Source organism: Podarcis filfolensis (assembly GCF_964270895.1).
Source record: "Podarcis filfolensis genome assembly, chromosome: 14".
Lineage (NCBI taxonomy): Eukaryota > Metazoa > Chordata > Lepidosauria > Squamata > Lacertidae > Podarcis > Podarcis filfolensis.
The window spans coordinates 14,224,755-14,277,349 of record NC_139616.1 but is presented as its reverse complement, the minus strand read 5'-3'; the positions used below and the strand labels follow the sequence as shown (position 1 = coordinate 14,277,349).

The following is a 52,595-nucleotide window of genomic DNA, read 5'->3' as shown; positions in this document are numbered from 1 at the left end:
GGTGGCTAGGGCCATGGCACGACCCCCGGTGACGTCATGGGGAAGTTTCCAATTGGATTTGCATCAACAAGCTCCTCCCACTGGTTGTTAACCCCTGAAATGACTCCCCGCTGAGCGGGGTGGAGTCATGTATTACTGTTTTATCCAATGCCTAAGCCAATACCACGCACATGCTGTAACTAATAAAGTTGTGGCTGCCTTGCCGTGGCGAAGGGGCTTGAATAACTCCGAGAAGCTATGAGTTATGCCGTGCAGGGCCACCCAAGACGGACAGGTCATAGTGGAGAGTTTTGACCAAACGTGATCCACCTGGAGCAGGAACCGGCAAACCACTCCAGTATCCCTGCCAAGAAAACTCCATGGACAAAGACAATATGGAAGTGAGAGCTGGACCATAAAGAAGGCTGATCACCGAAGAATTGATGCTTTTGAATTATGGTGCTGAAGGAGACTCTTGAGATTCCCATGGACTGCAAGAAGATCAAACCTATCCTTTCTTAAGGAAATCAGCCCTGAGTGCTCACTGGAAGGACAGATCCTGAAGCTGAGGCTCCAATACTTTGGCCACCTCATGAGAAGAGAAGAGTGCCTGGAAAAGACCCTGATGTTGGGAAAGATGGAGGGCACAAGGAGAAGGGGACGACAGAAGACAAGATGGCTGGACAGTATTCTCGAAGCTACCAGCATGAGTTTGACCAAACTGCAGGAGGCAGTGGAAGACAGAAGTGCCTGGCGTGCTCTGGTCCATGGGGTCACGAAGAGTCGGACACGACTAAACGACTAAACAACAACAACAATGTGTCTTTGTGTCTTATTTTAATCCCATGCGGGTGGCGGGTCCTCAACTCACAATATCTGGAAGCTGCCACATTCACTACTCCTAGACTAGAGTGAGTGACAGCAGCTCTTCGCGGTTCCAGCTTTTCCAAGTCCTCTCAGGGACTGAACATACCGTATTTTTTGCTCTATAAGACTCATTTTTCCCCTCCTGAAAAGTAAGGGGAAATGTGTGTGTGTGTTATGGAGCGAATGCAGGCTGTGCAGCTATCACAGAAGCCAGAACAGCAAGAGGGATTGCTGCTTTCACTGCGCAGCAATCCCTCTTGCTGTTCTGGCTTCTGAGATTCAGAATATTTTTTTCTTGTTTTCCTCCTCCAAAAACTAGGTGCGTCTTGTGGTCTGGTGTGTCTTATAGAGCGAAAAATACGGTACATACAAATCCTGTGCTCTGTTACTGAGCTACGTTCCTGTCTTCCAAATGGGGCGCACTTCCTTCTGTGTCAATACACTCCAGTCCATGCCGTCAGTGGTTCTAATACGTGACATCTTACACTCTGCTATTTTGAAAGGGAGTACAGTGCTGAGTAGTGAAAGGCACGGATGTTTCGGGAAGCTGCTCTCTGGGATATATTTCATTCATACCAACATTCCTTCGAGAGCTTGCTGCTCACAGCATGGGTGGAAGAGAAGCCAGGCAGCTGCGGTTTCCAGTGGCCCAGATTGTAAGAACAATATTCTCGAGTCACAAATGCTAAGCAGAACTGCTCTGGGGAGACTTGCAATAGCACGCATTTTTTTTTGTATGCATGCTGTTTGCAGGAAAGACACTGGGCCTGCCAGCTGCAGGCAGCTCAGCGTTTCCAGTTTGCCACGTAGTTTTTAAAAAAGTATTTTTTAAAAAACAGAGATTTTTTTTTTTATCTCATTCACGATGAACCCGAAGTAGTCTTAGAGCTGAGAATTGCAGAGGGGTTGCTAACAGCATAGCATCATGTGTGCACTCGGGATTTAATGGGGAACGTGTAATATTCCCTGAAAAAATAAAAGGGTCTTTGGTGTTCTTGCATCTATGTGCATTGGGACTTGTGTACATGGTGCAAGATGCTATTGGGCTGTATCCTGCGCTCTCTGTCTGCTTGCCTGGGGCTGCTTGCTCTAGCAGACGGGTGAGTTTTAACGTTACACAACAGCATAGCTGTCAACGTTTCCCTTTTTTTTCTTTTTTCCAAATTCACTTTTTTAAAAAACCTTTTTTTATTCAAAATTAAAACAAAACATATTATCCAGAAACATATCATCCTTATTCCCCCCCCCCCATTTTTCCTCGCTCCCCCCACCCTCCCCCACCCCCCCGGCTTCCCTCAGTTCCAGTTTTTGATTTCTCTAAGAATGCTGTTTTCTGCATGTTTCCCTTTTTTTAAGGGAAATTCCCTGTTCTGAATAGGATTCCTCGCAAGAAAAGGGAAAAGTTGACAGCTACGCAACAGAGGGATCCAGTGCTACAGTTGTGCTAGTAGAAACTCATCAGGCAGCAAATCGCCCCATCTCTTGCGAGCAGAGCAACCAGCAACCTGCTTATGCATTCTCTTGCACAACAATTTTGGCTGAAAGATAAAGAAGCCTATGAAAGGAAAGCAGGAGCGGCTTTGAAGTTGCCCATCAAACATCAACAGCACCTGGGCAGCAGAATGAGCAGGGACACAGGTCACCTAGTCATAATTTTCCCGGCTATGAGGTCAGGACGTACTTCACTCCTATCTAAATTATGCTAATTATTTCTAAATTTGAATATATACATATATGAATTGGTGCGTGCATATTTTATGCAGATGTGAGTTCCCTTTTTGTTATCTTCTTTGGCAAAGTATTTCCTCTTTTTGGAAATAAACAAAATCAGGCTTAGATACAGCATTCTGCTTCTAGGCAGCTTACTTCTCGCGGCTTCAGAACATGCTACGTTCGTTACTCAGAGTTACGGTATATGTATGACATTAATGACATATACGAAATATAGTGCAATAAAAAAAATCCAGTTAGGCACCATGTACTTCTGGATGACCCAGACATGTATGTACGTATGTATACATGTACGTACATACATACATACATACATGTATGTATGTATGTTTAGACAAGGCTAGCTCTTTAAATATTATGTCCCATCCGTGGAAGCCATGACTGTTTAAGGTGGCATTATACTGTTGCAGACATCACCTTGCTGACAAAGGTCCGCATAGTCAAAGCTATGGTTTTCCCAGTAGTGATGTATGGAAGTGAGAGCTGGACCATAAAGAAGGCTGTTCACTGAAGAATTGATGCTTTTGAATTATGGTGCTGGAGGAGACTCTTGAGAGTCCCATGGACTGCAAGAAGATCCAACCTATCCATTCTGAAGGAAATCTGCTTTCGGCAACAGTGTTTTGCAGACTGCAATTGTTTCGCTGATGATTTGTTAATTATTCTATATGATTTACACTGTGTTTGTGATGTTCTGTTATTTTCTATCATGTTAGCCTTGTATTGGGAAGTTTTTAATGTTTGGTGTTTTAGTATGTTCTGATATATGCTGTGAGCTGCTGAGAGTGGCTGCGGAAACCCAGCCAGATGGGTGGGGTATAAATAACAAAATTGTTGTTGTTGTTGTTGTTTATTTGTAAACCACTTTTGGATTCATTTGAATGAAAAGCAGCATAGAAATACAGTGGATGCTCAGGTTGCCAATGTGATCTGTGCAAGATGCACATTCGCAACCCGCAGCGTCCGCAACCTGAAGTGGTGCGTCTGTGCACACGTGGGTTGTGATTCGGTGCTTCTGCACATGCGCAAAGCCGATTTAGCACTTCTGCGCATGTGCGACCGCCGAAACCCGGAAGTAACCTGTTCCAGTACTTCCAGGTTTCGGCGGTCCATAACACAAAAAAATGCAACCTGAAGCATCTGTAACCCGAGGTATGACTTTATAATGAATCAAATCGAATTATGGTTATTCTTAATTTTCAATAATAAAAAAGCAATGATTACTTGTTGTGTTTCATATATTTATAATAAAATTACAATTACTAATTGATAATAAATGTTAGTAATTTTTTTAATAAGTTGATCAGGTCTGGCAGCTGAATCTTATTTCAGCACTAGTGTCAGGGCAATATTCTCCCGAAGGCAGAAGCCTAAGGGACCACAGGACATCTCACTGTCATTCCTAGCACAGTCAAACCTCTGTTCCCAAACACCTCCGTTATTGTACGTTTCGGCTCCCCAATGCTGAAAACCCGGAAGTAAATGCTCCGGTTTTGGAACGTTTTTCGGAACCCGAACACCTTACACGGCTTCTGCTTGAGTGCAAGAAGCTCTTGCAACCAATCAGAAGCCGCACCTCGGTTGTCGAATGTTTCGGAAGTCGAACGGTCTTCCGGAACGGACTACGTGCAACAACTGAGGTTTGACTGTACCACTCAAGGCAGCTGACTCACAGCCTAATGGCATGTCTTAGCCCCGTCTCTCTCTAACTCTCAGTCCTTTTGCAGCCTGTCCACACTGTGGGTACCATTAGCCAATGGGAATGACTGTTGGCCTGGTCTGAAGACTGCCACATCCCTGTAGCAATCTCCTCCGAAAAAGGGAGAATGTGGGCCCTAGGCCAGGAATCTAGCCCAAGTTCAAATCATGAGGCAGGCATGTATGTTTCACATGACAGTAGAGAAATACTATCGTGAGGTTGAGGAGGGGGAAAGAGATCGAAACGGCAGCAGCCTCTAGAGTTTCTGCAACAGATATGCTGCATTCGAAGCCACTTTCTTCTAGGAAGAGCTCTGCGTGGCTATAAATCACCTGAAATCCAATGCATGTTAAAAATAACGTGAATGTCTCTAGCCTTCTGTGGTCTCCAAGACATACAATATGGCCAGGACCCCCACAACCGAGCCAATTATGGAGCAGGAAAAAGTAAGACATCAAGGTCAGAGAATACCTAGGCACAAACTTTAACAAGCGGTAGGAAAAATCACTACACACTCCTCATAACCCTGAGCGGTAAGAAGTCCAGCGGCAGCCTGGCAAGGTTTTTTTCCCTTTTCCATTAAACTTACGGTGCCTTCTGAAGTACGGTACTTAATGGGTTGTCGTTTTATCAATGTAGACATTTGTAAAAAGTTTGTTTATGGCATTGTGCTATTTTGTAAAGCATGTGCTTGTATTTTCATAAAAACAACTTTTTTAAAGCCCCACCTTCCCATTCTAAAACAGAAGCCTCAAAGCATTTTGCACGTTTAATCAAAGTAATAAAAATATATTATTACTTGTCAGCTTAATCATAATGTTATGAGTTTGGGTTGGGGGGAAATAGGCTGTATGCAGTGATCCTTCTAACCCCTGGATCAAGCAAGTGTTAAAAATAGCACAGTAATGTTATCAACAACTGTCTTAACCCTATGCCTTATGCTTGCCTTTCTGTTAATGAATTTACAAAATAGTTCTTTTGAAACCCTTAATAAACAATCAAAACAGTGAGCAATTAATAAAACCTCTAACTGCTTCCTGATTTCTTTTTCCAAAGTTTTGCTCTGGGAGGCAATAATGAAGTGTGTGTTGAGTAAACAGAGGAAATAGATTTCTGTTTGGTTTGTTGTTGTTCTAATATTTACTATGAGGGTTTCTGCTTGTAGAGTTGTTCGATTACAGTGTTGCCTAAAGAGAACTGATGCACTGTAGTCCACGTTCGCTCCCTAGTGGCAAACGAAGGGAGCAATCCAAACCCAATATCTACCAGACCTAGCGAGTTGGAATCCAGCAGGACTCCAGCATAGCCCGTCTATTTCTGGCACAGCCGGGCTACACCAGTGTAAGCTCCACATCCCAGCTCAGCAGGAGAATATGCCGTAGCAACTGCCTCATCCCAGCTCAGCCAGGGCTGAGCCAAGACTAAGCTTTTGCCTGCACAAGCCCTGAAGGGGTGTTCCAGGTTGGGAGCACGACGAGGCAGGGGAAACTTACGCTGGATTCTAACTCAGTTCTGCTCAGTCACATGAACTGACAACTCAGGGGAACATATGCCAGCAAAAAGGGCGATGTCAATCCAATCTGTTTTAAAGGCTTGTTCTTTCTGCCTAAGTTTGGAATGGGACTCGGGTGGTGCTGTGGGTTAAACCACAGAGCCTAGGACTTGCAGATCAGAAGGTCGGTGGTTCGAATCCCCGCGACAGGGTGAGCTCCCATTGCTCGGTCCCTGCTCCTGCCAACCTAGCAGTTCGAAAGCACGTCAAAGTGCAAGTAGATAAATAGGTACCGCTCTGGTGGGAAGGTAAACGGCGTTTCCGTGCGCTTCTTTGGTTTGCCAGAAGCGGCTTAGTCATGCTGGCCACATGACCTGGAAGCTGTACGCTGGCTCCCTCGGCCAATAAAGCGAGATGAGCGCCGCAACCCCAAAGTCGGTCATGACTGGACCTAATGGTCAGGGGTCCCTTTACCTTTTAAGTTTGGAATAATATCAGTTTAACATGAACGAGCATAAATTGCACAGGCTTTCTATATTTAGGGTTGCTCTGCTGTCTCAAGTGTGTCCATTTTTTGTACATTTCCTACTGCAATTACGGTATGCTACCTTGTTGCAGGACTGTCCTTTGTTGCAAGGATTGGACACCCTATTGCACATCTCTGCGCTGAAAGTTTCAATTTTATAAACAACAGAGCATGTGCTTCCACGGTGCCTATATTACAGAGTCATTCGTACTAGTTTCATCTTACCATTACTGCATACTCATACCCAGGGTGCACAGGACAATTCTATACCTTCTTGCTGCTTTCAGATACCAACCATGCTACAACATACCGTACATGGTTGCCAGATTCTGCACAGTAGCGCTCAAAATTTGTCGGACGATGACCTGTGTCACAAACTAGATTTTATGACGACATATCAGAGTGCTCTGTAGACTGACAGCTATATATACTAACCGCTTATGCTCTGCCACTCCCGTCTAATGTTCCTGACTTTCCTTGCCTCCTTTAGATTTTTATAGACTTTAAATACTTTTTAGTTTTTCAAATCGTTTTTCAGATTTTAAATGACTGTACCCACCCCACCCCTTCCTTATGCTGGTCTATGACCATAACAAAGATTTGATTTGATGATTTTGATTTTATCAACTGAAGACCAGACATAAGAAGCATTAATCCCATTAACACTTCTGCAAATCCCTTTGTTCTGATTTTAGGTTGCAATCCTATGCATAGGTTCTTGGGTGCAATTCCCATTGAACTCAGTAGACTTTGTGAGTAAAGCTCAACAACTTCACACACAGACACACACCCCAAGGTCAACAACAACTTTGGTTCGGTTTGGGGGCGGCTCGGGGGCCGGTTAAACGACCCCCGTGGGCCGCTTGTGGCCCATGGGCCTTTGGTTGCCAACCCCTGCTTTACATAGTCTAACATACATTGAGGACAGAACGAACCAAGCCCTCAGGGGCGGCCCTACCATTAGGCAGAGTGAGGCCACCACCCACAGGTGTTGGGGGGCACCAGGGCTGCTCCTCTGGCACTCCTGTTTCTGCAGCAGGGAAGATCTGTGCATGTTCATAAGGAGCCTACTTTCCCACCCCATGTGGTAAAGGACACTGTCCCATGGCCAGTACTGTGGGGCGGGGATTCAACTTCTGGTCCATTTCTGTACCAGGAAGAGTGAGGGTGCCATCCTTTTGTTATCATGCCTTACTCGTCGTTTCATTTTCAGTTTTGTAAAATCCAGTTAAAATAATTTTTTTAGAAAAAAATATATTTGTATCCTCCAATTTTATTTTATTTTTTAAAAAAGGAATCAAGAGCAGAACAGGCAGATGGTAACAAGCAGTATGTGATATACAAATGACATGAGAAAACTTAGTATACCATACTTTTTTTGTATAACATTATTCTTGTTTATAAAACCCAATAATAACTTAAAAACAAAAAACAAGCGGTATGTTAAAACCACTTGTGAAGGCGGATGAAGGCTGCAGCACATAAGATATCTACCAGTCGTCATGATACTCTGTTGTTGTTTAGTCGTGCCCGACTCTTCGTGACCCCATGGACCAGAGCACGCCAGGCCCTCCTGTCTTCCACTGCCTCCCGCAGTTTGGCCAAACTCATGTTGGTAGCTTCGAGAACACTGTCCAACCATCTCGTCCTCTGTCATTCCCTTCTCCTTGTGCCCTCAATCTTTCCCAACATCAGGGTCTTTTCCAGGGAGTCTTCTCTTCTCATGAGGTGGCCAAAGTATTGGAGTCTCAGCTTCAGGATCTGTCCTTCCAGTGAGCACTCAGGGCTGATTTCCTTCAGAATGGAGAGGTCTGATCTTCTTGCAGTCCATGGGACTCTCAAGAGTCTCCTCCAGCACCAGAATTCAAAAGCATCAATTCTTCGGCGATCAGCCTTCTTTATGGTCCAGCTCTCACTTCCATACATCACTACTGGGAAAACGATACTCACGCCTTTGGAATAGAAGACTGTGTGTTGGTCAGCGCGCACACATAAAACAAAACAAACCCCAAACCGTGTTTATGGAAGGCAATCTTACTCGTGATCGCCAAAGAAACAGAAGTTTGAGACTCCTGATCTCCGCTTCTGGGGGAGACAGGCGGGCTGGAAATCTGGAGAGAGAAAGTGAGCGTGAGCGCGCGCTCCCGTCTGGCTGGCTGGACCCGCCCCTCGTTTGGCAGGAGCCGGTCACTTTTTGCGCCGGTAACCAGGCGAGGCGCCTCAGTGCGCTCGGCGCGCTTGGGCAGAGAGGAGCGACGAGCTGGCGCCGGGCGTCGAGCCTCCCCAAGGCGCCGTCGAGACCATGTTCCCGGGCTTGTACACGGCGCTGGCGGGTTTGCTGCTGCTGCCTCTGCTGGTGAACCTGGCGTGCCCTTACCTCTTCCAGGATTTGGGCTTCTTCTTGCAGCTGGTGCGCGTGGCGCAAAGGTCTCGCCGCGCCGCCTCGCGCGTCCCACCGCGGACGCTGGTGGAGGTGTTCAGGCAGCGGGCGCGCCAGGCTCCCCAAAAGCCCATGCTGCTCTTCCGAGACGAGGTGTACACCTACGAGCAGGTGGAGCGGCGGAGCAACCAGGTGGCGAGGGCGCTGAGGGAGCACGCAGGGCTGCGGCAGGGCGATACCGTGGCTCTCTTCCTGGGCAACCAGCCCTCCTACGTGTGGATGTGGCTGGGCTGCGCCAAGCTGGGCTGCGCCATGGCCTGCCTCAACTGCAACATCAGGGCCAGGTCCTTGGTGCATTGCTTCCAGTGCAGCGGCGCCAAAGTGCTGCTGGCCGACCCAGGTGAGAACATCCTCTTCTCCTCCCCCCCCCCCCCCCCCGCAGCTGGTAGTGGCTTAGTTGCTCTGTCACCAGCTCCTGCCAACCTAGTAGTTCGAAAGCACTCCAGGTCATAGCTGTCAACCTTCCCTTTTTTTGCTGCAATTTCCCTTATCCCAGCGCCGTTTTGCGCTGCTATCCCGGATTGTTAGATATCCCATAGACTGTCCCCAGGACAGGTGAGGCTGCTGATCCCTTATTTTCGATGCTGCTGATAACCTTATTTTCAAATCTGAAAGTTGACAGCTATGATTCCAGTGCAAGTAGATAAAAAGGTACCGCTGTGGCAGGAAGGTAAATGGTGTTTCCATGCGCTCTGGTTTCCATCACGGTGTTCCGTTGCACCAGAAGCGGTTTAGTCCTGCTGGCCACATGACCCGGAAAGCTGTCTGTGGACAAACACCATCTCCCTTGGCCTGAAAGCGAGATGAGCACCGCAACCCCATAGTCGCCTTTGACTGGACTTAACCGTCCAGGGGTCCTTTACTGTTTTTTAACCTTTTTTTAATGGCCGCCCACCTAGCAGTATCCATGCCTTTTAGGGCCCCTGCAACCAAGGATCAAAAGAAAATTACAAACAACCTTTCGTAGTTCAGCGTTACCCCACTAGAGCACTCCCACGAGACCTCTCCAGATACGAAACTTTCTGTGAGTTAGTGCGTTGTGTTTTCCCACCCAGCCCTGATCCTAGTAGAATATTCGCGAGTAGCTGATTGGAAGCTTTATTAAAATGGTTGGTTGGTAAAATCAAGAATGTATTAGGAGATAATTTGTGAGGACCCCTCCGGAGATCTCGACTGCCTAGAGTGGAGGCCTCCACAGGGTTTAATCTAGCACTGGCGGCTAGAGTGATGGGCAGGGGTGCCGACTTGAATAAAATATGGGAGGGGGGCAGGTAAGCCCCACCCTGATATAATGGATTGCATGATGTGTCACTGTGTACATGATGCGGCAATGCTCATCAACTCTGGGGGAGCCTTGGCCCTCTCAAATACAGTGGTCCCTCAGGTTAAGTACTTAATTCGTTCCGGAGGTCCGTGCTTAACCTGAAACTGTTCTTAACCTGAAGCACCACTTTAGCTAATGGGGCCTCCTGCTGCTGCCACTGTGCCGCTGGAGCACGATTTCTGTTCTCATCCTGAAGCAAAGTTCTTAACCTGAGGCACTATTTCTGGGTTAGTGGAGTCTGTAACCTGAAAGCGTATGTAACCTGAAGCGTATGTAACCTGAGGTACCACTGTATTTTATGGGGGGGAGGTACCTCAGCCCCTAGGAATTGGCTCCTATGATGGTTGGAAACCCATTCAGAATCCCACAGCGTGACCTTGGGTCATGCACACAATCTCAGCTTTAGCCCACCTCGCAGGGGTGTTGCGAGTATGAGCTCCCAGAAGGATGGTGGAGCTGTGTGTGCTGAGCTCTTTGAAGGAAGAATGAGTAACCTGGTGTTGCACACCATCAAGTCAATAGAAAACAACCTTTTTCAAAACCAGGTTTGAGGGAGGGAGCCTTGAAGCACCTGTCTTTCACTTTTGTTGCCTCTGATCAATAGGTTTTGCAATAATAATAATAATAATAATGATAATAATAATAATATGATGTATTGTTCATCTGAGGTAATAGAAGAACAAGAAGCGGTTGGGTGCACATTTGAAGAAAAAAAATCCTCACGCTCATCATAAATGTGAGGTTCCACAAGATTATTCACTGTTTTGACAGCGATATTGTGCCTTATTAAAATGCAGGTGGCACTTTTAAACTGCTGGCTCCTATGAGTGGCACTGCTTCCTATTATTAAGCTTCATGCTAGGCAGCAGTTCCACAGGTGCAACCTTTTTTTTTTACTTTGGGTATGGAGCATGGTATCCCCTGTTGCATTTCTCTCTCGTGTAGCTGTGAAAGGGATAGGAGACTTTCTGGAGAAAAGAGGTTATCCCTACCAATAGGGTGACCTGAATAGTTGCCATTCCATATCTTTTATTAAGCTCTATCAGCAGTTTGACATTGGGTCAGTGTGAGTAGTGAGGGAGAGCAAAGGTACATTTACAATCATTGGTCGTAGATACAGGCTCATTAAGAAGCAAGAATCAGTTATGACCAAGTATCAATATGACTTTCAGTGGCAAAGAGAGGACTGATAAGTGAAAATCCAATAATATATATGAGAAGAACCACACTGAAATTTCTAAGCAGCCATCCAAACTGAGTGAATGGACAGTGAAATGTGAGGTACAATTCAATGTAAACAAGTGTAAAGTGATGCATTTGGGGACTTATTATTATTATTATTATTATTATTATTATTATTATTATTTTCATGTATATATGCCCATGGGGTCTCACCTGGAGGTGACAGATAAGGAATGGGATCTGGGACTCATAGTCAATAATTTAATGAAGGTGTTCACTCAGTGTGCAGCGGCTGTGAAAAAAGGCAAATTCCATGCTAGGGATCAAATTCCTTCTTAGGAATCATTAAATTAGTTATACAAGTCTGTGATGGTTGCCTTGCCTCAAAAATGATACAGTGGTACCTTGGGTTAAGAACTTAATTCGTTCCGGAGGTCTGTTCTTAACCTGAAACTGTTCTTAACCTGAAGCACCACTTTAGCTAATGTGGCCTCCTGCTGCTGCCGCGCGATTTCTGTTCTCATCCTGAGGCAAAGTTCTTAACCCGAGGTACTATTTCTGGGTTAGCGGAGTCTGTAACCTAAAGCGTATGTAACCTGAAGCATCTGTAACCCGAGGTACCACTGTATTGTAGAGTTTTAGAAGGGTTGGAAAAGGGCAACCAAACTGACTAAGGAGACAAAGAAACCTTCCTATGAGGAATGAGTGCAACATTTTGGGTTTTGGAGAAAAGGCAAGTAAGGGGCGACAGGATAAAGGTGTATACAGTTATAAATGGCATGGAGAAAGTGGATAGGGACCACGAGGATCATCTAGTCCAGGGGTAGGCAACCTAAAGCCCGGGGGCCAGATGCAGCCCAATTGCCTTCTAAATCTGGCCCGCGGACAGTCTGGCAATCAGCATGTTTTTACATGAGTAGAATGTGTCCTTTTATTTAAAATGCATCTCTGGGTTCTTTGTGGGGCATAGGAATTTGTTCATTTCCTCCCCCCAAAATATAGTCCAGCCCCCCACAAGGTCTGAGGGACAGTGGACCGGCCCCCTGCTGAAAAAATTTGCTGACCCCTGATCTAGTCCAGCCCCCTGCAATGCAGGAATATGCATCCATCCCATGCAGGGATCGAACCCGCAACCTTGGCATTATCAGTACCACGCTGTAACCATCTGAGCAAAAACTTTCCCTCCGTCTCTCATAACACTAGAACTTACAGAAATCCCAAGAAACTGAATGTTGGGAGGATTTAGAACAGGCAAAGGAAATACTTATTGGCACAGCCCATTGTTAATGTTATGTACTGAAGTTCCCACCCTGGGCCAGCAGGGGGATACTGTAGATAGTTATGCAAATGAAGGATCGAAAGTGTCGTTCAGTGATTGGATAGTTTTAGAAAGTTGTTACAGTAACGTGGTACTAGAGCTCTATATAAGCAGGCTGACTGAGCCCTTCAGTTCAGTTCTGTCCTGGCCTGTGAATAAACAAGAGCTGTTTGAAGAATCGCTGTGTCGTCTGATATGTTCACCCGCAACTTAACAGTTGGAATTCACTGCTGCAGCAGGCAGTGGTGTCCGCCGATTTGGATGGCTTTTAAGAAAGGATTAGGCAAATTCATGGAGGAGAAGACTATCAATGCTACCCTTGAGGGGTCTGCTCTGCCTCCATGGTCAGAGGCCATATGCTTCTGAATACCAGCTACTGGAAATTGCAGGAGGGGAGAGTGGTCTTGCATTGCTTAAGGGCTTCTCATAGGTCTCTGGTTGGCCACTTTGAGAACAATGCTGGACTAGATCAGCCATTGGCCTGAACCTGTGGGCTTGTCTTCTGTCCCGCCACTTAGCTGTCGCCTAGGAAATGCTTCAGCCGCCCTATTTCTGTGTGTCAGGTGGCTATTGAAGGCTAAGGAGCAGAGTCAAATAAAAATATGGCAATCTTAGTCATGTAATGTGAATAATATACAGTCGTACCTTGGATCTCAAACGCCTTGGCCCCTGAAGAAATCGTTCCCGAACGATCGAAACCTGGAAGTGAGTGTTCCAGTTTTCAAAAAATATTTTTGGGCAAAAACACATTAGCAATTTCTGCCCGGACACTGCTTCCGACTGCAATATTCTGGGAAATTCCAGACATATGGCATCCCTACTTTAGCCAGACTAAAACTCAGGATCTCAGTACAGTGGTATCTCGGGTTACAGACGCTTCAGGTTACAGAAGCTTTAGGTTACAGACTCCACTAACCCAGAAATAGTACCTCGGGTTAAGAACTTTGCTTCAGGATGAGAACAGAAATTGTGCTCCGGCGGCACGGCAGCAGCGGGAGGCCCCATTAGCTAAAGTGGTACCTCAGGTTAAGAACAGTTTCAGGTTAAGAACGGACCTCCAGAATGAATTAAGTTCTTAACCCAAGGTACCACTGTAATTAAGTTGGCTCCTACAGCTGCATATCTTTTGGTACGACTTGCCCGTACGTTATTGGGCAAACATTTTATGTATTTTGCATTATTTATTGTTGTGTTTCCTAGTTTTAAATTGCTTTCCTTTATTGCATTTTCTCCTGTCACTTTGAGATTTTGAAGTTTCAAATAAAACTATGTGTTTTAGAGGGTGCATTTCTTGTTTGAATGCATTTCAGATGGGAACATGTGTCCCTAATGCGTTTGGTTTTCGCTTTATCTGATTGAAGCTTTCAGCTGTTCCATTTATTGTGCTAGGACTTGCTTCTGTATACAGTGGTACCTCGGGCTACATACGCTTCAGGTTACAGACTCTGCTAATCCAGAAATAGTGCTTCAGGTTAAGAACTTTGCTTCAGGATGAGAACAGAAATTGTGCTATAGTGGCGCGGCAGCAGCAGGAGACCCCATTAGCTAAAGTGGTGCTTCAGGTTAAGAACAGTTTCAGGTTAAGAACGGACCTCCGGAACGAATTAAGTACTTAACCTGATGTACCACTGTACTTTGATTAGGGTCAGAATGTTAAGCGACATTTTGGTTCTGAGATAAGAGTTTGGCTGGATCTTTGTCATTGAGCTGGAAGTGTCAATTCAACAAATAAAAGTACAAATGCGTGTAACCTTATATGTTGTGGCCTAGTGGTTAGCGTGATGGTCTAGAGGGATGGGGGTGGCGCTGTGGTCAAAACCACTGAGCCTCTTGGGCTTGCCGATCAGAAGGTCAGCAGTTCAAATCCCCGCAACGGAGTGAGCTCCCATTGCTCTGTCCCAGATCCTGCCAACCTAGCAGCTGAAAGCATGCCGGTACAAGTAGATAAATAGTTCTTCTGTGGCAGGAAGGTAAACGGTGTTTCTGTGCGCTCTGGTTTCCATCACGGTGTCCTGTTGCGCCAGAAGTGGTTTAGTTATGCTGACCACATGACCCGGAAAGCTGTCTGTGGACAAACGCCGGCTCCCTCGGCCTGAAAGCAAGATGGGTGCCTTTGACTGGACTTAACCATCCAGGGGTCCTTTACCTTTACCTTTAGAGTGATGGTCTAGGGCAGTACTAGATTTAGGGCAGTGTGAGTGGTTCCCCCACACTGGGTGCTGAGCCGAGGAGATGCAAAATTGAGAAGATCCACTCGGGGTCACCAATTTTTGGCCTTGCACGGGGCGCCATATTATGAAAGATTACCAAAGTCCACCTCTGGGCTAGGGCCTGAGAGACCAGTGTTCAAATTCCCACTCGGCCACACGAAGCCTGCTTGCTCACCTTGGACCAGTCACTATCTCTCAGCCTAGCCTACCTCACAGGGCTGTTGTGAGGATAAAATGGAAAGCACAATACCTTGAGCTCCTTGGAGGAAAAGTGGAATATAAATAATAACTAAGCTTTCTTTAAAAAAAATCCAAACAGACAGAATAGTGAGATTTGTAACAAGAATATATGCCTGGATACTATCATACAAGTTTAAACAAGTTTTGTTTGTTTTGAAAAGTGCTCTGGAAATGTTGGAAGTAACCTGTTATTGGGTTAAAACAACTTGCAACCTCAGGTTTACACAGGTAATGGTAGTAACTTAAAAATAGGAGGCAGAAGGTGCCACTTGTTCTCTGTTAAATAGTTAGCAGAGATACCTTGTTTGAACGTTAGCCTGCATTTTCTTGTAAACATGCCCACATTGCTGATATATCCGTATCTACATGAGATAATGGATAATTATCGTTGTTTACTTGGCATAAAGTATCAGTTTTAAAATCCTACCTGTGGAAAATGAAGGATTAGACAATGACCTGAATTAAGAAAACAGAACTACAAACAAGTTACCGAGCAAGTTCATCTGATACACTGATGGTCTAATAACAGCCTCCCTGTGCCAATCATAGTTTCTGGAAGTGCAATGCAGTTCCTCCCTCCTTTCTCTTATCTGCCCTTGTAATTGCTGTGACCCGAGAAAGAGAAACAATAGTGTGTGTAAATTATTTACTTGAGAGCATCTTTTGCCAAGGCAGAATCATAGGCTGTAAGCTGGTTGGTTTTTGCAAAACTCCTCTCTCATATTCAGAAAGGAGGTAAACCTAACATTGCTGGTGGGGGCTTCGATGGCTGAATGCTCTTTATTACAGCATTTTTATTTATTGTTTTCTTTATTAGACTTATATATCGTCCTTCTCCATGAGATTTCAGGGCGGTTCCGACCCCCAAATTCCTCTAACTTAGCTAGAACTCTCTCTTCGTACATGCTACAGAAATATTTTGAATGGGGAAATATTCAGTTAGATGGGCCTGCAGTGGTTACATCCAGACAGAGTTTTACCACCTCAGATTGCCAGAAATCAAATTAGAAGAACCAAGGATGCTGTGCAGGGCCAGAGTCAACGACAGTGGTACTTCAGTTTTTGAGCATCTCAGAAGCCAAATGTTTCGGTTTTCAAACGCCGAAAACCGGAAGCAATTGCTTCCATTTTCGAACGCGCCTTGGAAGTCAAACGGCTTCCATGGCGTGTTTTTCCATTTTCTCCATTGACTTTGGAGATTGCCCTTTGTGCCTAGGTTGTCAAACATTTCGGAAGTCAAACGGTCTTTCGGAATGGATTGTGTTCAACAGCTGAGATACCATTGTATATGCAGTATCTGCCTTTTAAGGTTTCTATTCTACTCTTCTGCTTCTATTCTGTTGTTACATTAATACTTTACATAACAGCAAAATGTCCCAGTACCTTGTTCCGAATAATGGTACTTCTCTTGTTAATGCTGTCTGGCATTTGGGTTTGGAGCTTTACTATCTAACGAGACCATTGATCCATAAAATGAAAGCAATAATCAATGTACTGTACTATAAAATAAATAAGACAGCATTGTAAATGATAAAAATTATCATCCACACAGTCACAAAAACAAAATAACTGTAAAAGCTTCAAAAACAAAAATACAAAATAAACAGCAAAAACCAAAGCACCAAACTTAATTCATTCCGGAAGTCCATTTGACTTCCAAAATGTTTGAAAACCAAGGTGCAGCTCCTGATTGGTGCAGGCACCCCGTAAACAATAGCCAACAACCGTATCAGATGTTCAGCTTCCGAAAAACGTTCGAAAACTGGAACAATTACTTCCAGGTTTTTGGCGTTTGGGAACCAAGGCGTTTGAGAGCCAAGGTACCACTGTACTAAATGTACGAGCGAAAATGCTTAAGTGAACAATGCTATGTGATGATCATGTAGGAGACAAAAGGGAGGAATAAGGGTGCTGCCACAGAGAAGGCCCTGCTGGAGGTCACAACCGCACCCCTGAGCCATACTCATCTGTGTCACCACTTCCTGTTTGGGGAATGCCTTCCAAAAAAGAGAACCATGCTCACAGTCTCTCATGCAGGGTGGAACAGGAGCACACAGATAACCGCGGATAAATTTTCCATGTCATTGTGGGAGCCTTTCAGAAACGATGCATGAAAGAGGAAGGAAATTCCCTGGGATATTGCGTCACCCTCCCATTGGAAATAGCTGACATACGCAGGTGGGGGTGGAGAACCCTCACACTTGATAATGAACAATCTCATGAGGGTCCTTCTAGTGACACACAAATCCAGGCATCGTGCAATTTCAGATTGTTAGGAAACACGCCGGCTAGCCTTTTTCCAGATGTATTGTGAAAATATGACACCTGTGTTTCTGATACCTTGCAGTATTTTGCCTTCCTTTATATGGCACCACTAAATATTTGTGTAAATAAATTTGGCAAGATGTTTGCTGTGGACCCTGTTACAGTGGTACCTCAGGTTACAGACGCTTCAGGTTACAGTTGCTTCAGGTTACAGACTCCGCTAACCCAGAAATAGTACCTTGGGTTAAAAACTTTACCTCAGGATGAGAACAGAAATCGCACGGCGGCAGCGGGAGGCCCCATTAGCTAAAGTGGTACCTCAGGTTAAGAACAGTTTCAGGTTAAGAACGGACCTCCAGAACGAATTAAGTTCTTAACCTGAGGTACCACTGTGTATGTGAGTGGCATTTAACTGTAACTTGATGACCTGCATTCTCCTTTTCACCAAAAGCTGATCTCCCACGCAGCTTGCAGGTTTTGTTCTGTGCTACTTGTCCGCGGATGGCACTGTGGGTTAAACCACAGAGCCTAGGACTTGCCAATCAGAAGGTTGGCGGTTCGAATCCCCGCGACGGGGTGAGCTCCCATTGCTTGCTCCCTGCTTCTGCCAACCTAGCAATTCGAAAGCACTCAAAGTACAAGTAGATAAATAGGTATCGCTCTGGTGGGAAGGTAAACAGCGTTTCCGTGCGCTGTTCTGGTTCGCCAGAAGCGGCTTAGTCATACTGGCCACATGACCCGGAAGCTGAACGCCGGCTCCCTCAGCCAATAAAGCTGAGCGCCGCAACCCCAGAGTCGGCCATGACTGGACCTAATAGTCAGGGGTCCCTTTACCTTTACCTTACTTGTTCCGCCATTGTGGAAATGAGCAACGGCACATGACTTTTCTGAGGTTTCAAAGCTACACCTCCTGAAATTCCCTCCTTCTACACAACTCTTTTCTTTTTCCTTTCCTTTTTTTCCCAATCTGGCCATGCTATGAAGAGTACTGCAAAAACATTTCAGAGTAAAACATCACAGCACAAACCTTTATTGAATAATGGGCCTTTCCCCGCCTTCAAGTAACCATTTCTTCTCTCCTCCTTAAAGAATTAGCATCAGCCATTGAAGAAGTGCTTCCAGCCCTGAAGGAAGAGAATGTGACTATCTATTACTTAAGCAGGACCTCTGAGACAGAGGGGATCGACAGTTTCATTGACAAAATGGATGCTGCTTCAGATGAGCCTATTCCAGTGTCCTGGAGATCAAATGTCACTTTTAAAAGTCCTGCCCTGTACATATATACCTCTGGGACTACAGGTACAGTAATTTTAAAAAAACCCCACAAATTAGGGATTCCTTGGTCTACAGTCAACCCTATGCAGAAATAAGTCCTGTTTAGTTCAGTGGGGCTGATTTCCAGGGAACTGGGTGTACAGAATTGTAGCTGGCTTATTTTATTCACTGGCTGGTTTTAAAATATCTTATGAGGAAATCTAATTGACATATTGCAAAACATATTGCCTGAGGAAAAGGACAGTGTCTCCAAAGTGTCTGAAACTTGGGAGACAAAACTGTAGCTGTGCATTAAGCAATGTGGTAGTTTGCAAACAAAAGCATATGTAAGGCATGGGCGTAGCCGAGTGGGGTCAGGAAGGGGCAGCTGCCCCCCCTCAAAATCAGTAAAAATACATAGCTAATTGAGGTTCTCCCCCCTGCCCCAACAAAAGGCCTGCCCTCCCCCCCCCCAACAAAAATCCTGGCTACACCATGGATGTGGGACTGCTGTACTAACAAAAGAGAGCATTGTGTTTTTTTTTGAATGGCTTCTGTTGGATGAAAAAAAAAACCAGTAATACCTGTCAGGGAACTGCCATCGGGAGAACTGGAGAGGAAGAGACTCACAGAGGCTGGCAGAGACTTGTCAGCTGATGAGGGAACCAGCAGGGGGAGAGAGGCAGTTCCAAGGGATAGTGAGTCGGAAGGAGGACTCAGAGACAATTCCAGCGAGAACAGCGAGGAGGTTTCGGGACCTCCTATAGGGACGCCCACTCCTCGCCGGAAATTGTCATGTAGAGAGTCCAGAAGACGTGTTTCCGTTAAGGAGCTTTTATGCTGGAAGAAATTCCGTAAACGCCCACTGTCGGATTCTGCCAGCGACTGACGGAGCCATGTTTATGGGGCTCCGTTACAGACAGTGGTTTGTGGACTTAGCCAAACACTGAGGGATCAGTAACTTTACGCACAAGCAGCTCAACATCCCATCACAGCAATCCGACAGTCCCTGAAAGCAGCTTGTGCAGAGAAAGCATCATGAGCGACCCAGCCGGAACCGGAGCTGCAGGAGGAGCTGGAGCCAGTCCGAGCCTGGAAGAAAGGTACCGGGTGTTGGAGGTCCAGCTAGCGCTGCAAACGGCGAGGCTCGATGAGAGGAGGGCTCAGGATGCAGAAAGGGCAAAGGCCCCCCCACAAGGAAGAAAGATGCCAGGATTGGTGCAGAAGTTTGGGGGGGATCCCAGGAACTATCAAGCCTTTAGGACAGAGATGCAGTATGCTCTTAATCTGCAGTTTGATGACTTTCCCGACGAGGAATCGCGAGTGGCGTTTGTGGTTAGCCATCTCGAAGGGGGGGCGAGAGACTGGGTTAGACCCCTGATGGCAAGGCATGATGAAGTCTTGAAAGACGCACGGAAGTTTTTTCGCGCCATGGACCTGATGTTTTCCAGCGAGATTGAACAGGGAGTGGTGCGCAGACAGTTGATGGCTTGTAAACAGGGGAGCCGATCTGTCCGTGAGTACTGGACTGAGTTTACTATGCTGATACACAGATTGGGGTGGGATCTGTCAGCGGAACCCATTCAAATGCTTTTTGAAGAGGGACTTTCTTCGGCTGTGAAAGATGAACTTTCCCGGGCGCCCAGGGCGGAGTCTATGGACCAGCTGATCAAATCAGCGTTGACCATTGGAGCACGCCAGGAGGCTAGAGCCTTGGAGAAGCGGGAAGGGAAAGGGGAGCGTTGGAGAGATTTCCGCATTCCAGAGATTCCGGAGCCAACTTTCCCGCCCGCAGAGCCGATGGAAGTTGGAACAGCGCGCGCGCGGGCAGTTTCAAATCCCAGTGAAGGGCGGAAGAAGGAGGGGAAGAGCCCCAAGAAATGTTATCTCTGCCAGCAGCCAGGTCATTTTGCCAGGGTCTGTCCACAAAGAAAGGAATGTCAAGGGATGGCAGGAGCTGTTGGGGGGAAGGAGGAGGAAGGGCAGGACCAAGTAAAAGCCAGCGCCTGACTGCCACCATCAGGGCACAGCAGTCAGGCGAAGGAGCAGTAAAAGTGCCCACGCCTGAACCTCCGAGACCAGCCCTAGTGATAGAGGTGTTGCTAGAGCTGCCAAACGGACATCCCTTAAAGATAAGGGCGCTATTGGACTCAGGCAGCTCCTGTAATTTTATGAGCAAGGAATTTGCAGCAGAACACCAGATACAGACTATCCCTTTAAGCAACCCCTTGCAGGTGACCACGATCGATGGGAGAGAGCTGTTGGGAGGAGAAGTCAGCTTACAGACCGTCCCAATGGTAATGAGGGTAGCCAGGCACACCGAAAGAATAGCGTTCAATGTGGCCACCTTGGGAGGGGCTCCCATTATTTTGGGGATGAGCTGGCTAGCGTTGCATGATCCGCTAGTGGGTTGGCATCAGAGAGTGGTCTCCTTTGGGTCAGCACATTGCCTAGAACATTGCAAAGAGGGCAAGGCTCCAGAAGGGGCAAGAGCCTTTCTAGCAGGAACAGAAGTAACGGACAAAAGAAAGGTTCCCAAACAATACGCTGACCTGAGCCAGGTCTTCAGCGAAAGGGAAGCAGACAAACTACCACCGCATAGACCCTTTGACTGCCAGATCAATCTAGTCCCTGGAGCCCAGCTCCCTGTGGGCAAGCTGTATGCCATGTCAGACAGGGAAATGCAGGAGTTGAGGGAGTTTATTGACAAAAACCTGAAGAGAGGTTTCATCAGAGAGTCCAGAGCGGTGGGGGGCAGCCCAGTGTTTTTTGTGGACAAAAAAAACACGGATAAGCCGAGATTGGTCGTGGACTACCGGAGCCTAAATGCCGTGTCGGAACCAGTGGCTTTCCCTATGCCCAGGATTGATGACATTTTGACCAGGGTGAGGAAGGGAAAGATTTTTACTAAACTGGACCTGAGGGGGGCATACAACCTGATACGGATAAGGGAGGGGGATGAATGGAAGACAACAATGTTCACCCCTCTAGGGGCTTTCGAATATGTCGTTATGCCTTTTGGATTACAAGCAGGCTCAGCATGTTTTCAATCGTTCATGAACCACGTCCTGGGACCTCTGCTCTACAAGAATTGTGTGGCCTTCCTAGATGACGTATTAGTCTATTCAGAGAATGAGGAGCAGCATGTAAAGGACGTCAGAGAAGTGTTGAGCCGACTGCAAGCAAACCAACTGTGGGTGAAATTAGAGAAGTGTCAGTTTCACACCAAGGAGGTGGAATTCCTGGGGTACCGCTTGTCAGACAAGGGATTAGCCATGGATCCAGGCAAGGTCCAAGCGGTACTGGAATGGAAGACACCGAAAACGAAAAAGGATGTGCAAAGATTCTTAGGGTTTGGGAACTTTTATCGGAAGTTCATCAAGAACTTTGCCCACTTAACGGCTCCCATCACGGACTGTCTCAGCAGCAAGAAGAAGTTTGTTTGGACAGCGGAAGCGGAGCAAGCATTCGAAGAATTGAAAAAGGCCTTCGCTTCGGAAGAACAGCTCCTGCATGTGGATTTGCAAAAACCCATGAGAGTGGAGACTGACGCATCAGACCGGGCGGTGGGGGCGGTGCTTCTTCAGCCGGGGAAGGATAAGTCGGAGTGGAGACCGTGTGCCTTCTTCTCGCGGAAGTTAAACAAATCCGAGAGGAACTACACGGTATATGACAGAGAACTACTCGCCATTCACGAAGCGTTCCGGAAATGGAGACACTTACTAATTGGGGCACAACACAAGGTGCAAGTATGCACAGACCACAAGAATTTAGAGTACTGGAGAACGGCACAAGTGCTCAACCAACGGCAAGTGAGATGGGCACAGGAGTTCTCCAAATTTTATTTTGAAATTTGCTATGTGCCAGGCCCAGAAAACGTCAGGGCGGACGCTCTCTCACGCAAACCAGAGTATTTGGAGGGGGAGGGAGCACCCGAAGAGAGACATATCATCCCAGAGGACCGCTGGGTGTGTGGGGCGGCGTTGGTGGGGCAAAGGGAACTGGTAGAGGAGACGCAGAATGATGAATACGCCCAGAATAAGCTCCGAGGTCTAAGGAGGGAGGGAGAAAACTCCGGAGGTTTTGAAGAAAGAAACGGGGCATTGTATTACAAAGGGGCACTATATATACCCGAAGGGGAATTGAGAGGGAGAGTACTCAAACAGCTGCACGACAGCCCCACAGCAGGGCATTTTGGGCAACACAAAACCATGTGGTTGGTTACCAGGGAATTTTGGTGGCCCAGGGTGAGGGAAGATGTAAGGGAGTATGTAAGAGGGTGTGACCAATGCCAGCGAGCCAAGGGAGAAAGGCGGGCGCCGGCGGGGTTATTAGAACCGTTGCCCACACCAGAAAGGCCATGGGAGGCGGTATCGATAGATTTTATGACTGATCTGCCGAAATCCAAGGGGAAAACCGCCATACTGGTCGTAGTAGACCTGTTAACTAAGATGGGCCACTTTGTAGCGTGCTCACATGCAGTCACGGCGGAAGAGACAGCTAAATTGTTTGTAGAACATATTTTTAGACTGCATGGCGCCCCCTTGAGGTTGATCTCAGACCGGGGCAAACAATTCACGTCCAGGTTCTGGAGGAAGCTCATGAGCTTACTGCACGTGGAGGTCAATTTTTCGACTGCCCGGCACCCAGAAACCAACGGGCAGGCGGAAAGAGCAAACGGTATCCTCCAACAATACCTGAGGTGTTATGTCAATGACAGAGAGAACGATTGGGTGGAAAGGTTGGCGCTGGCGGAATTTGCCTACAATAATGCGGAGAATGTGTCCACCGGGATGAGCCCCTTTTTGGCTAATTATGGGTGCCACCCCAGGGCATTTCCAGGGGGAGGAGGGGAGAGATGGAGCGTCCCAGCCGCCGAACAGTTTGTAGAAGAAATGGAAGCGATCCATCGTCAACTTCAACTCAACTTAGAAAGGGCCAAGGAACAATATAAGAAGCAGGCAGACAAGAACAGAAGGGAAGGTGAAACCATAAGGGTGGGGGATCAGGTGTGGCTGTCAACCCAAGGATTGCCGTTCAAGGGGGGTTGTAAGAAATTGAGACCCAAAAGATTGGGACCATTTGAGGTCATTCAACAGGTTAACCCAGTGGCTTTCAGACTCCGGTTACCGAACCACATGAAACTGCACCCAGTATTCCACAGGTCATTGCTGTCACCGTATAGGGGGGGAAATGAAGGGGTTTTCCCACGGGGACCAGTCTTAGAAGAGAGGGAAAGCAGCAACCATGTGGCGGAAATCCTCGACTCCAGGTGGAAGGGTCATCAGGTGGAGTATTTGGTGGCGTGGGAAGGGGAACCGGAGTCAGAAAACACCTGGGTGACGGCAGAGGAAGTCAATGACGAGGTCTTGATTGAAGCGTTCCATCAAAGGTTCCCCAGGAAACCTCAGTCAGTAGCGAGGTTCCGGAGGGAGTACTTTGGCACCACCGACGAGGAGGAGGAATTGGAAGGATTCACGGGGTCTGAGTTGGAAGAAGGAGTAGATTCCGATGAGGATGAGTACTTAGAAACCCGAAACAGCAACCGGTGGAGGAAAATGTTCGAGACTTCGGAAGATGAGGGAAGTTCTTTCAGGGGTTTTGCTCCCTCGCCTCCCGCAGAGGAGGGGAAAGGAGGGGGTGAAGGGGGCCCTGGAGGGGAGGTGGATGTCAGGGAACTGCCATCGGGAGAACTGGAGAGGAAGAGACTCACAGAGGCTGGCAGAGACTTGTCAGCTGATGAGGGAACCAGCAGGGGGAGAGAGGCAGTTCCAAGGGATAGTGAGTCGGAAGGAGGACTCAGAGACAATTCCAGCGAGAACACCGAGGAGGTTTCGGGACCTCCTATAGGGACGCCCACTCCTCGCCGGAAATTGTCACGTAGAGAGTCCAGAAGACGTGTTTCCGTTAAGGAGCTTTTATGCTGGAAGAAATTCCGTAAACGCCCACTGTCGGATTCTGCCAGCGACTGACGGAGCCATGTTTATGGGGCTCCGTTACAGACAGTGGTTTGTGGACTTAGCCAAACACTGAGGGATCAGTAACTTTACGCACAAGCAGCTCAACATCCCATCACAATACCCCATGTTGGAGCCAAGCTAAGTTGGCTACATTTTAGTCCCACTGAAAACAACCGACAAACGTTAATTATGGCTATCTCTTCAGTTCCCAAAGTTGTTAACAATCAATCTTCTCGGGGTATCCTGGAAGTGGAAGAGGAGCCGCCTAACAACTTGAGGCACCCTTAACGAACTACAGCTCCCAGAATTATTTGGGGGAAGCCACAACTGTTTAAAGTGGCATTATGGTGCTTTAGGGATGCGGGTGGCGCTGTGGGTTAAACCACAGAGCCTAGGACTTGCTGATCAGAAGGTCGGCGGTTCGAATCCCTACGACGGGGTGAGCTCCCGTTGCTCGGTCCCAGCTCCTGCCCACCTAGCAGTTCGAAAGCACGTAAAAGTGCGAGTAAATAAATAGGTATCGCTCCAGCGGGAAGGTAAACGGCGTTTCCGTGCGCTTCTCTGGTTCGCCAGAAGCAACTTAGTCATGCTGGCCACATGACCCGGAAGCTGTACGCTGGCTCCCTCGGCCAATAAAGTGAGATGAGCGCCACAACCCGAGTCGGCCACGACTGGACCTAATGGTCAGTGGTCCCTTTACCTTTACTATGGTGCTTTAAATGCATGTTGAGAATGTGTCCCAACTTAGCCTTCTCCCTAACATGGGAGGTTTTTTTGTTTTTTTTGTTACACGAACGGAGATTTTAATAATGAGGATAAGGTGTAGGAGATGAATTGGCATATAAAGCCTTTTCTGGTTATTAGAGGTTTGGAAATCGTTATAGAAGGTTCATAGATGTCACTGCCCTGTACAGTGGTACCTTGGAAGTTGAACAGAATCCGTTCCAGAAGTCCGTTCGACTTCCAAAACATTTGGAAACCAAGGCGCAGCTTCCAATTGGCTGCAGGAAGCTCCTATAGCCAATTGGAAGCCGTGGAAGCCCTGTGGGACGTTCGAGTTCAAAAGAACACTCATTTCCTGGTTTGCGGCGTTCAGGAGTCAAAATGTTTGACTTGCAAGCATAGCTGTCAACTTACAGATTTGAAAATAAGGGACCAGCAGCCTCGAAAATAAGGGATCAACAGCCAAAATAAGGGATTTTCCAAGCACAGGTATGTTCAACTTCTGAGCCCGTCCGAGCCAAAGGCAGAAAGCCCAGCCAGCAGCCAAATGAAGCCTCAAGCGGTGGTTCCCACAGCGCAGCAACCCACAAAGGGGATGCAGCAAGGAAAACCACTGTCACCTCTCCGCTGGGAAGCGCTGAGCAAAGGCGAGTCCCCAGGCAACACGGCCAATTTGATTGGCACATGGCATGCAAGCTCCACCACCCCCAGTCGTTCTTAGACTCCTTATTGGGTGAGCAACGCAGCCAAGCAACACAGTTGGAGCCTCCTTCCTCCCTGGCTGGCAGGGAGGGAGGGAGAGGAGCTGCTTCCTTTGAAACCCGGGAAATTTAAGGGACATCATCAATAAGGGACAGCAGCGGGACATGGCGCTGGGATAAGGGAGTTTCCCGCCAAATAAGGGACGGTTGACAGCTATGCTCGCAAGGCGTTCGAGATCCAAGGTACAACTGTACTTGTTTCCCGTCTAATGAAAAACAAAACTTTTCTCTTCACACAGGTCTCCCAAAAGCTGCATTGATTACCCATGAACGCACGTTATTGGCCTGTGGTCTGATCATTGCCAGCGGTGTTACTTCAGCAGATGTTATCTATACCGCTCTGCCACTCTATCATAGTGCTGCCCTTTTAATTGGGGTACATGGCTGCATCCTGCAAGGTAAGTGGGGCTTAGTTGGATTAATAACTTGACTTTGTTTTGGAAAGCGTGTTCTCCTTCATGGAGAGCATATGTTGCGGTGGGGTCTTACAAGACATCCCACTGTTGCTGGGCGGGTAAAGGTAGTTAGCCACCATTGCAATTGGGCTCCTCTTGTCGTTGGGGAGAATTTGATGTTGCCATTTAATGATTGACAGCCAAGAAGTTTTATATTCCCTGCGCACAGCGTTGAGCTTCCTCTTTTTGCTGCGCGCATCAGATTACCCGCCCACCCTCCCTATATTTAGGGTTGTTCGCACTGACCTTGCTATGCCTGTCGTGGGGCAGGGGCCTGGTAGGAATTTTGTCCATTTGGCTGATTGGCTGGTGCCATTTGGTTTTTGCCTACCGCGTAGCAAATCGTCACAACTTGTAAGGTTGCGGTTAGGCATTGCTTTTTATGAACTGGTCGGTGGAGGAGCATGGATTGGCTGTGCCTGCCCCTCCAATGCTGTTGCTGCAAGGGTATTCTGTTAAAGGAATCCAGGGGCTCGCCATGCTTTTGTCCGAACCCCTGTCAAGGGGCTAGGGCCACGCAAGAGCCCCTGGGAGTATTTGGGGAGAGGTGAGGGCATGGTTCCCAGCTCCATCTTTCTCCCCAAAATGTTTTCCCTTTCTTACTTTCGCGGGCGGGCGAATGTCAGTCTGTCCCCAGGCGGGGACAGATAGTCGCAACCAATGCCTAAGCAACCACTCACATTTTCTGTACAGTGGTACCTCGAGTTACGTAGGCTTCAGGTTACATACGCTTCAGGTTACAGACCAGAAATATTACCTCAGGTTAAGAACTTTGCTTCAGGATAAGAACAGAAATCATGCTTCAGCGGTGCAGCAGCAGCAGGAGGCCCCATTAGCTAAAGTGGTGCTTCAGGTTAAGAACAGTTTCAGGTTAAGAACGGACCTCCGGAACAAATTAAGTACTTAAACCGAGGTACCACTGTATTTTAATAAAGTTGTGGCCAAAATTATGCCAAAAACCTTAAACAAAAAATTCTGTGTGAATTGTGTTTTATTGGGGTGGTTTGGGGACCTCGACACGCAATGAGCTTCCACTGTAGCATGTTTACTCGGCTTCTAGCCACCGCACTGAGCTAGGAGTGTAGAATCAGCATTTGTTGGCCCTTGCCCTAAAATCCTAGGGGATTTTAACATCCATTTTAACATCCATTTTAACATCCATGCCGACACGACCTTACAAGGGGCCGCTCGGGACTTCGTGGAAAGCATGGCCTCCATGGGGCTGTCCCTGAATAAGTTTGGCCCAACTCATAGTCATGGACATGCCTTAGACCTGGTGTTCACCTCTAGTGACGTGGGTGATCTGACACTAAGTAAAAGTGAAACAAAAGAAGTGCCATGGTCAGATCACTTCCTGGTGCAACTGGACTTCTCCGCGACCCTTCCCCTCTGCAGGGAGGTGGGACCAATTCGGATGGTCCGCCCCCGCCACTTAATGGATCCAAATGGTTTCCAGAGAGTGGTAGGGGATGCTTTATCCCATGTTGATGGCCTTTCAGCTGATTCCCTGGTGGCCCGCTGGAATGCGGAGTTAACCAGGGCTATCGACTGTCTGGCTCCGAAGCGCCCTCTCCGATTGCATGGAGCCCGGACAGCCCCGTGGTTTTCTTCGGAGCTGAGGGCGATGAAACAATCGCTGAGACGGCTAGAGCGTCGGTGGCGGAAAACTCACTCCGAATCTGACCGGACACAGGTTAGAGCTCAACTTCGAGCCTACCAAGTGGCGATAGCGACGGCGAAGAAGACTTTCTTCACCGCCTCTATTGCATCTGCAGAAAATAGTAGCAGGAGACTCTTTCAGGTGGTTCGCAATTTAACGGAACCACCTTTACCACCGGGGCCTTGTAAAGACCCCAAGATCTCCTGCAACGATTTTGCAAAGTTTTTTGCAGATAAAATCACTCATATTCGGAGGGAGCTAGACACCACCGTGGGAGCAGGGCTGGGGCGGGAGAGTGCTAGAGCTCTGTCTGGTCAAGTTGCATGGAATCAAGTTCAATCCGTTACCCCCGAGGATGTGGACAGGCTGCTTGGACGCGTGAAACCAACCACCTGTCTCCTTGATCCTTGCCCATCCTGGCTAATAAAAGCAAGCCGGGAAGGGCTGGGCGATGGGCTCTGCGGGGTGGTGAATGCTTCCCTCTGTGAGGGAACATTCCCAGATCCGCTGAAAGAGGCGGTCATTAAACCGCTTCTTAAAAAACCATCTTTAGACCCGGCCAGTATGGCCAACTATCGCCCAGTCTCAAATCTTCCATTCTTGGGCAAGGTGATTGAGCGCGTGGTTGCTGAACAACTCCAGGCACGCCTGGAGGATGCGGACCATTTGGATCCCTTCCAATCAGGATTCAGGCCTCATCATGGGACTGAAACTGCCTTGGTCGCGCTGGTTGATGATCTCCGGCGAGCTAGGGACAAAGGTGAGAGTTGTTTCCTAGTTCTGCTGGATCTCTCAGCGGCCTTTGATACAATCGACCATAACATCCTTCTGGACCGTCTAGAGGGGCTGGGAGCTGGGGGCACTGTTATGCAGTGGTTTCGCTCCTTCCTCCTGGGCCGTGTTCAGAAAGTGGTGGTGGGGGATGAGTGCTCAGACCCCTGGGCCCTCACTTGTGGGGTGCCTCAGGGTTCCGTCCTCTCCCCCATGCTTTTTAACATCTATATGAAGCCACTGGGAGAGATCATCAGGGGGTTTGGACTGGGTGTCCATCAATATGCAGATGATACCCAGCTCTACCTCTCTTTCAAATCAGAACCAGTGAAGGCGGTCAAGGTCCTGTGTGAGTGCCTGGAGGCAGTTGGAGGATGGATGGCGGCTAATGGATTGAGGTTGAATCCTGACAAGACAGAAGTACTGTTTTTGGGGGACAGGGGGCGGGCTGGTGTGGAGGACTCCCTGGTCCTGAATGGGGTAACTGTGCCCCTGAAGGACCAGGTGCGCAGCCTGGGAGTCATTTTGGACTCACAGCTGTCCATGGAGGCGCAGGTCAATTCTGTGTCCAGGGCAGCTGTCTACCAACTCCACCTAGTACGCAGGCTGAGACCCTACCTGCCCGCGGACTGTCTCGCCAGAGTGGTGCATGCTCTGGTTATCTCCCGCTTGGACTACTGCAATGCGCTCTACGTGGGGCTACCTTTGAAGGTGACTCGGAAACTACAACTAATCCAGAATGCGGCAGCTAGACTGGTGACTGGGGGCGGCCGCCGAGACCACATAACACCGGTCTTGAAAGACCTACATTGGCTCCCAGTACGTTTCCGAGCACAATTCAAAGTGCTGGTGTTGACCTTTAAAGCCCTAAACGGCCTCGGCCCAGTATACCTGAAGGAGCGTCTCCACCCCCATCGTTCTGCCCGGACGCTGAGGTCCAGCGCCGAGGGCCTTCTGGCGGTTCCCTCATTGCGAGAAGCAAAGCTACAGGGAACCAGGCAGAGGGCCTTCTCGGTAGTGGCGCCTGCCCTGTGGAACGCCCTCCCATCGGATGTCAAAGCGATAAATAACTACCTGACATTCAGAAGACATCTTAAGGCAGCCCTGTTCAGGGAAGTTTTTAATCTGTGATATTTTAGTGTATTTTTGGTTTTCTATGGAAGCCGCCCAGAGTGGCTGGGGAAACCCAGCCAGATGGGCGGGGTACAAATAATAAATTATTATTATTATTATTATTATTGCCCCAATCGTTCCTTCATATACATTTCCCCGAAGGTACCTGGGATCTTGACGCAAGGGAACAGCTCCCACACCACATGCCCTTAGAGGCTCTTGGAGAAATAACCATGGGTGCAAACAGACAGAAATATGTTTTGATGGTGCTCATTCAGGGACAATACCGTTTGAACTGAGTGGAAACAAATTAGGATTTTGCTGCAGGCGTGGGAACTTCTTGCCTTCCTGGATATTGTTGGGAGTTCAGTTCCCATCATTCCTGCCTATTGGTAGTGCTGGCTAGCACTGGTGACAGATGGGAGTCTTGACAATATCCAGAGGACCACAGGTTCCCCATCCCTCATTTAGTGAGTTGTCCTTTTAAAACCTTGATTGCGTTAGCTTTGACCACGCCCTAAGCCAGTTGTTTGTACCTTTTCCATGCACGGCCGATTCACAGGGTTCTGAGAATTTCAGGAGGGTGTAGTAGGCCTGAGGAGTTGATCTATAAGTACAATTTCCAGGGAGGGACTATGTGGGTGTGTTTACGATTACCCATCACACAGGCTCAAAGATGGCGGAATGAGTTTTTAGCAAAGTGTCTGCTCAACGGTTCTGCGTTACTACACACAACACTTTTACGCAGGGGAGCGTTCAGAAATGTAGGCCTGTATTCTGAATTGGTGCAGTCCAGAATTCTGCCACCCAGTCCTGTACATGGGCTCTCAGACAGGAATGTGCAGTCCTTCAGGACTGGTTGCAGTTTTCCCACAGCAGCATCAGAAGATGATACACACCATACTTTTCTGTGTATAAGACTAGGGGTTTTTTACTCAAAAATAATGTTTGAAAACAGGGCTCGTCTTATACATGGGCCGGGTGATTGGTTGCAGCCCCCAAAATAGGGGGCGTCTTATACACAGGGTGTCTGTTATACATGGAAAAATACGGTATATCCTTCAATAGGGGTATGTATGTTAGTGTCTAATTCCACTGCCTCATTTGCTTGTAGGTGCTACTCTTGCATTACGTTCAAAATTTTCAGCTACCCAGTTTTGGGATGACTGCAGAAAATACAACGTAACTGTCATACAGTACATCGGAGAGGTGCTTCGCTATTTATGCAATGTGCCCAAGGTAATTTATTTCTCTGACATCTCTGTATGTGTGTGTGTGTGTGTGTGTGTGAGAGAGAGAGAGAGAGAGAGAGAGAGAGAGAGAGAGAGAGAGAGAGCTTGTACGGATATTGTTAGAACTGGTCTTGATTCAATGCCTTATTTATTTATTTATTTAAAGTATTATATCTATAGTTTGTTAGCACTTGTGGCTTCTGTAAAAAATAAATAAATTGTACCTTCACATGAGCTTGAAAGAGGCCCGTTTCTTAGATGGCGAAATTAATTCTAAAGGAAGACTTGGGCCAAGTTCATTTGTTGCATCCAAAGCCATTCTGGATTAAAGCCGCTCTTGCACAACTTGTGACTCTCTAAGCCGGGGGGAGGGGGGGAGAATGCTTTTCATGCCAAGGGCCACATTCTCTTCTGGAAAACCTCCCCAAGGGCCACATACCAATTTTACTGTTTACTGTTAGACTCTAATGGGTTGTTGAATGTTGCTTTGTCTGATATCAGTTGTTTATTTTAACATTATTGCGACTTTTATATTGGATCAGATTGTCACTATTAATGTTTGATGTTTTATTATGTTTTTATGTCCTGGAAGCTGCCCAACCCAGCCAGATGGGTGGGGTATAAATGAATTATTATTATTATTATTATTATTATTATTATTATTATTATTAGAGCCAAAGGCAAAAGTGGGCAGAGCAATGAAAGTGAATTTCCCCTTTGTATGGTAGGCTGGTTGCCACATGCTCTCATTGTTAAATTGTGGGTGAACATATCAGACGACACAGCGATTCTTCAAACAGCTCTTGTTTATTCACAGGCCAGAACAGAACTGAACTGAAGGGTTCAGCCAGCCTGCTTATATAGAGCTCCAGTACAACGTAACTGTAACAACTTTCTGTAACTATCCAATCACTAATGTCACTTTTGATCCCTTATTTGCATATGTGGACATGAACTATCTATCCCCCTGCTGGCCCAGGGTGAGAAACTTCAGTACATAACACTCATGTACCCAGCTCCTTCCATCCAGACCACAAGAGACATTATCAGAGGTCGTGGGCACATTCTAGCCAGTCAAAAGCACTTGAGGAGGGAGTGAATCAGGGCCTATGTGGGTTGTGACCTGGGAAAAGTCCCAAAGGCCAGAGAGGCAAGGAGGGATGCATTCAAGTTCCCGGACCTGAGGTTTCCCCCTCCTGCTCCAACCTGAATCTAATTCCACCGGCTATACATGACAGCCCATCAGAAACTTCAGAAACTTTCTGTTCTACTGCTTTTCTGTAGCTACAAAAACAAAAGGTTTGTCAGGCTGCAGTCCATAGCTGGTAGGCTGCAGTTGGCTTGGATCACAAGTTATGCAAGCTGGAGGTAAATTAAGGTACCGTGGACTTTGTACGTAAGAAACTTAAACGATTCTAAGAAATTTAATTTTTAGTTTCTCAGCTGCCCTTTGTACTGTAGGAGGGACTGGACTCCACCAGGAATGTTCCGCATAAGAATACTTGCTGGTGCAATGCCAATTGAAGTACCGTATTTTTCACACCATAGGGCGCACCGGACCATAGGGCGCACCCAGTTTTTAGGGGGGGAAATCAAGAAAAAAAAAATTTCCCCCCCAGCCCCAAAGAGCAGCGTACAGGCTGCGCACAACCTCTCCCTGCTGGATCCCGCTCGCTGTTTTGGCTTCCCCTTTAGCCCCGTGCAGCCTCTCCCTCCCGGGAGAGGCTGCGTGTGGCTAAAGACTCCATAGCCCCGTGCAGCCTCTCCTTGCCAGAGGGGATGCGCACAGCTATGGAGCAAGCCAAGGCAGCAAGCGGGATGGATCCCGCTCGCTGTTTTGGCTTCCCCTTTAGCCCCACGCAGCCTCTCCCGGGAGGGAGAGGCTGCATGGGACTAAAGAATCCATAGCCCCGTGCAGCCTCTCCTTGCCGGGAGACGCTGCGCAGGGCTTTCCTGGCTTTACTGGGAGGTGGGAGGATTCACCCACCTCCCGCAAAACCGGCAGAAGCCGCGCAACTCCTTTAAAGAGATCGCGGCTTCTCCTGGCTTTTCTGGGAGGTGGGAGAAGGGACTGATGCGGCCAGTCAGTCCCTTCTCCCTCCTGTGGAAAAGCCCGCAAGAGTGCACTGAGCTTGTGTGCAGCTCTTGGGGGCTTTTCCCGCCTGCCCCCCCCTGCATTCGCTCCATAGGACGCACACACATTTTCCCTTGCTTTTTAGGAGGGGAAAAGTGCGTCCTATGGTGCGAAAAATACGGTACCTCCAGCAACCCTACTCTGCGTTGTCCATTGCAAGTGGTGGGAGGTGGAGTTTATCGCTTATGGCGGACTAAATTGTCTTCTGTATCTGGGTTGTCTTTCAGGACCTTAAAGCTCTGCAGCTCTGAATACAGGCACAATTGCATTGCTGAGCTTGACTCTATAAACAGCACCCCTTAAAGCGCCTTTGTGAAACCATGGCCAAGCAGTGCTTAGGTGGACAGAATCAGTTTTTGAAAGAAAATAAACCGTTCTTCTAACGCAGCATACAAATTAATTAAATAAATAAATCAAATGGTGGAGAGGGATCTAGAATCTCTGTGAGGACGGTGAACCCCCATAGGTATACCGCAGTCAAGATCTTTCCCTCTGTTCACTTTGCACGCCAGTTATAGAACAGTACAATGGTACCTTCATTTCTCAAACTTAATCCGTTCCGGAAGTCCCTTCCAAAACCAAAGCGTTCCAAAACCAAGGCACGCTTTCCCATAGAAAGTAATGCAAAATGAATTAATCCGTTCCAGACTAAAAACAACCCCTAAAACAGCAATTTAACACGAATTTTACTATCTAACGAGACCATCGATCCATAAAATGAAAGCAATAAACAATGTACTGCAGTCACACAATCATCAATCAGTAGCTGAAGTGGGTTCCACACAGTCACAAAAACAAAACAAAAAGAACCGCAAAAATAAAAAAGCAAAATAAATAGTAAAAACAGACAGACCTCCACGTAACACTCCAAACGGAAGTGTAGCACTCAAATCGGAAGTGTAACACTCAAAACAGAGCACACACAACTTCCGAAAAAAGTTCACAAACCAGAACACTTACTTCCGGGTTTGCAGTGTTTGGGTTCCATGTTGTTTCAGTACCAAAGCGTTTGAGAACCAAGATACCACTGTACAGTGGTACCTCGGGTTAAGTACTTAATTCGTTCCGGAGGTCCGTACTTAACCTGAAACTGTTCTTAACCTGAAGCACCACTTTAGCTAATGGGGCCTCCTGCTGCTGCTGCACCGTCAGAGCCCGATTTCTGTTCTTATCCTGAAGCAAAGTTCTTAACCTGAAGCACTATTTCTGGGTTAGCGGAGACTGTAACCTGAAGCGTATGTAACCTGAGGTACCACTGTATTAGATTTGAGCTTAGTACACACCATTTAAGCAAGAAAAATTGTGGCTTAAATGGATGCATTTGGTTGCAATCAACTTTCGGCTCAATAAGCAGAGATATGCATGAGCCGAAAACACGAGCTGAACCCTTTATTTATTTAATCTTCCTTAGGGGCATAGCTAATTGTACACCAGGTTTTCCAGTTAATACGCAATTAAACTGAATAGTGGGAAGTTTACATCTGCCTCAGTCTGTTTGGCTGCAAACCAAACAGAAATAAATGGCTCCAGCAATCCTTTGGGTTATCAAAGGAGCAGTCTTTAGAGCCCGGTTCAGGAAGCAAGACCTAGTGTCTTGTGACTCTAAGTATAGAGAGACATGAATCTCGCTGGAAGAAATGTTAAGGGATCTGTTCCAAAAGGAAAGAGAGCTAAAGTTGGGGGCTTAACTAACGGGTGCTAACTGAAAACTGAGTTCCTCTACCTATCTCTATCTTAAGACAGGTTCCTGTATTTGCTTGCAGTTAATATGTTTTGCAAAAGGGACACGGGTGGCGCTATGGGTTACACCACAAAGCCTAGGACTTGCCGATCAGAAGGTCAGCGGTTCGAATCCCCACGACAGGATGAGCTCCCGTTGCTCGGTCCCTGCTCCTGCCAAACTAGCAGTTCGAAAGCACATCAAAGTGCAAGTAGATAAATAGGTACCACTCTGGCGGGAAGGTAAACGGCGTTTCCGTGCACTGCTCTGGTTCGCCAGAAGTGGCTTAGTCATGCTGGCCACATGACCCGGAAGCTGTACTCCGGCTCCCTCGGCCAGTAAAGCGAGATGAGCGCCGCAACCCCAGAGTCGGCCACGACTGGACCTAATGGTCAGGGGTCCCTTTACCTTTACCTAATATGTTTTGCAGTATGAATATAGTGGTTGAGCAAGGATTTTCAGTCGTGTCTGGAAGAACACTCTGCACATTTCCTCCAACAGAAAACTCTCCAGTGAAGAGTTACAAAAACCAGCTGACTTTTATGCCAGCCATTTTAAGAATTTAATTAAGCTCTGAGCAGCAGCGGCGGCGGCATAGACTGTTGTCAAAGTTGGCGTGCTCAGTTATCTGATCCAAGGAAATCACTTCAAAGCTGGGAATAAAGCCCACAGATGTATATTTGTGATAATGAAGGTGTAATACAAAACAAGGTGGCTTTTAGCGATGCAATTTGCTTTTTCCTGCGGGTGTTATAAAACTCCTTAGCAGTACAGATCATTAAACCTTGTCAAGGGGAACCAAGGAGCTTAATTTCCATGACAGAAACAGGAGGAGCAAGAACTGGTTTGGTTTTTTTACATAAATATAAAGATTAGCACCTTAAAAAGTCTTCATGCGTGCACTTCCCCCATATGGAGCAGATCAATTTATCCTGGTACCACCATAGCTGGATCTATTAGGTGCAAATTTATCAGGGAAGAACTACATGTTAAGATATAAACATGCCAATCCAAGCCCTGAATTTGTCTCATGGTGGGATGACTGGGAAAGCATTTAAAAAAGGGCAGTTATGAGGAGGCCATAATTTACCCTTCCGAGCCCACATATACAGTACTTTCCTGAAGTGTTTCTGAATATCATTTTTAGCTCTGGTTCCCTTCCTGTTCTGCAGCTGGTTTCCAAGAGCAGAAGTAAGGACTTTGTTGTTGTTGTTGTTGTTTAGTCATTTAGTCGTGTCCGACTCTTTGTGACCCCATGGACCAGAGCACGCCAGGCACTCCTGTCTTCCACTGCCTCCTGCAGTTTGGTCAAACTCATGCTGGTAGCTTCGAGAACACTGTCCAATCATCTCGTCCTCTGTTGTCCCCTTCTCCTTGTGCCCTCCATCTTTCCCAACATCAGGGTCTTTTCCAGGGAGTCTTCTCTTCTCATGAGGTGGCCAAAGTATTGGAGCCTCAGCTTCAGGATCTGTCCTTCCAGTGAGCGCTCCGGGCTGATTTCCTTCAGAATGGAGAGGTTTGATCTTCTTGCAGTCCATGGGACTCTCAAGAGTCTCCTCCAGCACCATAATTCAAAAGCATCAATTCTTCGGCGATCAGCCTTCTTTATGGTCCAGCTCTCACTTCCATACATCACTACTGGGAAAACCATAGCTTTGACTATGCGGACCTTTGTTGGCAAGGTGATGTCTCTGCTTTTTAAGATGCTGTCTATCTAGAGAAGTAAGGACAGCTGGCATTTAAAAATGGTAAAAAGTGGGGAGGCTGACATCACCATTACATATCTTTAGGAGCCAGGCAAAAATGTTCTTTTTTCATCATGCCTTTGGCTTTTAACGATCTATGGCCTTTTTGCGTGGGTAGGGTGTTTTAACTTTTTTTTTTAATGTTGGTTTTAATGTGTATTTTGCTTAGAATATTATAAGCTGCTTTGAGTTGCCGTGGCCAAAAAAAAAGCAACTAATAAATTGAATTAATAACAGTAATCAGCAGACGGGATTTCCTGTAATCCTGCAAATATATAGTCCCGTTGTCTGCAAACAAAGGTTTGAAACTACAAAGTTTTAATGTATTTATAGCTAGTCCTATACCTATAGATCTCAGGCTAGAGTACATAATTTATATAAAGCAACAGTTCATTATATAAAATAACAGACATAAAACAATAAATAACCAGTACTAAGCTTAAAACAATGAGCTGATAACAGGGTTAGGCAACAACAACAAAAGTTATTATTTCGATTGTTATCTTGTGTTTCCATCCAAAGGAGCCTAGGGAGGCAAACTGTTAAAACAATACAATTTTAAAACATTTTTGTTTAAACAACAATGATGACAACCACGTACCCTCACAACTGATGATTTCAGAATTGCCAGAAATATTATCATTTAGCCATTGAATGCTAAGGTGAAACAGTAATGTTGTGCCTAAATGTTAAGAATGAAGGGATCAGATACACCCGGCAAGGCATTCCCTAAATTCAGGGCCTCTACCAAGAAGGCTCCGTCATGGGTTCGGCTTCACTCAGTAACAGCGTTTTCTCATGTTCCACTCTCCCTGTTTACAGGTGCTTTTTTTATCTTTAAAGGAATTTTATTAACTGAGACAAAATATATGTGGGACACCAAAAAATCACAATCCTTTCAGAGTTACATATATTTGAAATGTTAACTGGGAAAAAATAAACAAATATGAGTACATTGTAAGTGGTTCATAACCAGGCTTTTTAAAAAACGCATTATTTTTGTGGTACGGTTCCTTTTGGATTTGATCATAGCTCAGTTCTAACCTTTACCGCCTTTATTTTGCATCATCTCCTTTACTCACGGGGAAAGGGATGAATGGAAAACAGAGGGACAGACGGCGGGTTAATAATAGCTCGCCCCTAGAGAAGCTTTTCTAAGCGGAAAAATTAATCTCAGGACTCCCATTGTCAAAAAAGCAAGAGCGGGGGGGGGGGAATACATGGAAGGACCAAAGCTAGCCATTGTGGTGTCATGTGGATAGAACATAAGAAGAACCCGCTGGATCAGGCCAAGGACCATCTGGTCCAGCACCCTGTTCTCATAGTAAATTGAAATTGAAATAAATATGATATACAGGGGTACCTTGGGTTACAGACGCTTCAGGTTACAGATTCCACTAACCCAGAAATAGTACCTCAGGTTAGGAACTTTGCTTCAGGATGAGAACAGAAATTGTGCAGTTGCGGCAGCAGGAGGCCCCATTAGCTAAAGTGGTACCTCAGGTTAAGAACAGTTTCAGGTTAAGAACAGACCTCCAGAACGAATTAAGTTCTTAACCCGAGGTACCACTGTACTTTATTGTCACTTGTACAACTTGTATACAGTGAGATTAGACGAGCACCCCCCACTTAGCTCTCAGATCTTAATTCCTCTTGTTTACTGACGCACACCCACCAAACCCTAAAGTCAGTTGCCCTGTTATTATCTTTTCATTCAGCAGCCTAACAGCCCACGGATAAAAGCAGTTCTTTACCCTGTTGGTGTGACTAATCATGCTTCTATATCTTCTGCCCAAAGGCAGGAGATCAAGAAAGTGCCGGCTAGGGTGTGAATCATCCCTGAGAATTTTCCTCACTCTCCTGAGGCAACATTCTTCCGCGATGTCATCCAGCGGATTCACGGGACAGCCCATAATATCTTGTGCTGTATTCACCGCCCCCTGTAGGCACTTCCTATCAGTTGATGTCAAACCAGCGTACCACACCGTGATGCACTATGAAAGGACACTTTCTATTGTGGACCGGTAGGAGATCATCAAATGTTGATTGACATCATTCTTTTGCAATACTCTGAGGAGATGGAGTCTCTGTTGGGCTTTCTTAACCACCTGGGTTGTATTGATTTTCCAGGTAAGGTCTTCACTGAGATAAACTCCTAGGAATTTAAAGGAAGAGTCTCTCTCCACACAGCCCTCCCCGATGTACAGCGGGGCTAGTTCTCCTCTCTTCCTCCAAAAGTCCAACACCATCTCCTTTGTCTTGCTAATCTAGTAGCCAACTAGATTCGTGTGGGGAAAGCTCTTGAGCAGGATTTGACCACAAGAGCCCTCTCTCCTCCTGTGTCTTCCAGTAGCTGTCATTCAGAAGCATCACTGCCCCCAACCTTGTGTCCTAGAGTGTCCTTTTCATCTTTTCAATTTGTATACCGTCTTTCTATCTTACAATACTCAAGGTACAATACAAGCTGAAGAAAGAAAAAATGTACATCTTATAACAATCTAATGCAATACAGAAATGTGACAATAAAACAAAATTTTAAAATAAGCAACCTACATCAAAAAAGTAACATTCAACAATCATTAGAACAGTATAAAATAATAATGTCAACATATAAAAGTTAAACAGAAATCCACTCAACAGTTCCAATAAATAATTTCTAAACTATAATCAATAAAACAATGGCAAGCCACAGTACAGTAGTACCTCGGGTTAAGTACTTAATTCGTTCTCGAGGTCCGTTCTTAACCTGAAACTGTTCTTAACCTGAAGCACCACTTTAGCTAATAGGGCCTCCTGCCGCTGCTGCCGCGCCGCGTGATTTCTCTTCTCATCCTGAAGCAAAGTTCTTAACCCGAGGTACTATTTCTGGGTTAGCGGAGTCTGTAACCTGAAGCGTATGTAACCCAAGGTAAAGGGTAAAGGGACCCCTGACCATTAGGTCCAGTCGTGACCGACTCTGGGGTTGTGGCTTTATTGGCCGAGGGAGCTGGCGTTTGTCCGCAGACAGCTTCCGGGTCATGTAGCCAGCATGAATAAGCTGCTTCTGACAAACCAAAGCAGCGCACGGAAACGCCGTTTACCTTCCCGCCGGAGCGGTACCTATTCATCTACTTGCACTTTGTGCTTTTGAACTGCTAGGATGGCAGGAGCAGGGACCGAGCAACGGGAGCTCACCCCGTCGCGGGGATTCGAACCGCCGACCTTCTGATCGGCAAGTCCTAGGCTCTGTGGTTTAACCCACAGTGCCACCCGCATCCCAACCCGAGGTACCACTGTACATAAAACAATACAGTACGGATTGAGAAGCAGAGACTTGAGGGTGGGGCAAGCCCTTGCCTGATGAAATCTCTCCCCTGACAGTCCTTGAACTCTGAATAATGACTCTTGTTTTTCTGGATGGAGGAAAGAGAAGGAAGTATGTAGAAACTTGCCTGTTGTACAACAGGATGCCGTAGCTTGGTGGTAGAGCAACTGCCTTGCATATAGAAGCTCCTTAGTTCTATCCCCAGCATGTCCAAGTTAGGGCTGGGAGAGACCCCACCCCCCTGAGTGCACCTGCCAGTCAGTGTAGACAGCCCTGAGCTAGATGGACCTATGCTCAGACTCGGTATAAGGCACAGTAAAGATTTGCATTGGTTTCTCTGCCCACTTTTGCCCCTGGGAACGGGCACCATTGGTTTTGATAAGACAATTCTGACTTTTGATGTACGTTTCCGAGCACAATTCCAAGTGTTGGTGCTGACCTTGAAAGCCCTAAACGGCCTCGGCCCAGTATACCTGAAGGAGCATCTCCACCCCATCACTCAGCCAGGACACTGAGGTCCAGCTCCGAGGGCCTTCTGTCGGTTCCCTCCCTGCGAGGAGTAGGGTTACAGGGAACCACGCAAAGGGGCTTCTTGATAGTGGCGCCCGCCCTGTGGAACATCCTCCCATCAGATGTCAAGGAAATAAACAACTATTTGATTTTTAGAAGACATCTGAAGGCAGCCATGTTTAGGGAAGTTTTTAATGTTTGATGTTTTATTGTGTTTTTAATATTCTGTTTGGAGCCACCCAGAGTGGCTGGGGAAACCCAGCCAGATGGGCGGGGTATAAACAATAAATAATAATAATAATAATAATAATAATAATAATAATAATTATTATTATTATTATTATTATTATTATTATTCCAATCCTTTATAAGGCAGCTCCCTGTGCTTCTCATAGAAGCCTCCACCTTCTGCTGGCGAGTGTGGATTACTTTTTGCATGTATAAAATACTGCAATATTTTCTGGCTAGCTCATTCTCTACTGAACAGTGTTAATGCCCTTCTGGTATCATGAGTTCTTCCTTTTATTTCCAGAAAGACAACGATCGCAACCATAGGGTAAGAATTGCCTTGGGTAATGGCTTAAGGGCTGACGTTTGGAGGGAATTCATCCGGAGGTTTGGAAACATACGCATTTTTGAGTTTTACGCAGCCACGGAAGGCAATGTAGGCTTTGTGAACTATACTGGGAAAATCGGAGCCGTGGGAAGATTAAATTATTTGCATAAGGTAAGTGAAAATGTGTTTCAGTGGTCCCTGTTTACCAAGATTAGACATGATACTTCAGTTTGAATATGTATATATAACAATATTTACAAAGCTTGTTTAATTTTGAAGATGCAACAATGTCGTCAGAAGCTCACACTAACAGAATCCATGCGTCATGATCTGAACCTCTGTATTAATACAGGTGGGGTTCCGTTCCAGGCCCCTGTGTTTTTGCGAAATCACATAAAATGGGGAGCACCCTGGAGAGTCCTAGTGACTCGCAAGGAGACCTACCTCAGATCCCAAAGAGGACCTCTTCAGGCTCCAGGGAGGGTCTCCTCGCAAGCCGGAGGGGCAGTGGGGCTTTGTTGAGCTGCTTAGCCTCGCCACCTAACAGCTGATGTTCAAGGTAGCGCAGCAGCCTTCGCTGCTTCCAAGTGCATCAGCTGAAGAAGTCCATGCATGTATATGATGCTTAAAGTGTTCTCTTTTTTTATATAAACAGTATTGGGGGTCTGTATGAAGAAAAATGCAATGTATATGTAAATGTGATGTATATGAGACCTCCGGGTATAGGGCAGTATATAAATTCTGTGGTCTAATAATAATAATCATTATCATCCTCATCACCATTTTCATTAGAAAATAATGCGCTATGACCTGATTAAATATGATGTAGAGAAAGATGAACCTTTCCGAAATGAAGACGGCTACTGTATAAAAGTTCCTAAAGGTACATATGTTTTACTTCTTTATTTGCCGGTAAAATTCAGCGCTGCTGTTTCTTTGAGCTGCCATTTTAGTAGGCCTTGTTTGCACATCATTTTGAAGTGCAGAAAACAATAGGCCTTTTAAAGGTTGCTGGACTGCAGCTCCCATCATCCCTGAACCCTGGCCATGCTCACTGTAGCTGATGGGAATTGCAGTCTAGCAACATCTGGAAGGCCACAAATTCCCTACTTGTGAACGAAACAACTCCATCTGTGAAACATTATCCCCAAGGAAACATGCCTGACACTGTCACTAACTGTCACTAAGACCTTTATATTCACTCAAATATTTTGTAACTAAGAGCAGTGGCGCAGCGTGGGTTGTCAGCACCCGGGGCAAGGCAAGTAATTTGCGCCCCCTAACCCGTGGATTTGCGCCCCCTAACCCGTGGATTTGCCCTAACCCCAGATGTTGCGCCCGGTGCGGCCGGCCCCCCCTGCACCCCCCACGCTACGCCACTGACTAAGAGAGCCTTCCTCTACAGTGGTGTTTATCTGGGGTGGCTAGGACTTGTCAATATTACATTATTAGATGAGCATTTTGGGTATTTTGTATGATACATTGTTTTAAATTTGAGGGTTTTGATTGGTTTTGTCTGTTTTATTTTATCTCATTAATTTAATAATAATAATAATAATAATAATAATTATTATTATTATTATTATTATTATTATTATTATTATTATTTATTTATACCCCGCCCATCTGGCTGGGTCCCCCCAGCCACTCTGGGCGGCTTCCAACAAAACACTAAAATACAATAACCTATTAAACATTAAAAGCTTCCCTAAACAGGGCTGCCTTTAGATGTCTTCTAAAAGTTTGGTAGTTATTTTTCTCTTTGACATCTGGTGGGAGGGCGTTCCACAAGGCGGGTGTCACTACCAAGAAGGCCCTCTGCCTGGTTCCCTGTAACCTCACTTCTCGCAATGAGGGAACCGCCAGAAGGTCCTCGGTGCTGGACCTCAGTGTCCGGGCAGAACGATGGAGGTGGAGACGCTCCTTCAGGTATACTGGACCGAGGCTGTTTAGGGCTTTAAAAGTCAGCACCAACACTTTGAATTGTGCTCCGAAATGTACTGGGAGCCAATGTAAGTCTTTCAAGACCGGTGTTATATGGTCTCAGCGGCCGCTCACAGTCACCAGTCTAGCTGCCACATTCTGGATTAATTGTAGTTTCCGGGTCACCTTCAAAGGTAGCCCCACATAGAGCGCATTGCAGTAGTCTAAGCGAGAGATAATTTATTTTTTTAAAGCAACTAACAAATGTAATAATAGATAGATTGATACATAGATTGTACCATTGTACCCAGCCCATCTGACTGGGTTGTCCCAGCCATTCTGGGCGGCTTCCAACAGAATATAACAAAACAGAGTGAAACATCAGGCCTTAAAAACTTCCCAGTATGGGGCTGCCTTTTTATACTTGCTTGTTGTTGTTTTTTGTTCCCTACAGGTGAAGTGGGACTGTTAGTTTGTAAAATAACACGGTTTGCACCATTTAGTGGATATGTGGGAGCCAAGAGCCAGACTGAAAAGAAAAAGCTAAGAGATGTGTTCCAGAAAGGGGATTTATATTTCAACAGTGGTGATCTTTTAATGATTGACCATAACAACTTCATTTATTTCCATGACCGAGTTGGAGACACATTCCGGTTTGTTGGCTTTTTATGTATATTTATGACATTTAAAAGGTGAAAGCAAATAATTGTGGGTTCTTAATGTATGCAGCAAGGGACACGGGTGGCACTGTGGGTTAAACCACAGAGCCTAGGACTTGCCGATCAGAAGGTCAGTGGTTCGAATCCCCACGACGGGGTGAGCTCCTGTTGCTCAGTCCCTGCTCCTGCCAACCTAGCAGTTCGAAAGCATGTCAAAGTGCAAGTAGATAAATAGGTACCGCTCCAGCAGAAAGGTAAACAGTGTTTCCGTGTGCTGCTCTGGTTCGCCAGAAGCGGCTTAGTCATGCTGGCCACATGACCCGGAAGCTGTACGCCGGCTCCCTTGGCCAATAAAGCGAGATGAGCGCCACAACCCCAGAGTCGGCCACGACTGGACCTAATGGTCAGGGGTCCCTTTACCTTTTAATGTATGCAGCTCATCAGAAAGATGATGTGCAGCAGAGAATTTGGGTGATCATGTCACTATGCAGTGCAGGTTGGGGAACAAACACACACCTCTCTCTCTCTCTCTCTCTCTCTCACACACACACACACCCTCTTTTGTTGACCTCTTACTGAATATGTGAGCTTACAATGAAAAATATTCTGTCGGAAAAAGGGTAGCACCAACATGCAAGTCATCACTTAGTGATGCCAACAGTCAGCAGATGAATGTGTGGACTTATTCCAAGTCAGTCCACATACTGACTTGCAGAAATGGCAACATGAAATGGCCTTGAAGAGGGGGTTCCGTATTATTGTGTCAGGGCTGGAGCCACGAAAGCTGAACCCGGAAAACATTTCCATGGATGCCCTATGTGGTAGCTAGTCAGAAGTTCAGTTTGGGGCATCTTCCAGAGGTTTATATGGTCTCAGGCTCTGAACTAGCCCCACCCACCCAGGGTGGCTATTAGGCCCTGTGGTCTAAACCACTGAGCCTCTTGGGTTTGCTGATCAGAAGGTCGGCGTTTCGAATCCCCGTGATGGGGTGAGCTCCCGTTGCTCGGTCCCAGCTCCTGCCAACCTAGCAGTTTGAAAGCAAGTGCAAGTAAATAAATAGGTACCACTCCGGCGGGAAGGTAAACGGCGTTTCTGTGCGCTGCTCTGGTTCGCCAGAAGCGGCTTAGTCCTGCTGGGCACATGACCCGGAAGCTGTACGCCGGCTCCCTCGGCCAATAAAGCGATATGAGCACCACAACCCCAGAGTCGTCTGCGACTGGACCTAATGGTCAGGGGTCCCTTTACCCTTTACCTATATTACTTGCAGGTTAGTTACTTAATTTGTATGGCTACATCTCTGCAAAGGAAAGTGGCGCAAGTGTCCATTATTTTGCAATGTTACTTGCTCTGAGTTTGTTTGCTTTAATGGGATTTTCTCCCCTGCTGCCCCTCCCCCCCCCCCCATCTCAGGTGGAAAGGAGAAAATGTTGCTACAACTGAAGTTGCAGATATTCTGGGACTGATCAACTTTATTCAGGAGGCAAATGTATATGGCGTGCCCATTCCAGGTATAGTATGAATGCTCTGGTGAAAAAGGTGATAGTTTTGTGGCTTCTTAAAAAGAGAGAGAAAAATGGCCTTCTTTCCATCATTGTGGCTGCTACACTCCCTCAACACTCATCCTAAGTGATCAGAAGATCTCTGTCCCACCTTCTGTATTTTCCTCATAACACATTTGAATTTTTTGTAACCATGATTGCAGAGTAATGTATCAACATTAAAAAAGATAGCAGCAGAGAAGGGAGTCATTAACTTTCTAGACAAAACCAAATACTGTTTTTCAGCATTTGTAAACACATTTTGAGTTGCAGAGAAGGGAAGTTGAATTAGGATGAATGCAATCAATTTTTAAATATTGGGAAGTCCGTGACAGAAGTGGATATTTTGTATGAACCGAAATATTAACTTACAGTGGTACCTTGCTTTAAGAACAGCTTAGTTTATGAACAACTTGGATTAAGAACGCTGCAAAACCCAGAAGGAGGTGTTTTGGTTTGTGAACTTTGCCTTGGAATAAGAACATGTTTTGCTTCCTGTTGAGTGTGTTCCATTTGTAAATTGAGTCCCCCGCTGCTATGGGAAAGCACGCCTTGGTTTAAGAACGCTTTGGTTTAAGAACTGACTTCCAGAATGGATTAAGTTTGTAAACCAAGGTACCACTGCATACATGTCTACTCAAACATAAAGCCACACTAAGTTCTATAGGACTAAGTGCAAAGGATTGCAGCCTTATTTTACTATATGCTTTTCTTTTCTCTAAAAGAATAAAAGACAGATCAGCGACAAGTTCTATTTATACAATTATGCACATTTTTTTAAAAAAATATGTATTTATTTATATACCCTTTATATGCTGAAATGGCATCTAACCAGTTTACAATTATAAAATCAATAAAATTGTAATTACAAATCATAAGATCAATACAAATTAAAATACACAATAACAATTCCATTGGGGCATTAAAACACCACCAATTAAATATAGAAATGAATGCAATGAATACAAAATTTAAAAATACAATTATTATCATTATTATTAATAATAATAATAGTAATAATAATATCCTGCCCAACAGAATATTAAAAACACGATAAAACATCAAACATTAAAAACAATAAAACAAACCATTACAAAGCACAACAATCAGAAGAATTAAATGTGATTATGTGATTAAATGTGTTATGTTTTCAGTAAACGTCTTTTTTAAAAAAGAAAAAGGAAAAATAGCAAACAATAGGAGTCTTTTGCTGGGTGCTCCATTTCTGCCACCGACATTTAGAGCTTGATTACCAAGTGTGCTTCAAGCTGCTTTCCTTTGTTTTCACCTACCTCTGTTGAAGAGGTAAACACCTAATTGCCATGGGAAAGATTTCGCCAACAAGAGAACTGAATAATAGTCCAGAGTTCCTTATCCTCTCCTCAGATTATGTTACAGCAGATGGAGGAAATATAGCTCAGCTCCCCTTGGGCCTAAAAAACCAAATAGAGGACTGAAATGCCTAATTGCAAACTGGTCTTGCAGTAAGGGGGAGAGTAGCAAGTCGTGGTAACCCTTCACATTTTTTTATTATCCCTAGGCTAAACCTTTTCACCCCTTTTAGATAGATCCTATATATTTGCCACCTGACGTAAGTTCACAGGGACAGAATCTCTCCTAAACACTTGAGCCAATCTGGCAGATTCAGGTGTGAGCACCAAATATTCTATCCCAAACCACAAATCCTTTGAGTAAACAGTATTCAATGCCAGGTGTTCCTTTCCAAGTGACAAAAAGCACAGATTAGCTCAGAAGAAAGTATGCAACCATGTTCTCACAGCCCTGGCTAGGGGCTCCTGTGTCAATAACATTCAAGGTCATAGACCTTAGAAGCCCTGGGAGGAGGCTGGTTCCATCAAGACTATTCCAGCCCCTTCCCCTTAGGTTTTGGCTTAAAAAACTGTAGTCCTTTCACCTATGTGTACAAGGAAGCTTTCTCATCCTACACATAGCATGACTACAGTGTCAAACAGCCGTGGTTCAGCTGAAACCTCCAGGTGCCCAAAGCCACTTACCTAACTGGAGAGATGGGCCTCATAATTTGGCTGTTTTTAGTTCACGTTCTTGATGTAGGGCAGCGGTAGACTTCAGGCAGCTATGGTCTTCTTCTCCAATTCATTTCAATTTGCTCAGAAAAGGTCTGAGGGTTAAGCATTTATTTATTTATTTGTTTATTTATTTATTTATTTATTTATTTATACCCTGCCTATCTGGCTGGGTTTCCCCAGCCACTCTGGGCAGCTCCCAACAGAATATAAAAAGCACAATAAAACATCAAAACATTAAAAACTTCCCCAAACAAGGCTGCCTTCAGATGTCTTCTAAAAGTCAGATACAGTGGTATCTCGGGTTACAGACGCTTCAGGTTACAGACGCTTCAGGTTACAGACTCCGCTAACCCAGAAATAGTACCTCGGGTTAAGAACTTTGCTTCAGGATGAAAACAGAAATCGTGCTCCGGCGGCACGGCAGCAGCAGGAGCCCCCATTAGCTAAAGTGGTGCTTCAGGTTTAGAACAGTATCAGGTTAAGAACGGACCTCCGGAACGAATTAAGTACTTAACCCAAGGTACTACTGTAGTTGTTTATTTCCTTGGCATCTGATGGGAGGCTGTTCCACAGGGTGGGCGCCACTACCAAGAAGGCCCTCTGCCTGGTTCCCTGCAACCTCACTTCTCGCAGTGAGGGAACTTTCAGAAGGCCCTCGGAGCTGGACATCAGTGTCCAGGCTGCATGATGGGGGTGGAGACGCTACTTCAGGTATACTGAGGTAGTCAAGTATACCTTGACTACTTGACAAGTTGTCAAGACAGTCTGTTTTTTATGATTTACACTGTTCGAAAATTTTCTAGTAAGCTGTATCAGGAACTTCTTGAGATGCGGTTTAGAAACACAAGCAACAGATATAATGGGAAAAACTGATTTTAATAAATGATTACAGAATATTTGTTACTTAAGAGAAGTGTTGAAGCCTCAAAGAGATAGAGGGAAGTCAACTAATATAGCAGGGATTCAAACTAGTTTTTCCGGAACAGAAAGAAAGTGACTGTAAAGAAAGAAAGAAAATAAGGATTACAAATGTATTTCTTTCTGATACCTGGTATATAGAATATTCAAATTACTGTTTGTAACCTTTGAACAGTTTAGTGTACTTGACTAATTCTTTTTTGTTTTATATTATTTACCTTGTTTATTTATTTTTCTTCTTTTTTCCCCTTTTATTTTTATATTTTTCCTTTTGATTTTTAAATATTTGGATGTAATGTTTAATTTATGCTTTCTTTGTAATTTTAAAAATGCAATAAAGATTTTAAAAGAAAAAAGAAACACAAGCAACGATAATAATTGCCTTGCAGGTCACGAGGGCAGGATAGGCATGGCATCCATACGCCTAACAGACGGCTGTGAATTTGATGGGGGACAACTCTACAAACACATCGTAGACTACCTGCCTGCTTATGCAAGGCCTTGTTTTGTGAGGATCCAGGTAAGTCTGCCTTACTAAGGACAATTTTCGCCATGGAACAGTTTCTAGTATTCGTGGAAATTACAGTACAGTAGGAATCTGCGCATCTATGATTCTACCGCTCCTGTAAGAAGACTGATTACGGCATTCAGGCTTTTTTTTTTTAGAGAAAAGGCAAGCAAGAGTCAACAGGATGTTGTTGTTGTTGTTTAGTTGTTTAGTCGTGTCCGACTCTTCGTGACCCCATGGACCAGAGCACGCCAGGCCCTCCTGTCTTCCACTGCCTCCCGCAGTTTGATCAAACTCATGCTGGTAGCTTCGAGAACACTATCCAACCATCTTGTCCTTTGTCGTCCCCTTCTCCTTGTGCCCTCAATCTTTCCCAGCGTCAGGGTCTTTTCCAGGCAGTCTTCTCTTCTCATGAGGTGGCCACAGTATTGGCGCCTCAGCTTCAGGATCTGTCCTTCCAGTGAGCACTCAGGGCTGATTTCCTTCAGAATGGAGAGGTTTGATCTTCTTGCAGTCCATGGGACTCTCAAGAGACTCCTCCAGCACCATAATTCAAAAGCATCAATTCTTTGGCGATCAGCCTTCTTTATGGTCCAGCTCTCACTTCCATACATCAGTACTGGGAAAACCATAACTTTGACTATGCGGACCTTTGTTGGCAAGGTGATGTCTCTGCTTTTTAAGATGCTGTCTAGGTTTGTCATTGCTTTTCTCCCAAGAAGGAGGCGTCTTTTAATTTCGTGACTGCTGTCAACAGGATAGAAGGGTATAAAATGATGCATGAAATGGAGAAAAAGGACAGAGAAATGTTTTTCTCCCTATGCATCATAACACTAGAATTCTAAGTGTTGGAAGAGGACAGACAAAAGAACATACTTTTTAACGCTCCCACAAGGGGCGGTGATGGCCAGCAGCTTGGATGGCTTTAAAAGAGGAGCTCAGTCAGTAGAGCCTGAGACTCTTGATTTCAGGGTTGGGGGTTCCAGCCCCATGTTGGGCAAAAAGATTCCTGCCTGCCAGGGGGTTGGACTCGATGACCCTCATGGTCCCTTCAAACTCTACAATTCTATGGTTCTAAATTCATGAAGGATAAAGCTATCAGTGGCAACTAGCCCTGACGGATGTGTTCTATGTCCACAGTCAGAGGCTGTATGACTCTGAATCCTGGAAGCCACAGGAGGAGACAGTCCTTTTTCTTTGGGCATAGTTGATTAAGGATACTTAATCCAGAGTGGTGCATGCTCTAGTTATCTCCCGCTTGGACTACTGCAACGCGCTCTACGTGGGGCTACCTTTGAAGGTGACCCGGAAACTGCAATTAATCCAGAATGCGGCAGCTAGACTGGTGACTGGGAGCGGCCACTGAGACCATATAACACCGGTTCTGAGAGATCTGCATTGGCTCCCAGTACGTTTCCAAGCACAATTCAAAGTGTTGGTGCTGACCTTTAAAGCCCTAAACGGCCTCGGTCCTATATACCTGAAAGAGCGTCTCCACCCCATCGTTCAGCTCGGACACTGAGATCCAGCACCGAGGGCCTTCTGGCGGTTCCCTCATTGCAAGAAGTAAGGTTACAGGGAACCAGACAGAGGACCTTCTCGGTAGTGGCGCCCGCCCTGTGGAACGCCCTCCCTTCAGATGTGAAGGAAATAAGCAGCTATCTTCTTTTTAAAAGACATATGAATGCAGCCCTGTTTAGGGAAGTTTTTAATATTTAATGCTGTATTGTTTTTAACACTTGATTGGAAGCCACCCAAAATGGCTGGGGAAACTCAGCCAGATGGGCAGGGTATAAATAATAAATTATTATTATTATTATTATTGGGAATTGTAGCTCTGTGAGGGGGAAACTACAATTCCCAGGATTCTCTGTGGGAAGCAATATGCTTTAAATATGTGTGGGGTGTGCTTTGAATGTACAGTGCGATTCCGTCCTTAGTCTCTGAATCCTAGGTGTGTAACTTGAAACCCAACAGAGATGGACTCGACTTTAACCTACACCTTGGAGCTGAGCCTAAAAGCTGACTTCATAGCTACACCAGCCAGATTAATTTTTATACTTCCTTTTTATTTTTTGGCAAACTTTGTACTTTTCCTTTCCCCCCACTTCCTCATATTTTGTGTAACATCTTGCCTGATAAAAGAGTTCGTGAGAGCTCAGACACTAGTCATTATTTTTGGCATTTTTGTTGATTCCAGTAAAGATATGGCCCAACGGATAATATTAAGGCTACAATCCTGTTTACCTGAGAGTAAGCCCCTCTGAATACTGTGCCTTATATTTGAGTAAACATGCCTAGGGTTGCACTGTAATTTTGCTTTTCCCTTGCTGTTGCAGGATGCCATTGAGGTCACCGGAACATTCAAACACCGGAAGGTGCAGTTAGCCCAAGAAGGATTTGACCCAGCAGCTATCAAAGACACCCTGTATTTCCTGAATGACAAAGAAAAGACATATGTACCCCTAACGGAGGACATTTATAATTTAATATGTAGCAACCAACTGAAACTATAACGCACCCAAAGCTCCTGGCTGGTGGTGTTTGTAAGAGAAGCAAGAATCGGTTTTTATATAATGTTAGAAAGTTACCAAAATTGATTTGAAAGTGATTGCGTGTTTGTATCTAGAATCTAGTGGGTGTTTCCCTAGACCAGAGGGTTGGGAGGTCTCCTGCTCTTGATGGGGTTATACTTCCCTGAAGGAGCTGGTTCGCAGCTTGGGGGTGTTCCTGGATCATTTGTTGTCGCTCGAGGCTCAGGTGGCCTCAGTGGCCCAGAGTGCCTTCTATCAGCTTCGGCCGGTTACCCAGCTACACCCCTATGTGGACAGGGATAGCCAAATACTGTTGTCTATGCTCTGGTAACTTCAAGGTTAGATTACTGCAATGCGTTATATGTAAGGCTGCCTCTGAAGACGCTTCGGAAACTTCAGCTAGTGCAGAATTCAGTAGGCAGGTTGCTCACCAGAGCAAGACGGTTTGTGCATATTACACTGATCCTGGTCTGACTGCACTGGCTACCAATTAGTTTCCGGGCCCAATTCAAAGTGCTGGTTTTGACCTATAAAGCCTTAAACGGCTCAGGACCGCAATACCTCAAGGACTGCCTCTTTCCATATGAACCTACCCGTACCCTGAGATCACCTTCTGAGGCCCTTCTTCATGTGCCTCCTCCTTGAGAGGTGCAGAGGGTGGCAACGCAAGAACAGGGCCTTCTCTGCAGTGGCTCCCTATCTGTGGAATGCTATCCCCAGGGAAGTTTGCCTGGCACCTTCATTTTATACCTTTAGGCACCAGGCAAAGATGTTCCTTTTAAACCAGGCCTTTGGTTGACCTGATTGACATCCTATCCCATTTTACGATGTAGCTGGTGGGGGCATGTTATTGGGTTATTCTTATTTTGATTTTATATATTGTGATCTTTTCTGTGAACCACCCTGAGATCTGTGAGTATAGGGCAGTATATTAATTCAAATAAATAAATAAATATAGTTTTAAATGCCATTACATTCTTTGTTTAACAGATATTTTAGTGGTGATGGTGAAGTTGTTTTACAACTCTGCCTTCACAGTTCTGGGCAGTATGCTTCCGAATGCCAGTTAATGGGAATCACAAGGCGAGAGAGTCCTGTTGCACTCAGATCCCATTTGTGAGTTTCTTATAAGTATCTGTGAGAACTGTGAGAACAGGATCCTGGGCTAGAGAGGACCTGAGGTTCTCCTTTCTGTCATAGGAGTTCCTGTATTCTTGTTTTACATACACATTCCTTTTATGATACGATACTGTCAGAGCTGCCCAAGGTCCCAGCTCACAAAGGACCAACGCTGCT

At 46.0% G+C, this 52,595-nt stretch overlaps 1 protein-coding gene across 1 annotated transcript; it reads left to right on the top strand.

Moving 5' to 3' along the window:
- Positions 1-8,465: 8,465 nt before the first annotated feature.
- SLC27A2 (solute carrier family 27 member 2) lies at positions 8,466-52,269 on the top strand. The gene is made up of 10 exons (XM_083586592.1): positions 8,466-9,074; positions 18,363-18,572; positions 26,211-26,369; positions 31,085-31,209; positions 41,148-41,342; positions 41,964-42,054; positions 43,549-43,747; positions 45,164-45,261; positions 48,647-48,777; positions 51,105-52,269. Exons 1-10 carry the CDS (start codon positions 8,597-8,599, stop codon positions 51,279-51,281), a joined length of 1,863 nt encoding a protein of 620 aa, XP_083442718.1. The 5' UTR covers positions 8,466-8,596; the 3' UTR covers positions 51,282-52,269.
- Positions 52,270-52,595: the final 326 nt, after the last annotated feature.

Excerpts from the sequence above, each read along its gene's own strand:
- SLC27A2 (XM_083586592.1), top strand. The coding sequence starts at position 8,597 with ATGTTCCCGGGCTTGTACACGGCGCTGGCGGGTTTGCTGCTGCTGCCT. Across the intron at positions 41,343-41,963 it reads GATTAAATTATTTGCATAAG|AAAATAATGCGCTATGACCT; the intron begins GTAAGTGAAAAT and ends CATTTTCATTAG. Across the intron at positions 43,748-45,163 it reads CGAGTTGGAGACACATTCCG|GTGGAAAGGAGAAAATGTTG; the intron begins GTTTGTTGGCTT and ends CCCCCATCTCAG.